The 72,089-nt window shown below is 38.2% G+C and overlaps 3 protein-coding genes and 1 non-coding gene across 4 annotated transcripts in view; 3 read left to right on the forward strand and 1 right to left on the reverse strand.

Moving 5' to 3' along the window:
• The first annotated feature begins 11,141 nt into the window (after positions 1–11,141).
• LOC146138590 (U4 spliceosomal RNA) lies at positions 11,142–11,282 on the forward strand. Its single transcript, XR_014501547.1, has one exon. It is a non-coding gene; the product is annotated as a U4 spliceosomal RNA (small nuclear RNA).
• A 14,604-nt stretch (positions 11,283–25,886) lies between these two features.
• Positions 25,887–35,465, forward strand: LOC146138591 (uncharacterized). Its single transcript, XM_083393918.1, has 6 exons — positions 25,887–26,260; positions 26,897–27,086; positions 28,953–29,069; positions 30,376–30,508; positions 31,557–31,799; positions 32,626–35,465. The coding sequence occupies exons 1-6, from the start codon at positions 26,140–26,142 to the stop codon at positions 33,640–33,642; spliced, it is 1,821 nt and encodes a 606-aa protein (XP_083250044.1). The 5' UTR covers positions 25,887–26,139; the 3' UTR covers positions 33,643–35,465.
• Positions 35,466–36,790: 1,325 nt separating this feature from the next.
• On the reverse strand, positions 36,791–59,241 carry LOC146138592 (follistatin-related protein 5-like). The gene is made up of 17 exons (XM_083394615.1): positions 59,089–59,241; positions 54,234–54,425; positions 53,434–53,548; positions 51,790–52,421; positions 51,315–51,438; positions 47,804–47,964; positions 47,141–47,272; positions 46,542–46,683; positions 45,824–45,967; positions 44,465–44,604; positions 43,468–43,674; positions 42,288–42,503; positions 40,221–40,422; positions 39,456–39,577; positions 39,012–39,108; positions 38,123–38,243; positions 36,791–37,285 (listed from the first exon to the last, which is right to left on the reverse strand). The coding sequence occupies exons 1-17, from the start codon at positions 59,239–59,241 to the stop codon at positions 37,153–37,155; spliced, it is 3,033 nt and encodes a 1,010-aa protein (XP_083250741.1). The 3' UTR covers positions 36,791–37,152.
• A 10,032-nt stretch (positions 59,242–69,273) lies between these two features.
• The window catches only part of LOC146138593 (NACHT, LRR and PYD domains-containing protein 4E-like), a 10,365-nt gene continuing 7,549 nt past the window's right edge, over positions 69,274–72,089 (forward strand). Inside the window, exons 1-3 of the mRNA XM_083394616.1 lie at positions 69,274–69,319; positions 70,048–70,098; positions 70,891–70,932. Of these exons, the coding sequence (XP_083250742.1) occupies positions 69,274–69,319; positions 70,048–70,098; positions 70,891–70,932 (139 nt within the window). The remainder of the gene's footprint in view (positions 69,320–70,047; positions 70,099–70,890; positions 70,933–72,089) is intronic.

Genomic DNA, 72,089 nt, shown 5'->3' on the forward strand with positions numbered 1-72,089 from the left:
GAAAAAACACAATCAAATTACAATGACCAAGAAAGATTGTTCTATTTTCGAATTCTGCTGTATATTCAGAATTTTCTTTCGATAAAATATTAATCTGCCTTATTACGAATGATAAAAAAAAAACGATTCTGTTTGCACTTTCAATGATTAAATTAAGTACAAAATTTACTCAACAAAATATCGGTTTGTTTGTTTGAATGTTCTGATGATGCTTTGACACAAGTGATGCTCAATGGAGGGAAATGTATTTATTTAATTTTTAATACATACTGGTTAGATGTTGTAGTAGTAAGACGTAGTAAAAATCTCAAAGATCATACAAATGTAGCCAGAATATGTTAAAAATGAATAAAAAAATCTCGAACCGTTCAAATTGATACCTACTTCTGTATGGGCTTTAATATTCGTACTACGTATTTATTTAATACTTATGAATTCGGCTGTAATATCAAGGTTACGAGCTAATTGCGCAAATGTGTTTTTCACTTTTTGGGGCTACACTGAGAAATTTATCAGGCACTGTTTGGCTATGGTCAAGTTGAAATTCGTCCTAAAAATACGTTCAATACTTGTAAGACTTTCAGTGAAGCTAATTTAATTACGGTTACGCATGCGAAAAAATAAGTCTAAAAAATACTCAAGTGCGTTGCGTTTTTCTTTCTAGCAGAAAACATTTTGAACCAAGATGTTATACATTTTGAAGCAAGTTTACTTTCAGCTTTGTAAGGGATTATCCTCTGCTTACACAAAAACTAAGCATACTGCTCTGTGATGACGTAATAGTTTACTCGTAATTCTTCAACACATGATATAATGTAAAGCTTTTTTCGAAATATTTTGGTTTCAAAATGTCGATCACCACGGCTTTCTTATGGTTGTAACATCAAGATTTGCAGCTCTTCAAAACGCAAACCTACAAAAAGGTACGACGTACTTTTTGGAACGATCAACACATTGCGATTATGTAGTAGAAGGCATTGTTTCAAAAAACTAGATAAAATAATAATAGATTGGATGTTCAGTAAAGTTTTTCATCCCTCAGTCAACATTTATGGGTTAATAAAAAAAATTCTTGGAAATAAAAATAAGACAAACTAAACACTCAACTCAAAAATAAGCACGTTTTATCGGAATAAGCACAATTCTATTTTCTAAGACACTATACTTTAGCCTGTATCACAGAAATAAGCACGGACAAAGCCGTGTCAGACCATTCATTTAAAATCACAGTAAAATTCGACCATCCAAGTAGAAAATAATTTGAAATGCAAATTTGCTTTTTACAGTTGTAATACCCGAGGCAAGCAAGCCTCGCAAAACGAGGTCGTCTCGATCCAAGAAAGAAAAGATCTTCGACACTAGCGGAGTTTCGTCGGGTGAGAAAACTGTTGCACCGCGAGCTTACTTACGGCTCAACTACCATATACTCAGTAACCTGCAACGCTCGCCAAATGGCAGGTGTACTGTACAAGTTAATACACCGAAAGTCATCGTACACTAACCGAATCTCCCGATCAACGATCAAGCAAGGTAGGCTGAAAAGCCTGCAGTGGGGTTCGAACTTACGACTTCCGGTCATACCGGGACCGTCGCTCTACCAACTGAGCTATGCAGGCTCAAAAGGAGCGAGTCGAGAAACAATCATACGCCAATGCTTGCAGAGTCTGTTAGTGCCCCTGTATCTTTGCAGAGGCCTCTACTAGTTCGGACGTCAGCTGGATCAAGGACTACCGGCGGGAAATAAAGAAGCGAGACTGTGGGGAAGCCCCTGCTTTTCCCAAGAAACTACGCACCTACGTACCGAAGAAAAGGGAGACTGGAAAGGCCAAGCCCAGGGTGATTTAAATTAAGTGTTGCATATAAAACTGTGGCGTCTAGCAGGATATTTGGGATGTTTTTATAGCGGGATTGTCTCAAAGGTGATCCAAATTAGGATTGTCTTAGGTGAAGTTTGGTACCTTTACCTTGTGTAGTAGGATGAACCTTAACACCATTATAATATGATTTTTAGCCTTGATGTCTGATAGCAGTGTTGTAATGACTTAAGTCATTGACTTGACTTAGTCACTGTTTTCAAATGACTTGACTTGACTTAAGTAATTTTGTCAAATAACTTGGGAGTAAATTAAGTGTTTTTCATTTAAATTTATATCAAGTTTTGCACATTAAACACTCTTATTGCTGTATATTGCGTTGGTGTGTTTTTTTAGTTAAATTGTTGCTTGTAATCGAACGAGTTTACCAATTTTAATAGTTTAACAATTTACTTTTATGTCAATGACATGACTTGAAATTGACTTGCTCTCTTAATGACTTGACTGGGACTTGACTTGGGCAACCGATGACTTGGACTGGGACTTGACTTGTTATTTTTGCAAAAGACTTGACTTGGACTTAAGTTATTTTTCAAATGACTTGACAAGTTATTTCAAAATGACTTGTTTACAACACTGTCTGATAGTATCGGTTCTTGCCAATACTCGAGTGGTATTCGATTGCAATTATTTCCAGATATTGCGATTTTTTTAAGCGTTTTTTACTTTGAGGGTAAATTTATCCAAAAATAGTGGGTTAGCGAAGGGAGGTAACTGAACTTTTTAAAGCAAAAAGTTTTTTTTTAAAGCAAATTTCGACCCTCTCTGCTTGAAAAAAGCTTACTTTAATTTGTTTTATTTGTTTACCTAAGCATAGTAATGACGTCATTTGGTATCGAATTGGAAACCGATACTTTGTGTTCAAATTATCGAGTATCGGTATCGGAATAAAATGTCAAGTATCGGCCATCCCTAATCTTTTTGGATCCAATAGATTGACCCCCCCAAAAAATGGTTTCTATATTTTTTTTGTCACACTAAATACTGCATAATTTTGCCATAATGTTTGCTAAGAAACGCATCATCATGTTACATGTTCGTACATTATAATTTTAACTTGTGTCTTTTTAACTAGTGTGTAAACCAGGGGTCGGCAACCTTTTCTAGTCGCGGGCCAAAACCAAACTCAGAAAGGTATCTGCGGGCCGCACAAAATGTTTACTAATAATTGTGTTATTAAAATGTTAAAGCAACTGTGAATCAGACGGGCCTTGAATTTTTTTGGCACTTTAAAAACATGTTTAATTACATTTAGGGAGGCAGTAAATTGTTTGCGCAAACCGCGGAAAAAATGTTTGTTTGGTTTAAAATTCGAGTCCACACGTCGTCTTCTACAAAACTACTTTGAGGGAACGCGATAATTCCGATGGTTATCCTTGGTAAGTCAGAGTGCACTTTAGGACCTCGAAATATGTGGCGGCGCACCATGGCGAGCGAAGCGAGCGCGTTTTTTTGATATAGCTTTATTTCATGCAAAATTTTATTACATAGCCCAAAATAAGCGGGCCGTAGGTTGCCGACCCCTCGTGTAAGCCATAAAAACGTATTGTCCTGCATATTTGTATATTTACATACTGTATAATAACGCGTTTTTGCCAAGAAATCGGTTGACCACGATCCAATCATGTCATCCAGCGTTGAAGAAGTTTTCACTCCCACCAAAGATAAGACCAGTGACATTAGTTATCGGGTAAGCAAGTAATAGTCTCACTTTTAGCGACTGCGTATTCCAAAAATGGTTTCATGGTTTTTAACATGGTGTGTGTGTTAAATAACGAAAATGATAAAAAACAACTAACATTTGATATTTTTAAAATATATGTTTGTTATTGCGTTGACTATCTGTTTTGTTTTTTTGTCTTTACAGAGCGTTTCAAGTCCAGAGATTGCCAGAGATTGCCAAATGCCTCCTCTCACCATTGTAAGTTGTGGGGAATTTATGTCTGTGCAAGCTGCTATTAACGTTGACAGTTAGACCATTTTCTTAAAGAATTTATGGTGACAACAGGCAATTTTTAGTGTTGAAACAATTATTCAAACTAATTTACTGTCATTTTTACAGCGTTATGCCATTCAAAATATTTGCAAAAAAAATTGTTTACAACAAATTAGTACCGCTAAGCCTACATTTTTCGGATTATAGGTTGTGCAGAACTTTGTGGTGCAAGACAACATTTCATTATTATTAGATGTTAAATGGATAGGGTGCATCTTGTCTCAAACGCTTTCACCTATGTCTATCTTGTTAAACTAACAGGTTATTTTGTCGAACAATAGATAGTTCACCTGAGAATCTCTCGAGGCACACAAAGGTTCCGCAGATACACGGTTTAAGGATTACTGATCTACAGTGCTTCTTTATTTCTATTAGGAGCCGTTGTGCGATTTGCCGTCATTTGGAAGAAATCTCAATCGTTCGTTCGCCGAGATCGTAGAAGAACAAGAACAAAACGAGAGAAGCAAGGAGAAGGAAAAGAAAAAGGCTGAAGCGGCCAAGCGTAAAGAAAAGAGGTCATCAACACGAAAAAGCATTGCTGTAGGTTTTTCAGTGTAAACAAAATAGTGTCATTTATGCTTTTTGTTTTTTTAATGGGCATTGAGGATAAAGCAACACATGCTTACCATCAACCGAGGCTTGTTTAAAATTGCGTTTCTAGCTAGTTGTAAGCTTTTATATATACAATCTAAATTAGCATACTATTACTTATTAAGCATTCTGAGCAAGTTTTATTGTCCATTAATCTCGGAATTGGTGATGTTATACCGTGTGCATTAGTTTGATCGTATTCCCTAAATTTTTGTATTCTGAATCGCTTACTTTTTGCTGCCATACTAAACTAAGGTAACTTTCATCTACCGTCCAACCAAAACTAAATAAACTTGAACGTTTATAATAATAATACGATCATCGTCTATAAAATATGTTTTTCGCTGTAAACAAAAATATTTCCCCTTTTGCTAGGTTTCTTCTCCAGTCGAAAAAGCTCAACCCTTGAAAGCGAAAACGCCGCCTGGCAAGCTTCTTGTGGTCAGCACACCCGAAGACGACGATGTGGCCAAAAATGCATCGGTAAATCGTTTTTAGTACAGAACTGACATTTTTAAAATCAAAAGCATTTCGATTGCACCATAATTTGGGGATTTAATTTGATTCAATTTTCTTCAAACTCTTTTTGTTTTTCATTTAATGTAAACTGTATAAATCCTTATGTGCTTATGTGTTTGTGTTTTTCGACAAAAATTTAATACTTTTCTAAACAAACATCTTGTTATGATAATTGACAATTCGATGTTGTTTTTATGGCAAGGAACTATTTTTGGGGGTTCGCTAAAGGGCTGACCTATTGTATAGTTGTGTATTATTTTCCTTTTAATTTTAGTTCAACAAAAAGTCGAGAGAAAGGGAAATCACCTACTCGCAATCAACTCACATCTCCGACGTTAAAACACCAATGGTTCAAACACACAAACTTGACAAGATGGTAAGCCCTGCGGATTTTTTTTAATTACAATATTTTGACTGTGACTGCTGCGACAATTGTACATAATAAAGTTATGCCATTTTAAAGCTTGAAAATTTTGAGATTTTTGAGATGCGGAAAGACTTTTGTGGCTCTATTAATTATTCAAGGCTTTTTAAATATAATACAAATACGCGAATTTTAAATATAATACAAATACGCGAATTTTAAATGTAATACAAATACGCGAATTTTCTTCAAATGTTTTAGTTTTTTGTAAAGACGTATTTTTTTTTCAGACGAACTTAACCTAAACAGTATTAGTTTCAAAATATATTCCAAAATAAATCTCTCTAATTTAACTAACTTTTCAACAACCGAAAGTCTGTTTATAACTTATTTGCACTGCGAAAAGTGTTTTTCTATTGAAACATTACCTCAGTGGTCGGCAAACTGTGGACCTTTTAATCATTTTTAATCGTCCGTATTTTTAATAGTTTAGTTTTATCATGTGGTATTTGGACCGCGTGACTGACAGCCGTACAACTATTGTACTAAATTTGAAAAGTAAGTGTGTGTGGCTTAACTTTGTGACGTCATTCTAAAAAATTGCATGCCTCCACTTTAATATTATTTCCAACAACAAACCACGATCTACCCTCTCTACCCCAAGATTAGGCACAAATGTTAACATTATCACCAGTTTAGCAAATCCGTGATTCTTTCCTGTTATCGTAGTGCTTTTACGTATAGTGGGCCTTTAATAGTTCTGAAAAGAGTATTTTGGGTCGCAACGAAATAAGTTTGCCAACCACTGCATTACCTGCTGGTAGTTTAAATGCAACAAAAATTGTGCCAGGATGCGGTGCAACTATTGTTTACTTGCTAACTGTTGTTTACTTGCTAACTATTGTTTACTTGTCACACAGCCTTCTCCGTTGAATGAAAGCCTGCAACTTGACCTGGACATTTCGCAACCTGAACCACTGACAACTATAAGCGACGAACTGACACAAGATACTTCTCTCGTAAGTACACTGCTGGAGGTTTCTGGCAAACTGTCCCTTTCAGCAGCTAATTTTTTTTTCTACCCTTACTTTGGACTATTGCGCAGTTTATAAGCTCGAACTGTAACTAACAACGCTTTTTTCTTGAAATTATTTCTTAAACAGATTTAAATAAACGTTACGGCTTAGGGTTACCGATAGGGTTCTTACCGAATGTTAAGGACATTTATACAGTCTCAAGGCGACGCGTTTATTTTTTGGGGGGAGTGGAGGGGGTCTATTAAAAATTGGTGCAGAACAAACATGTCTATAGTTTAGTAATCCTGTTTCATTTTGTTTTGTAAAGATGAATGAAACGGCTAAGGGAAAGCTTATCCAAATAAGTTCACAAGCGACTTTAGGAAGAAAACTATAAGTTGATTTGTGTGTGTTGGGTGACGGCTAGCATTGTTCTTATAGCTTCGCTTTAGAATGCAAAGGTCAATCGAAAGTTAAACGTCGTATTCTCAACACTTTGCTCAACCATGCAATAACACACGATACTGGGGCGGGGGCCACGGTTGAGAAGCGCTGATCTAGCTTACTGAATTGGGAGTCGCGCGATGAGTTATATGGCACTGGTTGGGCTACATTCAATATTTTTTCTAAATCTAAGTATAACGTCCGCATAAATTGTACCTTTTCTGATTTCAATTTGTAATTGTCCAAACAAATGCTCAACAAAATTCCAAACTAAGATGCAAATTGCTTACAACGCGAGAGGCAGAAAAATAAACCAAACATGGCGAAAAGTTTGATGAAATTCAATAGGTTCGCTGACTGAAAAGTTTAAAAGTCCTGTCTTTACTATTTTAACAGTACTACAATTAAATTCGTAATATTAATTCAAAACAGCACTCTTAAACATCCATGTGTCAATCCAACGATAAAACGTCTTGTGCCGGTCTCTTGTAGTAGACAGTACAATCCCAATTTGTTGAAATATTGCGTTTTTTTCGTGAAGACCGACCCTGGCCCGCTTAAGAAGCTGAATCTTGCAAAGGAGCGGAACACCAAGACTCCAGATGAACCACTGCTCAAGTCAGGCTTCGTCACCAACCCCAAGCGAAAGTACAACTCTACCAAACAGAAAATATCCTTTGTTATCCAATAAATATGCTGGGATTCAATATATAAACTGCTGCTACCAGGCATAGTAATAAAAATCAGAAACAACTTCTCTGGTAATTGTAATTGTTAACCAAAGTTTCGGCAACCTATTGAATTCTTCAGGGTGAAGGACACCGAACAGTTTACCAGAGAAGTTTTTTTTAATTATTATAAATATGCTATAAATAAGTTTAGTCTACATTGTGCGTGTTTAATTAACGTTTTTATTAAATGGAGTAGATTTTTATGGAGGATTTATCAACACTTACAAATTTGCACTTTAACAAAACGAATTAAAAAAAGTAAAAAGGCTTTAGCTTTGTTTTTTGACTGAAGACTTATTATTGATTTCTGAGGGAATTACAACTTAAAAACATTTGTCTGCAATTTACCAAACTTTGTTCAGTCTGAATTGTGCCTGTGTTCAATTTACTTTTTTCAAATGGAATAGTTTTGTATGAAGAATTTACAAACACTTACAAATTTTTACTTTTACAAAAAATATTTAAAAAAAATAAAAGGCTGTAGCTTTGTTGACTTATTAGTGATTTCTAAAGGAATTATAATTCAAAAACATTTGTCTAAAAACAATTTGACAAACGAAAATATTGTCACTGCAGAACTAATAATTATTTTTCAACGATTATTTAATGTTAAACAATTTCACTAAAATTCAGTCCCGGTTGTTGCATTATCGAACTCGCGCGGATTTCTCCTTAACCTTGTTGCCATGGTGACGTGCACACCTCGAGCTCTGACGTCATCTCGTCGGATGAGAGCGCGGAAGAAGAGCAGCGCAGTGCGACCTCTCGTGGCCGAAAGGCAAGCAAGAAGCTCAGCTTTTCAAGGAATACCTCGGTTGCGTGAGTCGAAATCGTTGTTTGTTTGTATTTTGATTTGTTTAAACCAATAACGAATTCTTTCTTTTAAAAAAAGTAAGAAAACATTTTGCATAAAAATAAATGTACGCTTGAACCAGCTAACTAAATGACTTAAAACGAAAAATATCCGCCATTTTCGGCTGCACAATACAGAACGTCAACAATGCTGCCACAAGCGTTCTTTTTTACATGTGTCCTAACTGTAAGGCGACCTTGTCTACTATCCGTAATGAACTTAATCAAAAACTATACTTTTTGCTTATTGGCTGAGCAGTTAAACTGTGGCCAGATTACTACATAGAAAGCACGAGTTACAATGAACTTAAATTAATTTGCCTACTAAGTGAATCAAAACTAGATCTCGATTACTTGGAAAATCAAAAACCTCGCTCCAATACCACTTTCCATATGAAAATACCCTCGTGGTGGAACCACGCCATACTGACGAGATGTTGCTGGGACAAGGCCTGAATTTGTGAAAGCATCACTAACAGATCAAAAAATAATGACATTGCCACTTCGCTTTCTTGCATTAATATTACTTTACCTCCCTTAATTGGTTTTCTAATGATCTGTTCCCGGGTCCGTTGTGTTGTATCGCAGTAGTTTTCAGCCTTCAGTCCTCGATATATTTTTTGCCGGCAGGTCCAAGGTTTTTTGATTTGTGCATTCGGCACACTATGTATTTTTGCTGAATTTGGCTTTGCGAGAACTCCGTCTCCTATTTCTGTATGTTAGGACTGATTGAAAGAGTCTGTTCAACACAAACGCTCCGGAAATAGTACATAACACTCTACTAAATCTAAAATAATTTTGGTCTAATGACAGACATTTAGAATCAGCTGAGCTTAGGCCAGGGATTCTTAATTTTTTTTAAAGCGGACCCGTACAGTTAGTTTTGCATCGCGTAGCCGTAGACCATGTTACGCAAGAAATTTTTAAAAATGACTGCATAAACTGACGTCACAATACAAATAGACTTAAGAAATATGCTGATTTCGGGTCAAAAAATTTGAAAGTGAAATAGAGTCGAAATACGTTCAGTGCTAAAACGTTTTATTAAACTTTATTTAAAAATATAATTACTTCTACACTAATTTTTACACTAATTTTTTAATTAGCCTTCATGGACCCCTAAAACTAGTTCATGGACCCCCAAGTGGTTCATTGGCTCCAGTTTAAAAACCCCTGGTTTGGCCGAAAACACAATAAAAAACTAAGGGATTTTGCTGGCCACCAGAAAAGATTAACTTAATCGTGGTGCCTTGTGCTAGAATTTTGCTAAAAAAATTATTTTCCGTAAAATTTCCAATGTTCTACTAACCTTTCCAGATTACCTATAGAAACCCGTATACTACTTTGTAAGCGTTGTTTATACCCAGCCCTATTTGTTTCATTAAAGAATGGTACTTTCGAAATTCTGGTTACCTGTCCATAAAAGGATTTTTGCATTGTGCTGTGATATTTATCGTTAAAGGCTGATTGTGACGTTAAGCCTTGTCATATTATTATAGACTAAAGCATTCCCCTATTTGCAATTTATAGAATTGTAAAAAAGACAAATGTCTCTTAATACTAGTTTTCTTGCATAGTTATAAGTTTAAAGATATTTAATTACGCCGAAACGTGTTTATTTGATCTTTAATCGAAAGTTTGCAGAGATAAAGTATATTTTAAAAGCAACACACAGTTATTTGAATAATAAAATGTAGGGTCCATGTTTGTATAGGATTGTTTAACATGATCTATTTTAAACCACTATAATTGAACAATTAGAGCAGTGTTTCTTAACCTTTTTTACTTAGGGGCGCACCTAGAAACGTATGAAAACGTGGCGGCGCGCCTTGCGAGCGAAGGGAACGCGAAATTTTTAAGGTGTACCTATATTTCTCTTAAATTGTTTGCATTTTTGTATTATATGGGTTTTATACTTGCATATCTTTAAATGGACTTCCAGCCTTTGAGAATAAAAACGTATTTTTGCCCGTTAAGTCTTATTCCGATTATTTTTGGAATGATTTTGACATTTTTTCCATTCGCTCGCGGCGCACCAAACAGCCTTCCATGGCGCACCAGTGCGCCGCGGCGCACCGGTTGGGAAACGCTGAATTAGAGCAACCAACTACATAAACAAGATTCCTGTATTTAAAGACACCAATATTATTCCAATTTATTAAAATTACTTTCTCAAACCTAATTTTTAATATCGGTTTGTTTCAAAGGTAACACATTTGTGACAGTGTCTTGAACTAGGTAAATACTTTTAAGTTAACATCCACTTGTAATTTGGTATTTGTACATAATATGCTTTCAAGCAACAATGCAGTTGCTGACAAGCAGATATTGTTTCATTGCACAATAGAAAACATTGCGTATTACCGCGGTATTGTCACATAAGTGCCCTGACTGATAATACCGTTAGCTCATTTTAAGCTTGCATGCTTTGAAATTGGATTACCAATGAAAAAAGGTTGCAAAAATAGGCATTTCTAGCATGTTAAGCTGTTAGGTTTTGCGAGTTGGAATATCAATACTAAACAACAGTAAGCAGCCTTCTTAAATATTTGTGTTACAACGAACGTCCAACAAAGAACGAGACAGTTTGCCTCACGCTATCGTCTGACGCGACACGCCGTACGTCTGACGGCGTCTTGCGTCGAACAATGAAGGGAAACGTCTGGCCAACGTTTTGTCGTTTTACGCACGCGGCGCCCACAAACGAAAAATTTACCTCCCGGTTAATGACAAAAAAATTTTCCGTCAATCTTTAGCTTTGCGCAGAGGCGATATCATAGCCAATGAGGTTTATCCGAGGCGTGATTATTGCTAGTTGAAAACTATACCCAATACCCCGCCCTGACGACGTGAAAAACCGTCGGCTGTGGCAATTTCTGAAGGATTCTACGGAATTCTATCTTTGCTTAATCATTTTTGTTAACCAGCATTAGGAAACCAAGAAAGAAAGCGTTTACTTTCTGCTATACTAGGGAAGGGTGGGCAATTATTTTTTACAGTGAGCTGGGTCAAATTTAGGATCTTTAACATACACAGTATGGCGTCATACTGTGACCCTAAAAAACAATGAAACTTAAGAAACCTGTTATTACATCGCGAATGTACAACTAAAGTTTAATTTTTGTTCAGAAAATGCTAAGGCGTCGCACCAAGCGTCAAAAAATTGCCGCTATTTGGTTTAAAGTTCTTTAATTTACATTTTGTGACGCATTAGGCACAGATAAAATATAAGCGAACTACTCGATATATTGGCATTATTCAAGTTATATGGGCGGGCGTGTTGACCCACCAGCTGCAAGGTTGCATAAAAAAACTTAAAAATATAGTTTGAAGCATCAAAATGCTTTCAATGCGTTCAACATTTTGAGATTTTCAGTTGCAGATGTGTCACTTACGATAGAATGGTCATGATACAAACACGGTATGGATTGGACGAAACACGAAATAGTTGTATAAACTACTAAACTAGGTTATTAAAATAAGGGGAATCAGGGAGTTTTATCGAATTGAATTTTCGTTCATATTTTAAAGACAGAGTTCATTCGTTCTACGCGCAAAAAATGCATTAAAAAATACCAGCGGGTCGTACTTTGCCCAATGTCTGTACTAAGATGATGGAAATTTTTAAAGATTCCTGCGAGTTCTATTTCAACTGTAATAAAAAAAATTTCAACTGTAATAAAAAAAAAAAATGTTTTAGATAACTTACAACGATGCTTTTAAGGTCAACAGTAGTTTCATCTTTTTAAAATAGTATATTTCATAGCCTCACTTACCATGTTGTTATACTAACTAACTGAAAACGTCATTAGCATTTTATTGTAGATTGGGTCTGGCACGAATGAAGTGCACTCCAATACAAAAACAAATATAAGTTTGGTGTGTAAAATTTTGACATTTTTGTCAGTTTGGCATGTGTTTGCAAATGACTGAAAATATCGGGGTTTGATTTTATTAACTTGTTGCAGTTACGAACGAGCCAAGCCAAGCAAGAAACGACACAAGAAGAAGGCAAAAGTACTATTAAAGGTACACTTCACTTGTATTTTTAATGTATTTCTGTGAAAAAAGAAAAAAGCTTTGATATATATATCTCTCTAAAGTTAAACCAATTAGCCTTTACTATATAGTGATACCCTAACTTTAGAGTTAGACGAACTTAAATGCTAATTAACTAATTTGAAGTTAAATTGTAAAGCTCCATTAACAGAAAATGAAAAAAAATAAGTCTTTGTATGAGCGTTTTGTTTGTTTGTTTGTTTATGTGATTCCGTTATTTTTACGTTCATAACTTTTTACCTCTTTTTAGGTATCTTACGTTGTTTTATTTTATTTGTATTGTTTTTAGGAAAGCAGCGACGAAGAAAATGATTGCGACGTTGACAGCTCGCCTGACGTTGAGTAAGAAAAAAATCATGTATTGCACTTTCAGTAGCTTGTATCAAATATCGGCCCTGTTGTGGCTTCTGGTATTTTCATAACGTTGTTGTCTTAAAGAAAAAATACTTTTGGTATTTTCTACTCGCCTATATTTTTAGATAAAAAATTGTCCAGCAGAATGTAAATAATTTAGGTATAAACAGGAGTGTCGCGTTTACGTTGGCCATCACGACGTTATGGACTAAAGCGCAGTAATAAATATGTGTATAATCGTTAAGTAGACTATGAACGGATCTATAATATAGCTTGAATACTAACTGGTGATGATACTTGTACGTATCAAAACGTCTCTTCCTCCAGATAACATCGATTAACTTGACCTCATTAGCTTAGTTATTCAATGTGTATTACCTTGTTATTATAATATGTATTATATTTCGTTCAATACAAATGGTATGTGCTTCAAGAAAAATAATGATAAGTTAAAAATGCTTAAAATTGACCTCGCTTTTGTCTGTTCTGCTCAGCGACGACATCTCGCGGTTATTGCGAGACGTGGTGAAGTTGTACAGACGAAAGCGAATCAAGAAGAACCGCCCGGTCAAGCGAATCCACAAGGTCATCGCCAAACACAACTGTGACATCAAGGTCGTTTGGCAGCAGTTCACTAACTCAAGGTTGCTCAACTTTTATTTTTTTTTTAAAGCCCTAACGATTTGCAACTAATACTTTGTTGGTTATTAAAAAGGCGGAAAAGTATCTGTTTAAATAAGAAAATAAAAGCTAGGATATCGGTTTATGTTATAGTTAATTGACATGTTTAAATACAGTTTTTTATTATTTTCTGGATAATTTAATTGTCATATCCAAAATCCGAAAAAAATTGTCAAATTATATAAGTCTGTACGCTAAAATTATGCCACAATAACTGGTTTGGATGAGTTCAGGTTTAGACAGCCGCATTTTTATCAAAAAGACTGTGTCAATATCGGACAAAAATAAGTATAGGTAAATCCCACAATATTTTAACAGTCTTTAGTAAATTAAATTGTATATTCTCAATCGCCTCATGCAACATTTGCTGTCGCAGGGACGAAAACATGGCCAAGTTTTCGGAGAATTTCGAGAAAATGACGAAACGCCACAACGTCTTGACCAAGAAGCTCACCACAGTTGAGGGAGCGGCCAAGGTTTGCTTGGGGAAGATCAACCGACTTTTGAACGGCCTCTACACGGAGTCCATTGCAACGTAAGTTTACCATACGTATAGTGGTTACCGAAGCGACTGACCCCACATATGTGTGCACCAGGGCTTCTAAAGTTGTGGTCCATGGATCCTTCAGGGTCTATGCTGAATTATAAGATGTGTCCGCTTGACTTTTAAATATAAACAACATCAACGTCGGAATAAAACACAGTTCGGAATATAGGACTCAAATAGGACTGATACCTATTGTAATATAATATTAACCGGTATAAGTCCAAAACCCGTTTAAATGGCCAGATCCGGCCTATACAACATTTTACCTATCCTCCAAACCCCACCCCTAAGTACATCACTAACTCCCCTAATAATTCCAACCCTAACCCCTAACATTACCCACTAATAACCCAAATTGGACCAAAAAATCCGGTGCCAAAACAGCGGCGCCCAAACGTCGACATCAAAACGACCGATAGACCCATGGACGCCGTTCGTCACATACCCTCTCCCTGCAGTTTCAGGGATTATTCTGGTCATTTAGGACTTGTTGGACAGGTTAGATCTTATTCTGTCGTGGATATTACTGTCTATTTGGCTTTATTTTGTGGTTGGTCTTAATACTATGATAATATAGGTTTTTCTCGTTGGGTTTTGTTACTTTTTAGGTCTATTGTGTGTTCCCCCTCAAACACATAGTTCATGGTCCATAAAGCAAGAAGTTTGGGACAGTCTTCTTTTGAATTTTCTAATATAGATCTGGGAATATTTTATATACCCTGCTCCGTATTTGAATATGAATGGTGTTCCACGGGCGAAAACAAAGTTGAGAAGCCCTGGAATAAACGCTTTACATTGATTGATGCGGAACTGGGCATCGCGTAAAATGGGTTAAACTTCTTAATGGTTAATATATGTGAGCTCACAGAAAATGTTACAGGTTTAACCTAATTTTGTTTCAATAATTGTAGTATTCGAATGAATGGGGTTCGTTTATTTTGGGACACCCCGTACTTAAAACTCGACCCCGACTCGGCCAAAACGATCGGATTAATGACTGACGTCCCAATTGGTACGCTTGTCAATCTGTCAGCGCACGTAAGCCTGGCCCTGGGGCTAGCTTCACCGTAGCATCGCTCATCCTGTGTATGGGTAACGCCCCTATTATTACCTGTCCAGTCTCGTCCGCAGGTCACGAATATGTCGGGCTGTTTTTTGATGTTGTTTGTAATCAATGCGTTAATCTGTTTTAGAGAAAAATGCTTACAAACCTTTTTTGTCCCCATATAAATAATTGTGCCACAACCGAATGCAAAATACCACACACGACCAAAATGGACTGCCATGTTTGTTTGTTGTTTTTAGTGTTGGTGCAGTCATTCTGATAATTGGATTAAAATAAAATCGTAAACAAATATTTTATCCCCCCCGACAGAAGATTGCAGCGAAGAGTCGGTCAGTTGTAGAACTTAATTTGCCCCAGCGCGTTCTTCCAAAGCAAGTTTTGCGATCAGTGGGTTTAATTAGTCGGCCAGACAAATACCTATAGTTCATGGGTTCTTAAGCTATGGTGGTCGCTCACATTAGTGGTGTGAAAGGTTGGCAACGGGTGCGCGATGACTTACAAAGAAAATAATATTTTATTTATTTAACATAAATTTTTGTCAACACGAATTACGTTTCTAAAATTACTGTTTTTACCGTGACTGAGTCGCATTGTTTCATGCCAGTCACTCAATCTATTCTTCTCAGTGACGTGAATCTTGTTTTCCGGTTTCTTATATTCCAGGGAGGGGCACCAGGCCATGTTCCCGAACTTTCTGTTCGATGTTCCTTTGATGAAAAAAAAACATTGACTTTAGTAACAGTAAAACTACGTGGACTTCGTGGAAATAGACATGTTACTCGGAGGGGTGACTCGAGTTGCGAAATATTGTGTGAAGGGGGAGGCCATGACCAAAAAACTTTAAGTACCCTTGCTGTAGTTTCTCAACAGCAACATTGCCTCTTCCACATGGTAAACACTCGCCATCCTTCCATATGTTTAGTTGTTAATAATAATTCGCACATTGTTATCGGATGGAAAGCTAGCCTTAATTTGGAACAAACTATTAGTGATATTTAAATAAAACGAACTATGGAACGCTCTGAAAAATTAATTTCAACTGGGTCGATCGGTAAGGTACAGCGTACATCGCTGTTCCTAGCACCCGTTAGACCCAAAAGTGATTTGTCGTTTATTTTTGTTCGGTCGCTGACTTAAGTGGTTAACATGGTTTAATTAATTATATCGAAATCGTTTGACTTTTAACCTTTATGTCATTTGTCTTAGCTAATTTTACGCCACACAGTAATTAACAATTAATGTTTCGGTCGCCGCAAACAGGGCTAAGTACGACTGCTTTGCAAAAACGGCGAGCGTTTGAACAGATATCAACTTTTGTAGCATGTTAACATGTATTAATACTTGACTTATGTAATGAACGAATTTGTACCGGATTGGCCGGCTTAGTAAAATACGAGCTAGCGGACATTCCTGTTGCTTTATGCGACCCTCCCACAAGTAATTTTCAAATGACTTAATTCCCGGTCAAGTCTTCTGCAAAAATAACAAGTCAAGTCCAAGTCATTGGTTGCCCTAGTCATGTCCCATCACAGTCATTATGAAAACAAGTCAATTTCAAGTCATGGCATTGACATTAAAGTAAACTGTTAAACTAATAAAATTGCTAAACTCGTCCGATTATGAGCTTAAATTTAACTAAAAATAACACAAACGCAATATACAGCACTAAAAGTGTTTAATGTGCAAAACTCGAGATAAATTTTAATGAATTACACCTAATTTAATTCAAAGGTATTTCACTAAATGACTTAAGTCCAAGTCAAGTCATTTGTCCAATAAATTGAGTCTAATCCAGTCATTTTGGTCAGGAGACTCAAGTCAAGTCGTTTAAATACAGTGACAAGTGCACTTAAGTCAAGTCAGTGAATTAAGTCTTTACAGCAGTGTTTTTACCTTTGAGTTGCAACTTTCCAGCATGCGTGAGATGCGAGTGGCGCATAAGAACCTGGAGCAGGCCAACCACAGTTCGACCAGCACCTTCAAGAAAATGCTCATGGAGCAAGATGCAAGGGCGCGGGCAGATCTAGACGAGCTAGTTCGTGAGATGACATTTTAACAAACAACAAACTGGACTTTGAAGTGAATTAAAGCTGCCCGTTTTCTCCGAATTTTATTTTTCCAGTGTTTTTTTTTTTTAAATGTTACTGCCGATTTTTTTGTTGCAATGTTTTTTATTGGTTTTGTTTTCGCTTGGCTGTTTTGGGGCGTCCTGGAAAGTGCTGTTCGCTCGTTTGTTTTTGCTCGGTTTGTTTTTTTCTTTCTTTTTTTGGTGCACAGTTTATTTTGTTAGGCAATTGTGTTCGTTTTCAGGTGCGGAGAGATTTATTAAAGAGTTACGTTTATACACTTTTTTGGTTAATTTTAGCCTAGGATAGAAAACTGCAGTAAAAAAATCAACTTTTGAAACTGCTGAAAACACTTAAAAGAATTGATTTAGCGTAAAACTGGTAGACTGAACGCCATCCGACAGTTAAAAAAGGTTTTCCTCACAGATTCGCACTGTTTGAAAATACTTAAAATAAATGATTTAGCGTAAGAATTTGTGAACTGAACGGGTTTAACAACAAAATATATTTGACTGTGTCAGGTAGGTTTTGTGCAATTTATCTATAAGCTTCCATCGTTTTTTAATCTCGGCACGTAAACCATTGTTGAGAGTGCCATTTATCAGCGTTTCTTAATTCAGCTTACTTGTAGTTTATGTTTGCCGTAAATATTTGCAAACAGTCAAGGGGTTAAGGGTCAGAACTCAGCGGACAAAGGCACGATTTAAGTCGACCGTTTGTCACCCGAATTATCACTTAACGAGTAGGATCATTTCGTTTCTGTGTTTGGATTAGTGCACTATGTTGGGAAGTGGAATAATTTTAGGTTGTAGCAACATCTACTCTACCCTACACTTAGTGAATTTCGACAACCAAGGTATTTAAAAAAAAATTTTGCTCTTAAATAGTTGTTGAGTAGAAATTTGAGCAATTTAACTGTCACAGGGTCTAACTACAGTTAAAATAAAATATTTTAAGTCATGTATTCGACATCGAGGAGCCGTATGGTATGCAATCCTGATTAGGTCAATAAAATTTCGAAGGCAGCTGTTTCGAAAGCACCCGGTATACAACTGCGTTTTATATCAAATCGTCGGCTTTTTCAGTCCACACAATACTTAAATGCTTAATGTTAGAGCGTTGGTATTTTACGATACACAGTTAACTAGTAACATAACTTAATTGTTTATTTACGATTTTGTTGGTCTATGCCACTAACTAAAAGACTGAAATTGTAAATGCTGCAAAAAAAGTTATGCTAAAAGCTTGCCCCTAATATGCCTAAATCAAACAATGGTTTAGCTTCATAGCTTAATCTAAATTTTCAGTATATGTTTTAAAGTAGAGAAAAATTATCTGAAGCGCAGAAATAAATGCTAGCCAAATCGGAAATAGCAACCCGTGATTTCTTTATGCGAAAAATACCCTATTTTGCCGGATGTTGTAGTTACCTATTTTTCATTTTATTATGTTCTGTGTAACTCGCTGCCGTAAATGGGTTTGCTTTTTTTTCACTAAAAACAATTGGTCTCAAATGCAAATTGTATTTTGCCAGCATGGCTGGATTTCCAGCAAATTAGGGCCGAAACTGTGTCGCTTAAAACTACCCGACGTGCTGCCGAAGACACGCCGAAGTCATTTTTAGCGAATTATGACGTAAGCTATTCAGTTACGCACCTAATTATCGTCATACATTATGCTTAGGCTAAACAACTTTTTCGCAAGCAGGCGAGAAAAATGAGATCTTATCTTTTTCGTTGGGCGAAATAATTGCGCGGCGACCCTTGGGCTAAATATAGCGAAGTTGTCAGGTAACATCTCCAACTCAATGTAAAAAAATTGGATTGCAAAGAAAATCTAACTGAATGTACCTAAAACTAAAAGGTCCGTGAATTAACGAAATTGGAATCATTCCTATTTTTTTTATTGAAAAACGTAGAATTGTGTTACCGTTACCACTAAAATAAATAACTGGTTCTATGATCGAAGGATTTGAAACACGTTAGATACATCTTAGGAGTTAATATATATCCGTGTAAAGCTAATTTAACGTAATCAGTCGCATAAGCTAGCGTACCGATCATTAGACTACATTTCAACGAAAAAGTAGCGCTGATGTGAACTTTAGAATGTTTGTGATTGGGTGATAGCTGCTGTGCAAGATAAGCCCGGTGTTTTTTCAGCCGAACAATTTCTTCGATTGGACGCTCTTGTCTGAGCGGAAATCTTTGTAATCACAACTGAGCGAATGGATTCTGCAGCAATTGGCGGCTGTCAAAATATATTAGGAGCGGCGAGGGTTGTTGTCTTTTTGAAGGCGAAGGTTTTAACCTACAATTACTCGTGTTCAATAACAGAGAAGTAAATGCGTGAGTTAAATTTAGCAGGACATCGTTAGGCTTGATTGCAATCCGAAACATCTTCTTCCAAGTGCGCCACATGACAATTAAAATGCATTTGTACTGAGTCATACAAAGTATTATTCCTACGTATTCATTGGGGATTATTCAGCATGTTAGATACCTTGTTTCGGCATCTCATCGATCATGACGAGTATATGTGTCTCTTGACTTGCAATTATATCAGTAACGATGGTTAGTGATTGAAAGTTGATTCATTGCCGCATTTTAAGGTCACGACATTATAAAGCTGATTTGTTGAATCATTAGCTCAGTCTATAAGGTGCACGGAAAAATGAATAAAAGTTACAGTGCGACTGCGTTAAAGCTACGGATTTTACTGGTGTTTTCGGTCTTTAGTGCGCAATACATTTTAAAATGATCAGCTTTGAGAGAGTTAAATGATGACAGCCAGTTGTGAAAGTATTGTAAAAATGTTAGGAGCCAAGGTGCGATAAAGTTTTGTGTTTCTACTCGTATCCTTCTCTATACGTGGTGAAAAAAGGATACTATGGCGTTTCACTATTTGTTAGAGTGTATTGAGGAAAGCAATGTAATTTGTGTACTTCACTCAGCAGAATTGGTTGTGCCAAAATATTTTGCCTTTTGTCTTAACTCGTTTTAAATACGGAAGTGTCAGGACCCGAGTTGTTTGCAGTCATTATTATCAATCGTAAAAGTATATCTGAAAAAATATCAGCTTTAAAATACCGCCATTGGTATCTCGCCTCAAATCTAATCCGCAAGCCTCATGAAGTCTTATAGGGGCTTCACGTTGTTTACCGGGAGAGGCGTGCCTAAAAGAGTCGAAAATCCGGTTTGAGGCTAACACAAGATTTACAGCGTACATAGTTTTCATATATATGACAATGCTGGGCCATGTTAGGATGTAGGTGGGTTTTATGCAGCTAAGTAATCAAGGTTCCTTTTGCTAAATACGATATTTTTTCATTCACAAATTATCATGTTTTGTTAAAACACGAACAGATTTGTACAGTTTATAGTTTATTTTGGTTGTTATCTATTTCAGGTTTTAATTTACCCCAGTAATTTACCCCATTATTGGCCTTTTTTAATTTCTAAAGTTCTTTTGATTCTTTTTGCTAATAGTGAGGGATAGGACCAGTAGGTTTTGTCTATAAATTAAAATCATGGGCCTTCGGCAAACATATTACAGTATTATGTTGTTATTCGCAGTCCGGGCGTTAACAATTCGATTTGGCAATTTAATTTGACATAAATTAACACAATTTGGTGACCAGGCCAATACCAGGCTAATCGAAAAGCCAGTATTTTGAACCCGTAGAGATAACAGTTCTGCCGTATTAAAAAACGATACTGCGATATCGAAATACGATGGTTATACCCTTGATCCAAATTATCCGTGACTCACTTGCGACGAGATGACGGATGTTGTGTTATCTTGCATTCGATATTCGGAGAATCATCTCCACACTTATGACACATTAACACCTGCGGTATGACGTAATGCATTCGCGAGCGTCGACCAAGAAACCAGCCTTGTAATTAGAGTCGGATTTGGGCGGCCGGAACTTGGAAAGTGTCATCTTTGCTGGCAACGCGACCGCGCGACAAGCGACAAAAGGCGACATTTATCTTGAATTGAGGTCGCGCCAAGACAAAGCATTTGCGGTTTTGGCGAGTGGTCAAAACACGACGGAAAATCGGTACATTTCGGCCAAACATTGTGGGAACGTTTCTCGCAGTAGCCGCTTGGCCATCTGCTGGCAAACACATCATAAGTGCGCCGTTGTAATTTGGCCAAATAGCGAGGTTGCGTATCCGTTTCGGATCGCAATCGAAATCCAGTGCCTTGTACTTGACTTATGATGGCCAACGTTTAAGTTACATTGTTAAGCTTGGAGTTGCTCTCGGAAATTTGCGGCTCTGCTAATAAAGGGCTCTTAACGGAATTTAGATTCGACAACTTTATGACACGTTCTTTTCAACTTACATGCAATATTACAACTTCGGGTAAGCAACTATACAAGATCTAGAAATACACACCTTAAAATTTGTACGTTTTTATCAACCCAATATAGGACGAACGTTGATTCTAGGTATTTGCCGCTTCTTGTGCGGTCGACTTAAACATCCACCCTTCAGATTTTTCCCGAAACTTTGCTTACAAATCCGTCAAATAAATGGACTCGGCAGGCGACATCGGCAGGCGACATCGTCCCTTGGAAATCTCACTTTAAAATCTTTTTAAACACGTCCAGACGTGTCTGTCGCATTGTTAGGGCGAGCGTATACGCAGAACTTCGCCCGGTTGCCAAATCTGTTTTTCATTCGTCAGGACAGGGTCAAAGTGAATGTTTTCGTTACGGCGTATGTTTCTCACCGGCACTGAAGCCTGCAATTTAATCTGACCCAGGACGAAGCGGTCAAAATTGATTTGACACCTATAGGAAAATAAGTGCGCCGTTCGTCGGCCGCCGCTACTACAAAGGCCGATCTAATGCGATATTCGTGTACGTCTAACCGAGTTCGTTTAGTTTCTACGTATGCTCGATAATATCGGATCGCAGCCGATACCCGTTTTCAAGTGATAATATCGATAATCGTCCGATACTATAGGCTGGTAACGGTGTCGATCCAAGCCAAATTAGTTTATTTTGTGATTAAACGTATATAGTCGTCTACATTAAAAGCTAAATTTATTCGAAAATCTTACTTTAAAATGGAAGAGAAATATGCTTCCGAAATCTCAAACTTTAATTTGATCATTTTTTTTCGTTATTTGACCATATAGCAAATACATAATCTGTTATCCAATCGGACAGCCGTTGGGTTAGCCCAAAATATCACATATCGTTATCGCAATAGAATACAAAGTGTTCGCAATCCCTCTTATAAGCAACCGCCGTTTTTTGTGGTCGGCGTTTATGTCACCGGCCAACTCCAGCGTCGTACAATACACGAGCCGACGAAATCCGGCCAAATTGCCGGGTGCGGAAGACCCGCTCGCGTCTGCAGCTGCGCTGTCGAGGCCCGGTACACGTTCGAGACGCGCTGCAGCCGAGTCGGAAAAGGCGGCATCATAAACGGCACCTGCTGGTCTGACTTGATTTGACTACGCGCAAGAAAATGTCAAGTCGGTATAACGCGGAATACGCATCGGCATTCAGTGGCGTAGCCAGCAGAAAATTTTTGAGGGGGGTAAAAAGTCTTTTGTTTATCTTTTGCCATTGTATTAACTGCCGTAACGAACACAAACAAATATGCTAGCAAACCGTTTCAAGCAGCAACTGACTGAGTGGTAATGCAAGACTCAAAAACCATTCAAATAGCAAAAATTTACTGCAAGTAGTAAAGCTACATTAATGCACAGCAAACGTAATATTAACTACATTGTTTATGACGTAACAGTGCATGACAACTAAAGGTGTGGCATGCCTGTGATCGACTGTTGAGGTACTGCTCAATAATGCTACAAATCAAATATTTAAGAGTATAGTATTTATATATTTTTTTTTTTTTTGGGGGGGGGGTCGCCCCTTTACCCCCTGGCTACCCTTATGTCGGCGATTCTCCGACAGCGAGCTTGTCCATTTGATAGTTAAAATCCAGCCAGGACTTTTTGGGATTTTGACTTACGGATGTCGCTGCCATTTACACCATCACACTTGTCGTTAGGTATATGGAAATAGCTACCGTTGGAACTATTGGATTTATGCTATTTACCGTTTGCAAAACACATTGATTTCCAGGTAAAAGCGGTGTAAGTACAACATTGTGAAAATGCGAAAACCAGTACGGAAACGTCGTTTCTATTGATTTAATGGCGAAAACAAAGTCGAACAAAGGCAACTTTTACTTCGAAACATTGTGGCACACTTCACCAGGCTCCAATTGTTTTACGTGTTTTACCTTGGTCGCCGACCAGCTTTAATATTTTGTCCTTGGCGTGCGCTAAAGTGTTACAAACGACCTAAAGAGCGTCGCATTCCGCGCAATCAGTTTCGGATTGTTTCGGTAACCATTTCATCATCAAAACACTTAGAGCGGACCATGTTATCGCGACCCGGTAAGCTTGTGAACTCTTTTTTTGCTTGACAGTCAATCAGTTTGGCCGGCAGCGGCTTGTCGTTGTTGCGCTATGAACGAGGCGGGTAGCCTCAAGCCAGTCTCGTGGCCACACTCTTTTTAGCCGGCGAGCTTTTCACTGTCGCATTTTGACGTAGGCGTAGGCGAGACTGTTGCAGATGTGCGAATTTTGATAAACAAACATGTGTTCCACTGTTGAAGTCAGGAACAGGATTAATCAGCTAGAGTACATAGTTAAGATCGTACACTCTCTTTGTAGTTGCTTACTGACCAAAGGAATTTTTACCGAACAGTATACTTTTTAGATTTGTTGTAACCGTACACCGCTAGCGACAGGCTTTGGTTTTGATAAGCTGGTAAGATATGTAAGGACGCTGAGTTAAAATTTTAAAGTACTGCGTCGTTTTGAGAGAAACCTATAATTTGAAAAAGTCGACAACATTTCAGTTTGCAAGGTAAAACGGGTGACGAAATATTCTTTCAAACAAAATGGGTATAAAAGTGCTAAAACGACTGGTCATGATTGAATTTTAGGATTAAATGTTGGGCATGAGCCTGTGGAAAACCGCTCTACTTCAGTTTACAATTTTATTCAAGCGAAAAAGCAAGTAATTGGATCAATGAGGAAACGTCCAATTTGCCGCTTCGATATAATAGGCACTTCTGAAAATGTTACCAATGTACGCTATCGATTAGTTCGGTTTTTCGCAATTACTGGCAAACGTGTGGCAATGTTCCATCAGAACTGCCAGTGGGGATTTCCAGCAAATATAAGAGTGCAAAAAGAGTAATTTACGACCATTAACATTCGAAATTATGCTTGCTAATTGCTCCCAATGTTAAGGCACCCAATCACGTAGCCTTCACTATTCTAAACAATCTACAACTGAAAGACTGTTGCAGATTACAAAATCATCAAGGTCATCGATGGGCTTCATTACATGGTATTCGTGATTTAACCACTCAAAGATACTTGTTGCTATTCTCTCGTTATCAAGATTATTCTCAGGGCTGTGAAAGTTTGAAGCACAGCCAATTGAATTTGTCAATTTTGTTTGTGTCGTTCTGATTCACGTAAGCCGCTTACATTGCAGTGATGAAAAACTTTGTTGTTTTGTTGACAATAACGTGTTGCGTTGTTTATGTCATATGAATGAGTTTTTTCGTTTGTTTTCGCCTTATTTAAACCAGAAAATGTTGAGATTTTTTTATCCGTTTGATAAATTAGTAAATGTATATTTAGTGTAATAGTGTTCGTCAGGTCAAATTATTTCTAATAATGCGTTGTTAAAATGACGGGTAATATTTCAGCTTTTAAAATTTGAAGTGCAACACGAAAAGGTTTTGGTTAAATTGGTATTTTTGTCAGCTTGTGTTGACATAATTTGATGTGGGAAGATCAAAACTCGACTCCTGGCAATGACACGCTGACAACCATCAATACATGTTTCGGGATTAATTACCCAAACAACCAAAATGGGTCCAAAGAACTCCAATTTCAGGCCAACAACAAATTACTGGTGGCTTAATGATAACAACTGTCGCGCCAAATCCGTAGGCGGAGTGTTAGCCATATCAAACAGCAGCCTCGCTTGCTTTTTCCAGTAAAGATTATATTAGCTACAGTTTTGCCTTGCATCCAATCTAACATACCCGCATGCGCCCACGTCTGTTGTCAGTCGAAATATTTTGAAGTTATCAGCGAAATGCACTTGTCTGGCAGTTTTCCGAGCGTAGACAGAGCACAAAAGAGTGCGGTTTTTACGAAGTGCTTTAAGTGATTGTGCAAATTACTTACGATCTTTGCATTGTTAGAAACGTTTGAGATAATTTTGTAATTGCAGGATTAAGTTTGAATTTACAGATTTAAGGAAAGCATATGAGTTTGTGGGCAACAAAGAATCCTGTATTGGAGTAATTTGGGCGATCAGTGCTTAATAGTAACATTTGTTCCGCATAATGATAAATTTCATAGTATATACGCATAAACGACTGGGAGAAATAAACATTCCCAACCTTAAAAAACAATGAAGTGAAAAACATTTTGTATCATAATTTTTGTTACGAAGCACATCAGCGCTCATTGGCAACTTGAAAATGCAAATCTTTTTTGACTTTAGTTTTACTTGTGGGACTGCAAGTCTTAAAATTTCCGCGTTCGGTATTGAGGCAGTTGGTGTACCTGTATCGTAGGTTATTTTTTGCGGTGATCTAACCCGGAGATAACGCTTATTTATCCTTGCCTCTAGAGAAAAAAAGAAGCGGACAAGCCGCCTAAGCCGCATTCCTCCGGATGCAGCAGCGATAACTGGCAGCCGTTTCAGTGGCGATTTTAGCGGTTTTAAGTTGGCTCTGTGAACCGAAGAAACAAGGCCATGTCGACCTGAGCCCGCGGAACAATGCCGCCAAGAGGATTTCTGAAGAAGTGACGCACGTTTTCGTCTGTGACCTGGCCAAGTTTTGGAATTACCTCTGCTTTCTCAGCGCTTGGTTAACAAACGAAGATTGGAGTCTTAACAAGCTGTGAACGATGCACGGACAGAAGTGGACATTGCTTTCTTTAGTGCTGCTGGCCGCCGCCACATTTCAAGCGGTGTTTTGTGCGGATAAGCTGGTTTGTCAGTTCAAGCCGGTGTTTGCCACTGCTGAAGGTATGTGGAATGTAGGCTAAGCGCGCGGGTGTTTTTTTACATACCGACTTATGGCGACATCTTTTAAGGTTGGCCAACCGATTAAAACCGAGTTTAGGATGTTCTAATGTTTAACAAAACTCCCTATTTATATTTCACGAAATAAAAACGCTTATATTTCATAGGCCCGACGGATATAGCCTAGTTCTCTTCTATATAATAAAATGTTATTCGTACGAAGTTTGCGACACTACAATAATAAACTAACCTCGTACCGTGCTAAATGCTAATCTTTTTCCAAGGCATTGAGTTACTATATAATTAGTTGCTGTCAATGTCACCTGATACTGCAAAACTCGGTGCTTATTTATTAAGTTAGTAGTTCCCACTATTCTATACTCTCACATATCTTTTAACCCCTTTGGCTGCACAAAAAACTTAATTTGAATACAACGTTGCAAACCTTAAAATAACAATCGCCTTTACAGGTACATTACTGAACACAATCTTAGTAATATATAAAGACAAATTGTACTAAATTCTTGACAAGCTTTCGCCCAACCATGCTTCATCAGGATAAAAATTGTGTCTTCATTTATCTTATGCACTGTCACCTTATTCCTCTATTTAAATCTTAACACATCGTCCCTGTTTTAGGGGATGCACCCCCTCCCCCGCCCCCAACTACGTCACTGCTGGGGAGGAAGGCGGGGGTGAAACCGACCCACTGTTGCGGGGGAAGACCCTTTAACTCCGACCTGAGCCTTTGTTGTCTGGGCAAGGTTCTCAGTCAGACGCACAGAAAATGCTGTTTGGATGGTTCTAACGTTCCTAAAGCAAGCCGATGGTGAGTTTAAAGCAGAATTTGTCGTTCTCAACTTTAAACCAAAGGTCGGTCGACAACCTTTTCACAGTCGCGGGTCAAAAACAAATTAATGAAGAAAGATCTCTGCTGGCTGACTAAATTTTAACTAAGAATTATGTTATTATTAGTAGAAATATCTAAGCCCATACAGAAGTAGTTATCATAAAACGTCTAACGAAAACCTCCAACCATTATGCTCCACAGTTAAGTTATTGAAAAGTGTAGTTTTTAGGTTTTATTAGAACAGTTGTAAATCTGGCCGAACTAGGATTATTCGCAATGAAAAACAATATAATGATGTTCGAGTATAGGCATAAAAGCGTTCGCGCGAACCACAACATAACATGTTGTTTGAATAATAATTAATACTCCTTGCGTGTCCCTATTTGAATTTACGTGACAATTTTTGTTGAATATAGCTGATTGAAACAAAGTGCTTCGCAAATTTTAAAAATATTTAACCGCCAAGTTGTAGGAAAACAGGTTTAAAAAAAAACGAACACTGTTATGATTCACTTTCGAACTAGTAAAGTAGTGTGGGGGACATTCCCTGTAATAAACACATTTATATTGTATGCGTGCAAGTCGCTTGTTGTCGCCACACATCGCGTGATTTACGACTTTCAATCAGTGAAGAAAACTCTAAATGTACAGAGCAATACACCCGACGAATTACAACTCGTTCACACCAGGATAAAACGAACAACAAACGGCGTAAATCCTTGTCAACACGAATTAAAGGTCGTCTTTGACGGCATCGTAACCAACTGCCCGTTAGGCTTTGTATCATTTGTGTTTCATATCAACGAACAACGCGCGTGGGTGCATTGTTGGAAGCCCTATAGCCTACACAAATGACTCAAGCTTACGGTTTGACGCCAGCATGCTTTTTACTCCGGGCGACCGCGAATAGGCGGCCGATTTTCGAATCCCGCCGCCGGCTATGCCGAGTTAACGCTATTGCTCCGCGATCGAGCATCATTGCTGGAGATCAATGGGGTCGGGTTTACGCTTAACTAGAAGTTAATCGCCTAATGTTAGGCGCGCCGCACTTGCTTGCGCCAGATTGTGTCACGCTGCTGTACAGTAGGGCCTGGGGAGAAATCTCACACGCCTATCTCCAGTGTTAAACGATGCCCATATGACTATATGTTTTGCTTCACCATTGGCGTGAGAAATTTTGCATTTTCTTTCGTCCACGAGTGCAGGGTTTCTTTCTTGACTTACTTGTATTCCAAGTTTAGTTCCCAGCATATACTCGTTCCAATAATTGCCCGGTAATCACGGTACGACATTTGCTTGTTTTGATCGGCTCTTGGTCATACTTGTTTATTTTTCGCAATTTACTGGAACAAATCTAAAGTATTCAAACAGTTGTGTCAATATACTTTGTTTATCTTAATGAGAAATTACCCTGTTATGCTCATGCGAATTTTTGTAACGGAGAAGCGGACAAAGTCAACTGTTAATATTTTACGTGTCGAAAGTCACTTGCCACTATATTATTTTTCCTAAATTATTGTACTAAACCACTAAGGCCAGATATTTTACATTGAAATTACTTACAAGTTCGTATTTTGAGAATCATGGACAACTTGGTTTGCTATATCCGCGGGTGTATTGGCTTAATGGCCTTCCAAACGCTATAGCATAAGGTGCATATATTATACACTTCTGCGTTGCCCTGACATTTCTATCAAAATATACCAGATCAGTCGAAATTTTTCCTGATTAGGTTAGGCACCGCATAGGATCACGTAAGCAATATAAATCCGCGGACACTTTTTCGGACACTAAATAATCCCGGGAGGAGAAACAAAACACTGAAACTCTTCTGTTCCCATGCAGTCGTTGCTACCCTACTTCGACGTGGCTCGTCCAGCAACTGGAAAAGCTCTCCGACCTGGAGTTTGAACTGACAGCACTGCTGGAAAACCTTGACCGCCAAGTTTCCACCATGAAACAGTTAAGTGAAGAACAGTTGTGCAGATTGCGTCGTGTAGGGATGACTGTTGATATCGGATCGCTGCCGATACCCGAGGCCAAATGGTAGCATGAGTACTCGTCCGATAGTGGAGCAGTATCGGTGTCGATCCGATACTAATTTATTATCGGAATTTTTGACATGATTTGCGATCTAAGGCAGCAATTTTTATCTTGAAAATTAATTTTATTTACTATAGAAGGGTAACTATAGGTTTCCTAACATTCAGCTAATGTTGGCGTAATATCTTTGAAACATTTTGACGTAATTACCTGTAAATGTTATAATTTAATCTATTTGAATTTTTTTGCCCAAAATATCTGGTGTCGGTTTCGGATTACAATGTAAAGTATCGGACATCTCTAGTCATGTGTCCTGATATTTTTTTTCATTATGGTCAAAACATCAAGACACTTATTTTCATAGATATGGTAAAATTACTTTTTGTGTCAACCTAAGAACATTAAAGTGACTAGAAAAGGACACCAACGGTCAAACGTGTGTATCTATCATGGCGGAAACCTATAATATGATTTTTTCGCCTAAAATAAATAATGGGGGGGGGGGGCGGTCGTTACACAGCAATAATACCTTGTACTTACTTTTAGGCAGGCGACTATAGCTGCAAAACGTTTTTTATACTTCGTTTGTTGATTTGGAGTAGACTGGAGAGTTAGAGTACACTATAAAGAAAACCTTTTTCGAGTTTTTTATTTGCGTGTTGTTTTATCGGCCTTCAGACAAGTTGCTAAAGTAATATTTGTAATTATATCGAAACGCTGTTACCACAAACCAAGGACACAAGTCAGACTTTATTTAAAGCACCAGTACTGTTCTATGATTGATTGTTACAACAGTCACAAAAACATTTTTAAATCATACATTACTCTGGTGGGAGGAGTACCGTCTATCGTGCTACATCGCATTGCCAACATTTAATGAAAGACACACGAACATGCATTTAACATATGTAATGTATCCCTTCTGAAGCTTCTTTTTTACCAACGATTACGGCTTACGCATCAATAGTCCACCGAAAGCCATCGCAGACTAACCGAATGGAGCCTGTGTAGCTCAGTTGTTAGATGGCCGGAGACATGGCCGGTATGGCCGGAGGTCGTGAGTTCGAACGTTGTTTTTCGAGCCTTCTTTTCTTGCATCATTCATCAACAGATTCGGCTTTCGGTGTGCTCAATTTTTAGCTATAGTTAAACCCTGTCGCTTTTTTGCATCGAGTAGACTACAAATCATTTAGTTCCGCACACTGACTCCTGTCTTCCTTTCCAGGAAGGTGTTATCCAAGGAGGAGGTCCTGGGTGTCCTGGATGCAAGAGCGAACCGGATGTTTCAAGCGCTCATCCAACTTCTCGGCATCGACAGGAACCAGGCTCCGGGAGAAGTGGACGACATCATCGCCATGGTAACGCTCTTCTTTGTTTGTTGTTATTTCAATGACAAGAGATGTATCTGAACAACATTCGTTGTGTTAACCGTGTGCAAATACAGTTAACACAAGACATGAGAGAGTTGCGTTTTTTCATGTATATTTAAACGTGGCGATACCTTCTGTGTTATTTCCAAAATAAGTACTATTTACTAAATGTTGATAATTTACATGGCACGATTTTAAGACAAACATCAATGTAATATGGCTGCTTCGGTTTAAATGTTCATTCTGCGGATCAAAACACAGATAAAATAAATTATAGAAATGAATTACTCTTAGGTGCATTAGTTAGTTTAAAACTTTTACATGTTATTTAAAAAAAGTACTACTATAGTATTACTATTCCTGACCAATCTATACTAAAAACCTTTGTAATGGCTGCAAAGTATTTGCACAATGGCAAGTCAGGTGGTGGAAACCATTCCTGCAATGTGGCATGGGAGTTAACTACCCTTTATGTTTTCTGCTCTGGTTAAATCAATTGAGAGTTCATTCAACGCAGTCGTTCCCAACCTTCGCTATTTTAAATTTTTCTACCTACCACACACATTTATAATGAAACCTAATTCTAAATCAGCTGCCATTGTGAAGTTGTGTATACTAACAGAATGCAGTGTTTATTGGCGTCATGCTTGATTTTCGATACGCTCCCGTTGAGCCTGTGTGGCCCAGCTTGTAAAGCGACGGTACCAAAAAGGCCGGAGGCCGTGAGTTCGACCCTTGTTACAGGCTAGTCGTTTTTCTAGCCTGCCTTGCTTGCATCATTGATCAACAGATGCATTTAGTCTGTTGAAAATTTACGGTGTGTATGAAAGCCGTTATCGTTCTTCGTTAACGTTTTTCAAAACGACTTTCGAAGGGCTACACGACTTCAAAAGGCTACACACAGTTGTCGAACATGTATGTGTGTCATTCTAATTAAGCTGTTCACAAAATTTGTGCTTCGAAAGATTGATTTTAATTTCTGATGAGCTGTTTTGCAAGTGAGAGTTGATTTAACGCACCTTCTTAAAACCTATAGATCCGCTTCCTTAACACGAACGAAGACTACACGGCGCAAGCGCGGAAAAACGCAAACCTCTTCGAGGAGAGCTTCGTCGGCCTTGTCGACATCACAAATGACGGCACCGCGTCCTCCGACGATCCCGGAGGAACAAACGCTGAGGTGGAGGAAGAGGATGTCCGTGAGAACCTCCGGAGAATCAAGAGGGAGATCGAACAGCTGGAAAGAAGCGCGAGAGCTGCTGAGGGTGTGTCGCAACAGGTTGGCCGAGCGTTGAAGTGTGCGTTTGGTTGTATATGTTTACGCAAGGGATGAGGAGTCGGTTTAAAATAACCCGAGTCGACTTTGGCCAAAAATGTTAATCGCGAGTCCGATTTCCGAGTCCGACTCCGGCCAAATGTAAGATTTTGTCGAGTCCTGCGTTCGGCTTAGACTCTATAGCTTGTATTTCACCCATTTACTTGACTGAAGTAAGTTGGATATTCAGCAATCCACTCATAGAAGTGTCATATAATTCATCCACCCACAACACATGATTGGAAAATAATCCACCATATGTTATTTCATCTTTACACTTTGAAGTTTGCGGTCTTATCAGCTTCAAAATTTGGTACTGAGCATGCGAACGTCGGACTCTGGACTAGGGTGAAATTACGTATAGCCTTACTCGAGTCCCGTATGTCTTGTGTTACTCTGCAGTCCTGGTTTACACAATTAGCAAGTTCCAAACCGGTTTGTCTTTTGGCATAACCTGAAAATACCACTGAAAATTGTTTGAATAAGACCTCTACAGGTATTAGTCAATACATGCCTACCCTTTCATCAGTTGTCATGTACAGTAGGCTAAAACTTGAGTATATCTATGCGGTAGACGTTAAAATTTGTTGTTGAAGCTTATTTTTAGGTAGCACATCCTGTATGTAATGTGTCATTTTCTAAATTAAAATATAAATAATAAACTTAGACTGATAACAATGTACCCCAATATTAAACACCTTCTACGAAACCAACCCTTATTTTCCCTAAACGGTGTATCTTTATGGAATACAATCCTAATTTCAACGTATTACGCGCATCTCTACTCCAGGTAAACCGGCAACTCGATGAAGAAGTGTCCACCTCCAAGAGCGAGCAAACGCGGAAGATCGTCCTGGAGCGCGATCGGATCCTCGCCGAGATCCTCTCAGAAAACCGGGTCCTCCGGAAGCTCAAGGATCGTCTCCTCGCCATGGAGCGCATTAAGAAGATCCTGGAGGCGGATCGGGCTCTTCTCGTCAACTTGAGAGGGATGCTGGACACGATCTTGGCCGAAGTCATCCGAATGGAGGCCGCTGAAATGGAGGAAGGCGAGTTGGATAGAAGATTCGGGAGCAGGAGCCGCAGGAGCATTGAAGAGGAAGAGAAATTGAAGATTATTAGCCGCAACAAAGCGCGGAGAAGTCCGAGTTTCCAAGCGGAGTCAATCGACCCTTTGCGCTTGCGACCCAGTGTAAGTTCCCAGGAGGAAGGCGAAGAGCAAACGACGGCCAACCCCCCAAACAGCGACGGGGCCGGGGGAAGTCCCGCTGTCAATTCTTCTCTTGAGTCGTCTTCATTAACAACCGCCTCCGCTTTGACACTAAACTCAACCATGTCGATTCTAAAACCAGCTGCAATAACAACAACCACACCGATGAAGACCAAGGCCTCAAAAACGCCGCGACCTTGCGACTTTTCCGCCTGGGAACGCTATGTCGCGACATTTGTGCGGCGAAGGGACCTCACCAAAATCGACCTTGGCGACCTCATGTCGCCTGTCGCGGGCGACACGCGCGACAATTTGACCCCGACGCGGTCAAGGGTTGAGCGTAGCTTTTTTGCGAACCGTTTTGGTGGCTGGTCGCTTTTAAACGATCGCGTGACGCCGCCGGTTCGCCACCGACGCAACGTTTCGGCGCGACAGGAGAACGCAACGCGACACGTTTTCGTGTCGCAGCGACTGGAAATGTCGCGCCAGTTTCGGGCAAGAGCTTTCAAGTGGCTCGATTCGGTGGGCCGCAATTTTGACCGAAATGCGTTAAGGGAAAGAGTTCTGCCGCTGCTGCGAAAAAGTCAAATCAAATGATCTTGATATTCACATTTCCGGGTCACAATTGCCCAAGCTTAGACGCCGATAGAGGGTTAAAGGTGTTATGATTTGGTCGTTTCACCAAGTTACACTTTTTGTGGCGATATTAGGCAAGGAACAATGAAACGTGCAAAACGCTTAGGGTGAAATACTCTAATTGCGCCCAGAAGAGCAAAACGTAGTGTTGTTATTTGAAGCTTACCATAAAGCAGACCGATATGTCGGACAATTTGAATCCAAACTATAAAAACCACCTTTTTTATTGGGCCAGAGTTTGAGTTTTGCGAAATAAGCTGAGAAATTGCCTTCAAACTATAAATAGCGGAATGAACGGATCTAAAGAGAACCGTAATAGGGCACAATAGATACAGAAAAAGCTCGACCTAGTTTTCATATTTGTTCTGAGCGGATTAAGCAGTAAACTGAGCCGGCGCTGGGCCTTTCTAACCTCAACTGGTCGTGCCTGGTGCAGTTTGATCGGCTCGTATATATGGGCAGGTATTTAGCGCAACTGCCGTCTGCGAATGCCGGTTGTTGATGCTAACTTGCGATGGTTAAGCAGCGCAACACAGGCTAAACAAACCGGTTCATCCGGTTATCGAGATCCTTGTATACCGCTCGCTCTCGCAGATTCTCACGTCTGGCATTGTTTCGAAAATCGGTGAAAACCATATTAACGTAAGCCGTCGTTAATAAAAAAAAAACGATTTTCGCCGGTTTCTGGAAGTTCGCGAAAATCGGATTTCGTTTCAGTAAAACTCATTCCGTTTTTCAACGTATTGTAACGCGTCTCGGGCGTTAATCTTCACTTGAGTTACTGAGTACTAAAACGCCGTCGCCAAACTCTATACCTCAAGCCAAACCGACATGCTCCCGCTCTACAGCTATTAGCAATCCTGCGCTTAAAGCACCGAGAGGTATTATGCAAAACCTCTAACGCTTTGTGTTGGTTGCCGCTATGCAAAAGTATTTCGTTGTGCGAATTGCCAATATGCCACTAAACACTAATACACTTTGCATTTTCTGCGCGTTGGCAATCTTTCGTTCGTGAATCTATGCGTTTCTCGTCCACCACTCACTAGTTCTGGCCAATATGTCGATCGTAGTTTACAGCTTTTCAAAGGTATAGTTTAAAGGGAATTGTTGAATCAGTAGTTTGCTTTACAAGTGACAGTTCAGTACTATGTATTGTTACGGTTGTGCGAAATCTTGTTTCTACAAATTACAATTTCATTTGAAACCTTGGCACTTATTTGCATTCAAAGAGTTTGGATTTTACCCCAGATTTGTGCCGTTTTTGTGAAAGTGTGCCCTATTCCTTAAAAAAACACAAATATGATCGAGGTATAATTGTTGGATCCTTGTGAAAAAGAATTTTTAATTGTCGACTTCAAATGCACTGTCAAAATGTCTGACAAGTTGTTCAAGTTTTCGAAGGCTGAAAATGGTCTTAATTTAAGTTCTATCCATGAGCATTTTTTGCATGGCTCCTTCATTCTAATGTTTCGTGCTGTGCTTCAGCTATAATACTAATACTTCTGATCCATACTCCAATTGTCTTGTCGTAATTCAAACGGCGCATCGTCGAAGACATCTTGTCAATTATTTAACGAGGTTTAATTCTCCTTTAATACTAAAATAAATTTATCTTGTACTCTTGTTTTCCACTACTTCAGACGGCGACCCAATTTTTAGGTGAGAACCATAGGCTGAAAAACACTGGCCTACAATAACAAACGGACTTAATTAACACACCATTGAATTATGCATAAAATGTTTCGTTTATTAAATAATAGTTTCAGTTATTTTACTTGGTACTAAACGCGTATCACTTTTTTTAAGATTAGGTATGCGATATACTTTAAGTAAATAAATAGAAGTTGCGCCGTTCTCGTATGTTTTGCAACAGATTTTTTGCTTTTAGATGCCAATAGTCGAAATCCAACAAAAACTGTAGCCGATGTTTTGCGAATTTTTGACACTTCAAATCGTAAATCTACATTTCCATTTGAAGTTGCGAGATAACTCCAACACAATTGCTACAGCAAGTGTTTCAAGTGCCTTGTAGTTCAGTGTCGCGATCTGTATTGCACGCGCGGGCATGAGATAGCAACAAACAATAGGAGTCAGTGTTGTAATGACATTAATGACCTGTTTTCAATTGTTTGGGGAAAAATGACTTGACTTCAATAAAAATATAAAAGCCATAATAATTGATCTTTATATTTTTACTTGAATGGCTTTTATATTTTTATTGAAGTTACTAAAAAACCCGTGACTTGACTTGATTTAAGTGTTTTATACAAATGGCTAAGCATAAAATAAAATGTTTTCATTGGGCAGTTTTTTATCAAATTGAGTTGCTTATCTTAATTTTGCACGTAAAACAATTTGCTTGCTACAGCCTATGTTACGTTTACGTTATTTTTGAGGTTTGCTCATAATAATCGGAAAGCTTTTCCTAGTTTACGGTTAGATTTTTATAAAAATGGCTGGTCTTAGATTGACTCTAACTTGGGTTGTTAAAAAATGATGACTTGAATTTAAGTTTTTTACAAATTACTTCGTTTACAACAGTGGGTAGACTATAAGGAATGTGTATAGGAACAATACGTTGTATTGGTGAAACATATTTGACCTTAGCCGTTCTGCTGGAAGAAAAAACATTCTCACATTACGAGGTTTTCCATTAATTCCATGTTGGTTCGATTTTTCTTAATAAATATTTCATAAAGATTGTGTTGTTGCCCTTAGCTTTGAATATACATCACATTTACTTAAGATTTATCAAGTTAGTGACGTGCCTAATAATTTCAGATAAAACGAGTTTATCCAATACATGATGTTGAAAATGAATAAAGAGATGAAACATTCAAAATGAAACCTACCTCTGTATGGGCTTTGATATTCTTATTATACATCATACTACAACCTCTAGCCTTTATGTTTCAAAGCAGGATTTGCTTTTTTATGCTGAAGTCTTGCCTTCGACTTGACATGTCACTGATTAAGTCAGGCAACTCGTTACTCGAAATTTACTTGATTTATTATAATAAACTGGAGTAGATTATAATACACTTGATTCGTGATCGGACTTGATTTGTTCACAACACTGTTTCTAACAGAACCATTTTATTCGCCTCTATATCAAGCGAGAAAAAAGCACACGTCCAAAATTTGGGATGAAAAACAATTAACGCCGGGTGACCTATGACCGCCAGCATAATAAGCTCCGCTCAAAAATCGGACGATTCTAAAACTCTCCGGAACTGCATTACGGCAAAATCAATAAATCACTTAATGTTTACAACGAAATGTAAAATGATTGTTTGCAAAATTAAATAAAGGCGAAATAGATCAATACTAGCCCCTAAATTTATTTACATTCAAATAGCTTTGTACATGCTCCAAATAGCGTACAATACAAGTTCAGCAAAACCAAAAAATTATCTCTTTTCGACTGATGTCCTCTGTAGCACAAGCAGACGCGGTAATAAGGGTCTTTATTTAGATTTTCCCTTTCGCCCAAACGATCGTGGTTGGTCCTTTGACGTCATCAATGTGACATCTCACCCTTCCGCTTCCGAGGTCGATGATGTCGACTCCGTTGAGTCCTGAGACCGCTAGGTGGCGATCGTACCTAAACATATTTTTGTTAAAGGGGACATTTAAGTTTATAATACAAAAAACTACAGTCAATTATGTATAGTCTTGTTACTTCAAGTACAACCAACTAGACGCGAAAGCAAGCACGTGAATGTCTGCATTTCAGAATTATCGTTTACGTGATATTGTGGCAAACCTGGACAGTACAATCCTTGTTTTTTCTGAAAAAAATCATCTCTGCCATTCCTAGTCTTAAAAAAATACCTATTTATAGGGGACATATTGCGTAGTGAAAAAAGCTATAAAAACCCACTAGAGTTCATTATACAAATAACAAACGCACGTTGAAACAAATTTTAGAATTAATCATTGGCACGTCTTCAACTTTCTATTTAAATATTAGATAGAAGGGTTGCCTTTTGGTATGTCAAAAAGTAACGCTTGAATATTTATGTCAAAAAGTAACGTTTGAATTTACGTAATTGACCGACTTTAAGGCAAAACGGTCGAAACGGTTGTTGTCGGTACCATATTACTGGTTTGAAGAAAAAAAGGAAACGACTCTTCAGTTTAAAAAAGTGAATGACATCGCAGTTTCTTAAAATAGTTCAAAGGAACATGTAGTGAAGTACCATTTCAACAATAATCAAAAACAGCTCTTCTGGTAATTGTAATTGTTAACAAATGTTTCGGCAGCCTATTCTAATCGACTTCTTCAGGTTGAATAACACCGAACGCTCGTAGTAGAATATATATTTTTCCATATATTGGTTAAAAACAATTACCATATATGAGCTGTTTTAAATATTATTATTATACTTGGTAGCAACAGTTTGTAAACATTTCAACACTTCAATAGCGTTCGACTTACCAGCCACTGGAAACCAGTGCTCTGTTCTTTGGCCCCCAGGGATAGTCAGGCGCAGGTACAGGTGAAGATAGGTTGTTGATGATGCCCATGAACCCACTTGCACCCATGCGCATGATGTCGCCTGTTAAATAAAAACTCGTTGTAACCATTTTTGCGCTTCAATGCATCAAATATACTTTTATGGTAGGCCTACACGTTTTCTCCATAGAAACCGAATAGACGTAATATATTTGCACAGCGCGCGATTTACTTGGCTTCAGTATTAATTGCACACCAGTTCCTTCGAAAATAGTACGTTTCTTAAGATTACTTAAATAGTGACATAACTTGGGAATTTAAATTTAGGATTTCTCGGTGTCCCTTCCCCCAAAACAATATTCTCAATCCAGCCTTGCAAAATTGCTCCGCTTTAAAAAACGACGCGCCAACATACAGTTGGACCACGCTGGTTGAGACAAAACAAAACGCAGGTTGACCTTTCCTATTTTATTCTTCAAAAGCAAATGAAATATTATTTTGTCTCACTTAAATAATTTCAGCTATTTTTTATTCCCTTCGAATAATAATTAGTAAACGTGAGTAACTTGTACATTTAGAGTATAACTGTTTGTACAACATTTCAACTAATTTAAAAATAATCACAATAATAAAAAGCGACCAAAGCAAATTTTCGAAAAGGATATTAGCACGCACAACTTTGCAATATGTAGGCAGGTATTTAAGCACGAGCACGTATCTTAATACTTAGTAATAGCTTATGACAATTGCTTAATTGGGAATGTTACGTCAAACATGAGGAAAACCATTACCATAACTGTTTATAGTTTCCATCTATTGTATCAGATTACAGTTACAAATCAATCGGATTCGAGCCGAATCCAAGTCTCACCTTCCGCCTGTGAGGAAATGTACACTAAGGCCGCTTGGCCATTTTTGTCGCCTGGCTCGAACGCGACATCCGACACAGGAAAGTTGGTGTACAGAACCTAAAAAAATAATTGTTTGTTACAAAACGCCGTAAAAGCGAGTAAATTTTGCATTTTCCTTCAAGTTTTTTTGACGAGATTTCCAACTGAGTCATTAAACAAATAAAACAAAATTTAAAATCAATATTTTTTCTGATTCTTATGACCCTAGCCTATTATATACGTACATCGCACAGGCAAAGTAAACAGCGAAAACTGACAACTTGTGGAAAATCAATAACAACAAGTAATAAACACCAGATTTTCGCCTCATAACCAGTGCATTTATTAAAACAAAAAAATACAGCGCTGGCAAACGTCAAATTGGAAAGATATAAATCCAAGAAGCAAAGCAACAACTTCCTTACCACATCTTCGCGCAAATCTCCCGAAGCTGTGACGTTGAAGATTACGAGCTGCTGCTCCATGGGGAATGCCCTAACCACGTGTCGGTTGTCGGGAGAGATGAACTGACGAGCGAAGTCGCTTCCTGGAGTAGAAAACAGACTTTCGTTTACATTCTGATGCAACACCATTTTAAGCTTGTAGGCGAATTTTGTGCGGAAACCAGGACTCGGAATTCGTAATGGTCGAACTCGAGTTTATTTTTTCCGTCTGAGTGGGACTCTTGTTTTTAGCCTACTACGCAGCCCTGTCAGTAAATAATATACTTTCGTTATGTTTCTTTTAAAAGAGAACTTCCTGTTTTGGCTGTTGTTGTTGTTTTGGCTGTTGTTGTTAATGTTGTTGTTGTTTTGGCTGTTGTTGTTAATGTTGTTGTTGTTTGGGCTGTTTTTGCTAATGTTGTTGTTGTTTTGGCTGTTGTTGTCAATGTTATTGTTTTGACTGTTTTGGCTGTTAGTTATTTTCCTCTAAGCACTTGAGTTAACAGACTTTCTTTGCTTTCGAGAGTCTATTTTAACTACAGATGTCCCCTGTGACACCATAAAAGGACCACTTATGGATGCTATTTTGATTGGACAGTATTTACTAGGACCACTGTAAGGTTAAATAGTGCTTAAAACAATAATAGAGTTTTCTCGAGATTAAAGCTTACATTTTTTACTCCAATTAAACAATTATTGCCCCTTTTTGACAACTTAAAAATAAAAATAAAAAAGTTTTCCTCTTACTCTGATTAGGAGGAACCACTCTGCCGCTTTCATACTCCACTGAAAGTGTTCGCGGGAAGTCCTCCTCCAAGATCACGCACGTGACGTGCAGGAGGCCTCCGATTGGCTGATATGAGAACGCCTCGGGCGTGCATCCGAACGGCGACAGATCGATTACGGCATCGTCGTAGACCAGGGTTGAAAGGTCAAGCTTTTGGATGGTCTGTTGCGATTGGATTTATGGTTAACTTCTATATAGTTACGTTAAAACAGTTCAGTTAAGCCTTGAGGTGTCCGATCCTTTTTTATTACAATTGAATTTTATTACAATTGTCTATATTTTAGAAACATTAGTCAAAGACTGTTTGATTAGGTCAAAAGCAAAATAGGTAATTTTGAGACAAAAGGCCAATGTACCTAAGTTGCTAGGCGTCATTTGCTGATAAAAGTGCTGAGAAAATGAGTTTTCCTTTCATTTTCAGCTTGAATTAACGGCCACCTGAATTTGAAATTGAATCAGCATCGATAGTAACCGAGTATCGTTTGAGTACTGACATTCGCTGTTTTATTTTTGCGGTAAAACTCGGAGTCCTTTTAAGACTTTATGCAACCAATGCCCCACTTTGAATATTTGTTGTGGGCCTAACATAGGTTGCACCATATATTGGCGGCTTATTTTACCCTATTATATTTCAATGTAAAAGTTGTCAGCAAAAACTAGAAAATATTTTGTGTCGATTTCATGGATCAGTAATTGTGACATTGATTTAATATCACGGTTCAGGGTTTTCTGATATGCGCACTACATTGGTTTATTAAAAACAGGGAGGGGGACATCCATTGTCAAGTTTGTTTCTGGATCCATTACGTTCAAAAAGGCGGCATCAAATATTTATACCCTAGACCTGATTGATATCGACCTGGTTTGGCTTGCTCAAATGTTTCACATAAACACATCACTTGAAGCTTGGTTCGCGGAATTTCGTATTAACGCTGATCCGGGTAATGGATATAATGGCTTGTATTGACGTTTCGAAACATTATATTGACTTTTGGAAACAATATTGTGAATTGTTAAATTTGAATTACTTATTGAACTTATTGTTACGTATGTTGTTAAGAGCTGTCTGTCATCAAATCTTGGTGATTTAAAGTATATTTGAAACGAATATTAGTCTTTTTAAAACGAATTTTTAATTTAAATTGTCCGCAGTAAATCTTGCCAAGTCATATATAAAAACAGTGCATATAAATGTGTTGGATTTTTCAATTATACAAGTCATTACAGAACTGAAAATTAACATATTGCGAAAACTTCTAAAATAACATATTTGGTAGCTTTTAAAATATACATTAAGGGCATGCTTAAATATTCCGTGGAATCGCATTTTTTAACTTTCCCTCTTTTTAAAACTGAAAAATCCTTGTCCCCATGCAACTTTGTTGTTTTTATTGTTACTCGTTTCCAAAATAAAAGGAATATACTTCTTAACCCATAACAACTTGATAAGAGCGTTAATATATATATACAAATGTGTCTTTTTGGTTAAGTCGGCCCCTAAATAAATTTGCATTTAAAGGTTAAACCTCTAATTGTGCTGAATCGTTTTTATTCGGCCTATGGCAGGGATTCTTAAACTATGGTCTGTGAATCCATTGGTGGTCCGGGAACTAATGTTAGGGGGTCCATCAATGGCAAACTAGTGTATAAAAAGTAGTCAATGTTTTATAGAACAGTTGAATTAAAAAAAACGTTTTAGGGCCGAATGTAGTTAGGCTTCCCAATTTACCTAAATCATCAGCATATTTTTGTCTGTTCAATGCAACATGCACACATATGTGTGTTAACAACTGAGATCTAGCCCTTCTAAAGTTAGGCTTCATTACATAGTTTTTGTACATATTTTTGTCTATTTGAATTGGAGGTGGTCATTTTTGAAAATTTGTTGCCTATCGTGGTCCACGAGTCAAACAAAAAAAATAAAGGGGTCCGTGATAAGAGAAGTTTAAAAAACCCTGCCTATGGGAAGAATTTTTAACTATAACTATTTTAAAAGCAAAATCTTTGAGACCTTCCACTTTACTAACCTGTTGATTTTTGTGGGCCACAAACCCGTGATGCGATCTCGCGTTGGCAACGCCCTCTGGTGGCACGTAAAACTTCAACACCGAGTGGTCGGCCCTCTTACCGCCATCGAGCGGCTGAATTTGCACCGCCGAGTGGCTTCCGGGGACGCTGGCCGCGAAAATCACTTGCAGGGTGGAATGGTCCCGGGACGCGTCCACCCAACAGAGAACGAACAGCTGAGAAAAAAATACATTGGTTGGAATGAACAGTTACATTTCATTTGTAGGGTTGAACGTTTAAGGCTGATAAACTCTGTGGCCAGCGGCACCCTTCAGAAATATTAAATAGATTGCGGCAGCCCTACAAGATTTTTCCGTAGGTAATTCACTAGAAGTCACAATAAACGGAACTGGAACAACACACATCAACTCTTAACAACGTAGTAAGTTATAATTGGATTTATTCCACTCTAATCTTACACAAAAAGTTTAGGAGTTGAACAAAATCAGATTTTTTTATTTCAATTATCTCTCGGCACGCTTGAGCATTAGAAATGGCACTCCAGGGTGCCGCGGCACATCGGTTGAGAACCACTGGGTTAAGGCGTTGACTATATATAGCACAGGTTTGTTGCGGGTCTGAATCTGTATGCGCTTCTGAGAAGCAGTGGTTGTTTGGTCATGCGTTTTGTCTTGTAATTGGGTTAACAAAAATCGAGACTAGAATGTGATTCAATTTCAGAAATTTGTAAAGTTTAGAGCTTTTTCCTAGGATGCCTTTATTGAGGCCTTTCTTGGCAGTTGTAGCAAATTTCGTTATGGGTGATGCTTCACATTTCAGACTTATTGTTGGTATGATTGCTCTCCATCTGATGAGTTTATTAGTATTCCTATTATATATTATTTGTTTCTTATGTACATAGGCGAAATCCACTGTTTTAACAGTACACTGATAAATTATATCCACCTACACTGCAGCCCTAGAATATCCTAATAAAAATGTAGACACAAAAAAAAACATATCAAATCTAAAAAGAAAGATTATTTTAAATATATATATATATATATATTAATATCAATTTAGCGGAAAATGTTGTATTTTGTGATATGCTACCGAACGTTTCACCGCTATAGCTTATCGTTAAAATGCTTTTGTTTTAAAAATACGGCTAAGTACAGTTTAAACCCAATGAGCACAAACCTGGTCGGATGAGGCCACGTAAACGAAGCTTGCCGGGATCGGGTCGGTGGCTATTACTTCCACCACCCTTTGGAGGATCGCGTCCACGACAATAATGCGATTCTCTTTAGGCTGTGTGACGTAAACAAAACGAGCGCCAACCGAAACGGCCGACGACCACGAGCACTCGCGCACGCCGTCTAGCGGATTTTCGCTACACAGGTTGTTCTGCGTAAAAGATTGAGTGTGAGTTTGGTGTTGATAGTTTAACGAAAGGCGTTGACTGAATTGTGGCATTGCAGAGTCAGTCGCTCACAAATAATTATTTAAAATTATTTGAAGAATGTCATGAAGAATAGGATATTTATATTACATCAGCTCATTGGTTTTCAGTCAATAGAAGACAATTTACCACGTTCAGAGTTGACGACTGCCTCTCTCTTTTTTCAAACTTAGCGCATTAACTTTGTTTTTATTAGACAAATAAATAGACAAGTGAAGAATGTCAATAATAACTTATTGGTATAAGGCATTTGCCAAATTTAAGCGTAACCGCTGTATATTTTGCCAATTCAAGAGTAACCGCTAAATAGTTTATCGCTTGGTAATTTTATTGTTAAAACAGCGATAGTGTCAATTGAAATAAAAGCCTTATTTGCTACATTATAACACATTACTGAGCTTCTTAATGTTAATATGCGTTGTACATTCCGCCAAACAAAAACGCTTTAAAAAAACGTTTCTCATAAAGCAATAGTCGGAGGAGAGTAAATAGGTCTAGTAAAAAAATCAATCCTGTTGAAATGGCTGCTTTTAGGCCAACATTGGTCATGGAACAAGTATTGTAACTAAAAACGCCATTGGACAAAGAAGCTTATTTGACTAGATCAGATTACAGCTTAATCACAAATAATATTAGAATTATTTTCTAATTTTTTGAACCAGATAACTCGAATTATTCAGTTGTCAAAGTCTGGCGTATGCACGCAGTACAATACGACGATTAAAGCAAACCGACCTGACGCAGTAATCCCGGCACGACCTCAGATGCTATCACGTGACGAACGACCTCGCACGACCTCGGCGTGACGATTAGGATCCCGGCATCGTGAAAAACGAAGTACGCCCCAGCGGTGGCGGCTCGCTGCTGATCGATCGCTGAAATTCGCCAAAGAATAGAAATCGAATCGGGTGAAAAACTGCGAGTAATGGCCTCTCGCGCGACTGCGAGGCTCCGTCCACGTACAAATTAAAATCGATCTTGTTTTCTTATAAATTGTTTGTTGCGTCGCGTTCGCTTTGAATTAGACCCAAGTCGGAATGACGGAGTGCTGCCCTGATGGACAAACGAGAGCACTTAGAGTGTTATTCTGCTGCGAGTCCAATTGCTAATGATCGAAATTCACCCTTGGCATTTAGCCTAACTGTGTCTTAAGTACGGTCAATGTTTTTTTGCTGCGTTTGGGGACTTAAACATTGATTAGTGCCGAATGGAGACCAGTTGCTGGTGTCCAAACCTTGAACAAGAGCCGTGCAAGGCAAGATAGCTCATTGGGCGTATACGTCTAAACATGTTGTCAAGGGAAAACCTTTTTTTTCCTAATCATATTTAGGAGGGCCTAATGCAAATTGATTTTTACTGTCTATTCTTGGCGTTTAAATTTTTCTCATTGTTCCAAGCTCGTAAGCAAATAATTTAAAGGGCTTTTATTTAGTTGCATAGAAATTAGTTTTATTGGCAACTAACATTCTCGTAAACTAAATAGCCTTCCTTTAAAAGTTATATACAACACTAGTTATTATCAACTTATTTCGGTGGGGGGGGGTTCATCTTTGTAAAGCCTAAGAAAATACACAAGATTGCTTTTTAATTTTGGTCATTTTAATGGCCGCTTGCAGCTGTCTTGGTTGCACAAATGATTTTTTTTGCAGCAGGCAATCGAAACAATTCCGCTGACTCCTAAATTTAAAACTGACTGGCTCCAGTGACTATACGTCAGTGTCTCATTGGAACAATACACAAATATAATTGGCTGTCCTTACCGCGGTCTTACAATGGTCATGTCAAACGGTATAATATAAATAATTATTGCGTTATTACAAGACGTGTTCGCAGTTGGTTTGCTACATTTGTTCACCTAGAGATGTGGTTCTTAACCTTGATTGAGTTGTGACCCTCTTTAAAAGGCTCTCAACGCTCTGTGCCCCGCACTTAGATGAGGGATGAAATTTTCGTATATCGGTATTAGTTTGCAAACGAATCCAATAAGATTATTTCTGTATTTCTCCCACACCGACTATCATCCATTTCCGTCAAGACACGCGTTTAATGTGTTGAGTAACTTTTAGCAAGTTACAACGTAATCGGAGTACACACCTGGTGTGTCTGCTTGATCGTCTGCTTCCTCCACGAAAACGGCTCCAATCACTTCGGCGTTGCCGCCATCGTTGGTGGCAAAGCAGCTGTAGGCCGCACTGTCGGTCACTTCCACGCTGTTAATCTGTATTTCCGTGTTGTTTGCTGAAAAAGAGAATATAACGAGGTTTCTTAAAGCTGTAAAAAACGCTATATATGCTTTACTATTTTCACAACTGCGTATAGGTGTTGATTATTTTGCATTGCTAGTTTTTGTTCAGCTCTCTGCAAACTGGTGACACGCTTGTGATGACACCTCATAAAATTTACATGACACAGTGAAAAACGAGAGGTAATCGTTTGTTTTGTAATTACAATATGCCGCAAATAAGTTAAAACAACAAACAAGTGTGCAGCAAAGAAGCTATTTTGTAACACCCATGGAGAAACATTAACATTTTGTCAATCAAAAATTGATTATTTATTACTTGAACCAAGAAGTTTACTTTGACACTTCTAAATTAAATATTTTTTTTGTAATAGCCTCAGATTCTTAGGCATTGGATCGACAATTTCTGAAGTACATTACAAGGTATACAAAGCTTCTCGTTTTTGCTGTTCAATGAACATTATCACGAACGTTATTTTTCTGTAACCCGGGTTACTAATTTATCGCAAGCTTTTTTTAAACCGATATCTAAAATAGTTTTATATTTTACACATATTTTCGCACTCTCACCCAGCACTATACATCTTTCATTTTCATTGCTGATATCGTCTCCGTTGATTAACCACGTGATCTCTGGTGGCGGCACTCCAGTCACGTGACAGGCTAAACTGACACTGTTACCAGCAACAAGGTGCTGGGTATGAGGATAAATCTACGACGAAGGCAATGTGTTAAGACAGTGTTTCTTAATCAGGTGAATGGTTCACCCCAGGCTGAATGAAACTTGAAGCAAACAAATATTATATAAGTATTACAAAAAATGGAAGCCTATTATTCATCAGTATGCATGCATTTTATTACTAACAACTATGTCTAATATTCAAGAACTACGAAGAAAACGTTTTGCTTCTTTCCCAATAGAATATGTACTTAATGCAAAAAGGGTTCTGTGATCGAATGAATTGCCAAATAATATATTTTACTTAATCTAATATACAGCTGAATACGTTTTACGTATAATAGCGGGTGATTGATGTCCACAGGTTAATGTAAATTTAGTATTTTCATCGCTAATTTAATTCTCCGTCTGCATTTTATTGCAAAAGGAACGCGCTAATAGCAATCGATTTTTTCCTCTGTTCATTCGACGAAAAACACCCCACATGTACCTCGACTCTGGGAGCTGTTAGCACGGAGAGGACGATGGTCTGCGAAACATCCGGCCTGCTAGTCGCCTCGCAGCTGTAGTTGCCTGAATGAGCTGGCGATGCCCCGTCGATGTACACCAGGTTGCCGTCGACCTGCCGAGTAACACGCACACAACAATTACGTAAATTCGGTCTTTTCAATGTTTTTTTGAAGACAGCGCTGTAGGTTTTCCCTAAGTTATATAAAAAGTAAGACTGACAATGGTAAAAAAGCCTTATCAAGAAGAGCGCGCAGGGTGCCTTCAGAATTAGATAGACATTAGGAACTGTTTGGTATTTAGTATAGTATTACTAACATTATAACAATTGTATTACGTTAAAATAAATTACGTACATCTCAGGCATAAAAGTTAACTTTATTAGAAGTCAAGTCATTGACTTTACAAAACTTAAATTTAGGCAAACTAGGTAGAATAATGCGTTATAACTAACAGTGACAACCAAAACTTAACGAACCAAAACGGTAATTCAGCGTGAATATTCAATACAAATCCAGTTATTTGACATTATAAAAAGTTGCAGATGTTTTGGATTAACTGGTTGACAAAATTTTAATTTTGAGGATCGAATCGTCATGGCGCAAATTTTACCGTAAAATGAAAATCGCATATATCCCGTTCGTACCTGAATCTGCTCGGATCCGTAAATGGCGAGGTCGTAGTTGTGCCGCTTCCAAGTGGGCTCGGGTTCACCTTGAATGCCGCACTGCAAGGTCACCCGGTCGCCAACGCGGGCCGAGGTCTCCACTACACGCTGATCATCGTCCAGGTGCAAGATTGTAACATCTGCAAATAATAATGTTAACATAGGTAAGTACGGCCATCATTCAATATTTAAATGCACCAATATTTAATATTTAAAATCATCCAAGGGGATACGGAAAAGATACACTGAAGTAGAGTTAAAGTTTTTTTTATCGTCACACTGTGCTTGGTCTTTCGTATTTTTAGAGAATATATTTCCGATGCAGTAGGCGGACACTCCTTTTTGAAATCAACTTTGAGAGTTTATTTTCGTGCTAACGTTTACTTTGTGTTATGTGGACCAAAAAAATGTATAGTAGTGTGCCTAATATATGTGGCGTAAAAAAACAAATTTGACCAAAACTAGATTGTTTGTTCAGGTGAATGGTTCTCAAACTTTTTCAGCCAACTTACGAAAAGTTTCGGCCCCAATTAATAATAATCTCTGCTGTGTCGCGGCACATAGAAATAAATAGTGATTTAGATTGCACCTGTGCAGTCTATAGGTATCAAGCATAACTCCACTACTTAACCCAGCATAACGTCACTGACGTGTGACCAACACCCAAGTTTCAGTGCTTCGCAGGGATTCTACTTTATGCGATTCGATTGGATACAGCTTGAAATAATGGTTTGAATCTCTGTGTTACGTTATCTTGTATACTGAGATTTGTGAATATATACTCAACGAGCAATATCAACGAAGTGAAGTGACTCTATCTAGAGTTCAAGAAGTTAAGGACAGGTATTTTTAGCGGCCTGCTTCTTTCAGTCGTGTGTATACAAGAAACGCGTAAAAGACTATTATCAGGATCGAAAACCCAAAGTAACCGTAAACCCAAGACTGTTAGGGTAAAATGATCAACTATCAACTCCGAAAAAGCACCAGACTTGTCTGCCTCAAGCACAATGCGCCCATTGAGGGGTTCCGGCCCAGTGTTTATGCAAGTTGGACAACAGACTTTTTATTTATTCTTGGGGCATTCGCATCACACCCACTTCGCCGCTCGCAGACGATTCAACTCAATTAGGTCATGAAATATTCATGACGCCAACGCGCCAACGCCGTGACGTCATGCATTGAAAACGCCCTGTGGCGACACCGCGCGGTTTGACGTAATTGGGACATGGCGGGTTTATGGTTCTGATTAAAAATTAGAAAAATGTGCAAATAGCCTTGAAGGAAAAGTGTCTCCGTGTCAATTTTCTTGCCTGCGGTAAACTAACGTGGAAGATTACACTGTAAGAGAAAAGTGATTTGTAATTAGCTGGTTTGTTTACACTATATGGCAGTGATTTATAAGGTTGATTTTTTGCAAGTAAACTTAGGCCAAGTCAAGTATTTTTTTAACCAAGACATTAACTTAACAAATGGTGAAAACACCTAGTAAATCAACTAAGGAAAATCAACAACCAGTTGAGGCTCATTACATAGCAAACCACAGAACTAACTCTATTATAAGCAAACCTAATTTTACGTATACAAAACAATGTAATTATTCTATCCGTATCAAATTTATCCTTAATAAAAAAGGTCAATGGCAAGTGAATCGTTTGATGTATTCAGAAAAATCATTGCCACTAACGATGGGGTTGACTTTAAATCCAGCCTGAAACTAAAAAAATAAACCATAACCAAACTTTATGGTAGCCAATGTTGCACTGAATGTGTGATATTTAAAATAACCAAATGTCGACTCCTGATAGGTCGCAATCACAACAGAATCGTCTTGTAATGCTACTATTAATGTCAGACACTTTATGTTATAAATGATCACATTTGGCCGACAAAGAAATCGTCAGTATATCTTATTCAAATAGATTCTACAAAATGCTATGGTTGCCAATTTCATTTATGTTGCTTTTTCGTGCTTGTGCGTCACCCATTGATTTCCCAATGCGTACAAAGTCCCTGATCGAAGCGATTTGGCATGACGAGCGCGTACTTAATCACAATTGCAATATCGCAAGAATCCCACAGTGCCGCTTATTGACACTTTAATTCGCCACGAGCAATTGGGTCGCCAGGCGGAAGGCAATCGTGCGTGAGATATCATTGCGATGTGATTGGTCCGTTGGGCTGACAGCCATTTCAAATATCGACCCCATCGATTGGCATGTCCCTGACTTTTGCTGTTATGAATAATTGAGTTTTTTTCTTTTATAGAGTGACGCGACTTTTGTTTATAATCGTCGGAGATTTGATTGAAACTCGGAAATATTGGTAGATTTCCATTGGCAACAGTTAAGCTACAACTGGCCGTAAATAGAATTAATTCAATAACTTAACATCACAAAAATTGTCTATTTTCGACGTGCTTGTGTGTGTTGTACTTCGTTCAAGGTTTCAGTAGGAACAAACAAAACGTGTTGGATTCTAGCAAAGTGCGTAAAATGCCGTTATTTATAGCATGTTAATTTTAAAACAGCCTTATTAAAATTCTGATGCCTAACAAGATACCGGTTTATTGTTTTAGACATCCTTGAATGTTTTTACCAAGGAAACTCTTGATTGCATTTTCTTTCAATTTCAATTAAAAATAAATATGATTAACTTGACTGATAAGGTTTTTATGTCAAGCATTGTCCAACATACGACCAAACTTTCACCATAGTGTTGGACACCATAGGAAATATTTTGTCTAATTTCGGTGTTACGTTTATTCTGTAGGACTTATAAATTACGCGCCACGTATCACGTAAAATTCTCATTCCCAAAGCTCAGATTCCGACTCCCAAATAAAGGTCATTGCGATAAGCATTTAACCCAAACAAGGGCGCTATCTTTCGAGCGAAAATTCCCCCGAGACCCCTTTGTGACACAACGGACCAATGAACCGACTCGTTTCTGCCTTGCGCGAACGCTTTAAGCCTTACCAAAGAAAGTCCGATATTTTTCGTGTTCAGTTCGGACACTGATACCATATATATATAAACATACTGCCGACCTACCTAAACCACTTAACGTCAATAGCATATTAAACTGAAAAAAAAAGGTTAAATGAAAAAAAAATGGTGAAGTATTCCAGGTTTTCATGGTGCATAACTTTTCGTTACGAAGCCATAAAAAAATTTTTAGTTACGAATATTTAACTCAATGTATAGAAATACATCCATCAAGGTACAACACCGTAAGTTTGGTCCTAAAACAAGGCTTAACTGATCAAGTTCATTTGGTACCGATACTATCCGAGTATCGAACGAGTACCGATACTCCGGTTTAGGTCCGAAATTATCGGATACCCGTAGCCCCAACTCGTACGGTAAAACCTAAATAGTACTATATCTAAGTTCGTAATCAATCTACCAATTAGTAAAATCGTTAAAAGTTTTTAACCACTTTAATTGCGTGTATAATTTCGAGCGCCTGTCGACGAAAAAATTAAACCTACTGAATATTTTGAGAAGCTCCCTGATATCGACTTGCTTGTCGTCGTTTCCATCGGCGTAATGCAAAAGGTGGAAAAGGGAACATGAACCCTCGATTCGTGAATCCACATCGTCCATAAGGTTGACCTAAAATCGAATAAGTTAAACTTTGCGTAATCTTGAGCCGAAAAACCGGATAGTCTTTTACTAAAGTGAAACATTTCGAAAAAGATAACTTTCTCAAGTTGGCTGATACATAAAATAGTAAGGTTTAGCACCCAGCATTTTCTTGTAAAAATATGATAACTTTAACTTGCATGATGTATTTCGCTATTTTGTTTAGATATTTTTTCATGTTTATGTTAATTAGGCCAATTGAAACGCAAAAACAAACCTAATAAACGCTCTTTGCCAGTTGTAAAATATTGCAAAATAAACTTAAAACGTTTTTACGGTGGAATTAATATAATAAGAAATGCTAAAAAAAAAATCACGTACCTCGTGTACTTCCTCGCTTCCAATTAAGCCGTCCAAGTCGAGATCGAAATAGCGGTGAAGGCTCTTCAAGTCGTCACCTCTCACGTCACTGGTGATGACGTCATCGTTTACGTAGGTGTCCCCGATCTGCTCTTGGTCCGAAATAGTCACCTCGGTAGTTTCAAGAACCATCTCACTGTGAACTTTGACCTCACTGTCGACTTCTTTTCTTTCCAAGTCGGTCTTTACAGTTGTCGGGCTCAAGAGTTCAAAAGACAAGTCCTCCATCGGATCCGCAACGTTTATGAGCTCTGTAGATTCATCCTCCGTCCTCAAGGAGTCCTCCTCTTCGATCATCAACGCCTTGATAGGAGGACGGATGACTACGTCGACTTGGTGGGCGGAGTGAGACGGCTCCGGGTTGGTGATCTCCGCCGCATCCGGCTTCAGCTCCTTAAGAGCATGATCTCTCCTCTTCTTGTGATGGTGAGCTCTTCCCTGGGATCCGTGGGTGTTCCTCCTGCGACGACTGCTGCTGGATGTGGAGCTCCCTTGTTCCTGGCTTTCTTCCCGGATGTTGTCACCGCGTCCGACGTGCAGGTCGAGAAGCGCCTCCTGGAATGCGAGGAAGTCCGCGGTGCCGCATTCCGACCCTGAAAAGTCGCGAGATGTCGTTTAATCATTTAATTTGTGAATACCGTCTTGTATTTTTTATTAAGTTAACAAAGAAAAATGGAATTTAGATTCCAGATCCATCAACTTTAGATTAGAGATCCATTCACTGCTGTATTCATGCCCAAAACAATCAGTTTGTTATTGGGAAATTAAATTCACTCAAAGTATTACGTGTTACTAATCACCTTATGTCGATATACCAATGTTCCGGATTCTGACAACTTTAATAAACATTCGCGATTAATTGTCCGAACATTTGCATTTTGACAAATGATCGATACAACGTGTTTAGTTGCACATAACACAAAGGAAGTGCAACGCAAACCATAGTAACACCATTTAACTCAACACGTTCGTAAATTAAACTCGTACCAGTTTAATGTTACTTCCTTTGAGTATTAGATAGATATGTACAATAAAAGTGGTTTGTTTGTAGTTTCGACATGGCAGGTCATATTGTTTGTTAACAGGGCAGCGGAGTCGGAGTTGGACTCGGGACTCGAGTAAGACCACGTAAAACTATCCGAGTTCAGAGTCCGACGTGCGCATGCGCAGTACCCAATTTTAAAACTGACATTGCCGCTAAATGGAAATTGTAAAAGTGGAATAGCAAATGGTGGATCTTTTCATATCACGTATTGTAAGTGGAATAATTGTATGACACTCTTATGAGGGTGTTGTTTCTGAAATCCATTTTATTTTAGTTACGTAAATTGGTGAAATACATGTAGAGTCGGTGCCGGACTCGGGACTCGGATTTCGTACTTTTAATTATTTTGTGTTTTTTTTTTGTTTATCTTTTTTATTTTGTTAATTATTTTGGCCGGAGTCGGACTCGGGAGTTTGACTCGGGTGTTTTTTAACCGACTCCGCAGCCCTGTTTGTGATAATATGCTTTACAACACTACGTATTTTGGAGAACATTTTCATATAGAAAACTGTTGGTAAAGAAGGATATTTAATTATTTAGGCTAATCGTCCGATACTCACGTTTGTAGAAACAGTCTTTGTTGCGGGCGTCGTAGATGTCACGTGAGGTCTCACAGGCTGTTTTGTGCATCTCACAACGGTTCGCGTAAAACTGGCCATCAATTCCGCAAAGGGGCTAAAAGAGACAAACGTACAAAGCTTATAAATCACTAAATACTTTCTTTGTTACATAAATCTTAAACTAAATAGCAAAGTAAAAGCTATAGTTTTTGCCCATTTTTAGGATTTGGAAAATTTGACTACATTTAAGTCAATTAATACGAATAGAAAAAGTGTGATGATGTAGTAGGCCTACTGATTTTTATCCTGTTAATCCATTTTGCTTTGTTTATTTTAGTCTATAGCAGTCATCCAATGTAATATATTTAAACCACGAATTTAAATCGCGGTGAAATATGGTAATTGTTTTTGATTGACGATATTCGATAAACTGTGGGCCTCGGCCCAAATGTGAGCTTTTGAGCAATTTGTAGTGGGCCGCGGGCTAATCTTTATTATTCCAGTTTTGTCATGTAGTTGTGGGCCGCGTGAGAGCAGTGACTTATAAACGCTACAAAGGGAAATTTTTATTAAATGAGGCTATAGCCTACACTTTTCGCACTCCACGCAAGTTTTTTTTCAGATCAAGTGTTTTTTTGCGTAGCTTTTGGTGTCATTCGTTTCACGTAGTGGGCCTCTGATAGCTCTTGAAGACCGCGCAAAAAGTTTGCCGATCACTGTCTTAACATATCACAATGCAACAAGCCTAGCCCATTGCTGGTTTTAATATTCGAAGCTAAGTGCTATTTAGACTAGTTCACCTTGCTCTCTGTCTTGCAGTGTTGTCGACAAACGCATTTTGCCAATCCCTTCTGCACCACACACTTCTGACCAGGGTAGCACCTCTTGAAGCGACACAAGTTGTGGATACCTCTCACGCGTGACCTGGCACTGACGTAGTTGCTGTGATGAACTATCGCCTTACGGTGGTTGTCCAGACTGGGCGTCTCAACCTGTAAATATACAATACGAATTACTTTATAGGGAAGTCTATAAAACGTGAATTTTTTAAAGAAAGCTGAGTAATACAACGTTGTAAAAAATTGTTAAGGGATCCATGGAAACGTGGTTTGTTTATAAACGTCGACAGCCCTAGAATTTCTACTGTTTATCGCGCAACAATGTCTAATCATTTAGACTTGCGTTAATGTCGGCATTTACAGCCAAAAATGAACAGCTCGTAAAATATTTTATCGATCGGTGTAGTAAAGACTCGGGCTGCACGATATTCGGATGTACTTAGGAAAATGGCCGATGACACAAAACACGAAATATCTTCCAATAAGAGAAAATCGAAAATATCGCATTGGATCCAATACCAAAAATATGGTACGATTCCGAAACTGGAGTGGTATATCTCTGCTGATCTGATACAAAATTAATGTAAACATTTCTGATATTACCGACTTGATGTATTGTTTTCTTTTTAGGTAGCCTATAGGTCTAAAAATAATAAGTTCACAACTATGAACAAGGTAATTTTCTGGCGCAAATGCAAATTCGATCTTAACAAATGAATAACAGTTCATTGAAGGTCACAATTTTTCATGTTATGTTAATTGAACTCCGTAAAATACCCGGTTTAGAAATAATAGTAATTTTCCCAACAATATCCTGTGTGGTGGTCAGAATAAAACAAAGCGTTAGGCATCCCTAATTTTATGGAATTCAATTAATAACATGAGGGAGTCTGGCCATGTCAACGCATTAATCAACCATCTGTTATAACTGTGACACACAAGCGTTGCAATTTATATTTACGATACACAAGTCCCTGAAGGAGCGATACTAATTTACTGACCTACAGGGACCTTAATATACAGTACTCACGCTAATTGACACATTAGAATATTTCGTGTCGATCTTGTCTTAAACAGGATAAAAACAGAGCTACTTTCTTTTCGCGCCAAGTTGCTTTACAAGATGTCACAGTCAATGTAAAAAGAAAACAAATAATCAATAACCCAAGACAGCAATCCCAGGAGTGATTCCTTACCGGGCGACAATTCTAATTCTCCTGAGTTCCAAGAGACATTTGGGATTCTTTAAGAAACTAATTTTTCCTATTGGTAGGCTTCTTAATACAATCGTTAGTGTACGGTAAAGAGTAATAAATCTGGAAATAGTATTTGCATTGTGCACAGTTGATGTATGTTGCTTTCGTATCGTTTATACACAGAAAACGATACGACAGAAATGTTAGTGAGGAAACCTCAAATCTTTATAACCAAAAAATGTTTGTAATCATTGGCTCACAGGATTAACATTCCAACACTTACAGTAGTTATACAATAGTTGCTGGCAAAAATATCGCAAAAAATCGACCTGGTTCGTATTGCTTTGCAAAGATAGTCCCAGTGGGACGGTACACTTGGAGCTTTGTGACTGCCCTCGCCTGTTTTTTGATTTACACGCGCGCCAGGTGCGCCGTAAATTTGACTCAGCCTCATCAAATATTCAAGCAGCAACGCTCCATTATGTATGAGTCCCATACGACGCACAGCGCAGCATGACACTTGCGGGACAAAACTGCAGGGGGTACATCGTAAACTCGTCCCCAAGAGTCGTTACCCCAATTCCTAAAAACGTCCTTATAAATCGGCCCTAATGGAGAAGGGCAGTCTCGGACAAGCAATTTTGTCTAGACTGTTCTTCTTTTATTTAACGTACTGCGTGTTAACCTAACGGCTGGTCATAGAGATGTGCAAAATCAACGTTATACCCAATATCTTTGCCTCTCGAACAGTAAATGTTACTTATAATTATGTAATTTACTACTTAAAAGGCTTATAATATTGTATGCGCAAATGACATGATGTTATTTAACGAATAAGTGAATTTTATATATTTTATATATTTTGACTTATTCAAAACTAGGTATTTAAGCAAGTTGGTGACTTATTCATCCCGATTTTAAACAGGATAATGCTCGCGAGTCGCTGTTGGCCCATCTTTCTTTTGGCGAACAACCCTTTCATCACTATCGGCGTTCGTAAAAGACCCCAAGAAACGAATTGAGCCGACGCAAATGTTGTCTGCTGCTGTTGTGTTTATATTGCCTTTCTAGCCATTGCGATTTAAAACCATTTTGGCTGAAACATCAATCAACATTGACACAGAAATTCCACCGGGGTAGGCTTGGAAATCACCACACTGCAGCATTCTTGCAGTTTAAAAATTTATTCCCCAGCGCGGTCCTGCTGATCTTGTTCTTGTTAAGAGGCATGACAAAACAAATTACAAGCTGAATGTTGTACTAAAATCGATTTAACGCCTGGTACAAACGATAAGCAAATATAAATCTCTTTGTCTGTTAGAACAAATCAGAAACCGGCTTATGCAGAACAGTGGCCGCCGTCGGGCTTCATTAGTAGGAAAAACAGTAATGACATTTTTAAGAAGCCTTCAAAATCGTTAAGCTTGCTTCAATGCCACGGTTAATGTATTGCTAGCGCATCGACCGGAGCATACTTTAAAAATCTAGTTTACTGTGAGGTAGGCATTTATCGCAATAAAGACACACTTTCGATTTTTCGTGGAAAAAAGAATTCTGTTATTGTTGAACTCTTAACTAAAAACCTATTAATTTACACTGCAAGGCTCCATGTTTTACAAAACGCAAATAATTATCAAATCATGGCTGGTACATGGTATACGGAAAGCTTTTGGGCAAATGTTGTATTAAGCTATTCGTTTCGTAAATGTGAACACTTTGCCAACCGAGTGACTTTGGTGAACACTTTGCCAAACCGGGTGATTCAAAAAACTATGAATGTTTACTAGGAATGTCCGATAATATCAGATCGAAACCGACACCCGATGCAAACTGTTAGTATCGGATGTGTTACGATACTAGGGTGGTATCGATTTCGATCCTATGCCAAATTTGTATAAGAATTTCATCCATGATTTACGGTCAAACCAAGCGATTTCTTTTTTAAGATGTAAATGCATTAAATATAGTGAGTTAACACATTGACCTAATTAAACTTCTTGACGTTAAAGCAAATTTATGCCGAAAAACGTTAACCTGCCTTTAAACTTTTCCATCTCTTCTATAGGACATTTTTCGGCATAGTTATGACGTGTTTGCAATCGTCAAAAATCGGGTATCGGTGTGGGAATAAAATGTCAGACATCGGACATCCCTACTGTGTACCATTCAACCTCCGCTTTTGAGTTTTACTTCATATAGCGACGAAAGGTAGTTTTTAAGGGAAATAAACTCTGATTTTACGCAAACACGACGTGACACGAACAAAGTATCTTGCACCGGGCACGATTGTTTTCCGAACCCTCGATGTCCGTTAATTTGCGTTCGTAAGTCAGGAACGCCCGGCGGCTGAATTATTGATGCCCGCCTGGCCGCCTAATTACCGAAAACACGCGCGGGTTCTCGACCCTTGCTACCGTCTGCAGCCATTGGACCAATGTTTTTTCATCCCATCAAGCCCTAATGCTATTGTTGACGTGACTTTGTTTTATTTCGCTTTTCAATGGCGGGTCTTTTGTTTTTTAAATTTTCGTTTTATTTATTTCGATGACGGTTTTTTTTGTTTGGTTTCATTTATTTTTTGTTTTTTTTTCTTTCAATTTTTGACGTGTTATATTCGCGGACTAAAACCGACCTGAATGGTAAGACGCAATTAGTGGATGGGGAGTTAATTGTGATGATTGCCCCCCCTTATTGATTTATCTTTAAAGTGACCTTTATTAAACTGTAGATCTGTTTGCGGAGCTCAAAATGCCATCTTGTCCCGAATATATATATTTGCATTTTAATCTTTCGCATAGCAACAATCCAAATATGTCGATTAACGTACTAATATATTTTTAACCTTATTCTTATAGCTACTACCTTAATCGACCCTCATTCGTGTACCAAACTCAATAATACAGTGCTGACTATAAATAGGCGGTTTATAACCAGGATCAGATCCAGTGGGGGACGCTCGTTTAAAAAAAACGTTTTTTTTACCTCACCTGAACTACACAAATAGATTGTTTTTCGCACTTTGCGCAAATTTAGAGTATATTTTGCGCATTTCAACAAAATCTTTCAGCCTAATGTGTAATACTTTTACGTTTGATTTGTGTCCACGGTCTTGCTCTGTGTGGACTCAACCTCTCTATAAAATTAAACTTATGCCAAATTGTTTGATTATTGTATCTATTGTTTCGCTATAGTGACACCTATTCTACTGTGAAAACAAGATAAAGGCAATGTACACTTTTTGCCCTAAAAATCGTTGAAGAACAACTCGCTTCTAAAATTATTTGAATTATGATGTCACCCTATGACGTAACTTGCGACGTAATACCTGAAAACATTTTTATGCTCCTCTCAAAACAAAAAGCCAGAATCCGCTGTTTTTTAGAAGGAATAAGGTTGGATTAATACTCAAAAAGTTCCTTAGACGATAAAGGAAGTTTTTTATACAAACGACATTAAAATATATACTCTACTTCAAAACATGTTTTCTGGTCACATTGAGCTGCATTATTATAGTAGTTTATTACTGTTTTTACATTGTTTGCATGAAACCAATGTGTAGAGATCAAAAAATTAGCACTAAATTCGACTTATTTTATTGGTTAGAGATATAGTTCACATACGTTATCCTTCAAAATATCGTTGGCTTCTTGGCGACTCTGTTTCTTCAAACTTCTTTCTGCTTTTGCACGAGGAGAGTAGGATGCGACGAGTGCAATTGCCAGGAACAACGCAACAGCAAAAAGACAGAACCTCGGCGATTTACTAACCGACATATTCCCACTTCTTATAAAAACCTAAATTTCGGGTTGGGTTTAATTTTAAGCAATGTAAAAAAAATTGAAGAGAGTGCGTTTCAAAATTGACTAAATTTGAAATTTTACGAATTACTTTTATGTGAGACGTAATAAGAATATCAAAGCCCATACAGAAGTAAGCATCATTTTTCATGTTTCAAAAAACCCTTTAAAAATGTTCAAAATGATACCTACTTCTGTATGAGCTTTAATCTCTTGTTAGGTCTTACCACAACCTCCAACCATAATGCTCCAAATTTTTAGGTTACTTTGATAACCAAGTGATATTGCGTCTTTGTTTCCCCAAAAATTTTAAATACCCTGCGAAACAAAACCTGCCTCTTCGTTTCAACGAACCCTCTTTTATGTTGCCACCTGCAAGCAAGTGGCCGCTTTTTTCTCGCTGCAACGAGCGTTACGTCACACATAAGGCACCAGATGTTTTCCGACTGCTTTCTTCTGCTAGCGAGAAGCTACGGCGGCGGCAGCAGGGGAAATTTCATCGATCGCCTTGCAATTACATTTGTGCAGTGCCGCGCGCCGCTGCCCTCTGTCCAAGAGCGGATATTGACAGCCAGCTTATGTTCGTTTCATACGCAAAAGAAATGAGGCGGCCGATTTTATTTTGATGACAAATTCACCCTGCGTTTGATTTGTATTCCTGCGGTTTTGCACAACCTAATTTAAAACGATATTTCAAGGTTAATGTACCACTTTTAAAAACAGAAAAAAATGTTGTTACTTGCGAGAACTTTTGTTGGAAAAAAAGTTTGGAATCCCATAACCTTTTTGGGGAAATATTTCAGGTAATAAACCGTTTGGTTTTTTTTCAAAAATATTTAAAAAAGTGTTAAGCTAAAATAGTTATGCTAGCCTTAAAATACCCCGCACAAGATAATAGAAAGTGCAGTATTGATCTTCGAAAATGAGCAGAACTTACAACAATTTTTGTGACATTTACTTTATATTGCAAAGAAGAGTCGCTTATAAATATGTGTTGAAGTGGGCTAATGATCAGAGTATTTTTTGGTTGTAATTTCAAATTTAGGTGTCATCATCAGGGGTCAAACCAGAATTTATGTTTAATGGTCATACATTTGAGAGAACCAATTCGACTATTTTTTTAGCTGCCTTCCAAAATGTTTAACATTTATTTATTTTTTTTTTCTTGTTGCTGTTGTATTTGTAGAAGGTTTATTGCTCATGGGCGTAGGAGTAAAGTAGTATAAAAGAACTAAAAAACACACACGGTTATATAGGGCGCAGAATGCAATTACCATTCCAATGTAAACCAATAACTACTGCGCCTTACGAACGAAACACAGGTACGAAATTGATACGATGGTCGAATTCCATGACAGTTGCAAATATTAGGAAAGTAGAACGTTCAGTATTTTACACACTAGCTTAGATCGTTGTTAAAGCTATACTATGTTGTCAGTCATCTAAGTTAATAGTCAAGATATCAACAAATGGTGAAAATTTTGTCCAAATCGTGACGTAAAAGTATACGTTGGTCGAGGATGGAGGAACTAGTAGTCGGTTTCTTTTAAGTAGTGCTTTTCAAAGGTTTTAACCTGCGAACCACCTTCGCTAGGAACAAATACAAGCTTTTTAATTTTTAAACAAGAAAATTGAAAAATAGACTGTACAACTCTAAAGTTTAAATCAAAGAGACGGATGTGCTTCAGATACAATAAGACTCAGAAACGAAAAAAACTGCAGAAATCAAAACCAATATTTTTATTTATCTTAAACCACAGAAATGTTGCACTTTTCTTATTACTTCACTTAAATTTCTGGTTTTTGGGAAAATGTGTTTATTCCGAATGATAAAAAGTTATTTTAAATTGTTACTGTCCCGAGGCTTGGTGACCAGAAACCGTTAATCGGCAGAAATTGTACACTTTACCGATCACCCCACTTACAATGTCGGAATAAATCAGTGGATTGAGAGCGCTGTTAATGGGCAATAGGACCCCAGCACTAACAGCATACACAACCACTGGTAAACTAACCCCAGTCAGTTGAATAAAGGCCAATGTACAAAGTGGAACCCAGCAAGCAAAGTCGGTAAATACGAGGCGCGATATACGGCTTTGCATCTTTTTAGAACGCTTGCCAGACTTGCCAACGTTGTTAGTGCTTTTCCGGTAGATGACTAGGTAGCAAATGACCATGTAAAGAAAGAGGGCGAAATTAAGAAACATTATGAAAGCAGAATAACCCCACCCAGCATCGCCAACGTTTACAAAAATTCGTGGCATGCATACACTTGTTTCGCCGTAGTAACCTATGTCGCCCAATATAGGCAAGTAAGGGATTTTAGATTTAACAAATCTCTTTGTTTCGAACCAGGTCGATGAATTATGTTGTCCCATTCTGCTGGCTAGGGTACGCAATTCAGTTTTGGTAATCTGGTCAGTTTTGTAAAAGTAGTTTGGAAACCAAACACCAGAGGCAAAATAATCCTCCGAAATAAAAAGTGGAAGGGTGGAAATTAAGATGGCTAAAAGCCAGCAAGAGACAATTGCTATTCTTCCCCAAATAATTGTTAGTGTTCGAGTAATAAATGGTCGCATAATTGTAATAACCCGAAATGTGGTCATGGCTGTCATTATAAATACAGAGGTTTCTGTTGAGAGAACCACCAACGCCCCCAAACATGAACAAAATGCGCTTGTACGCCACGGTTTATCATGGAAGCAATAGGACCCGGAGAACTGGGCGGCCTTAACACATACAAACAAAAGGTAAAGGCCCATGCAAAAATCGGAAAGTGACAAGTTAAGCACAAACAACGAGTTGTATTGCATCGCTACAGAAGGTTTATTCCAAGTGAGCATTTCCTTTGCTGTAGTTGCGAAAACCGCCGCGTTTCCAGCAATAGACACCAGCGCCATGATCCAAAAAATAGCCTGAATAAACTTGTTTCCAATTAGCTCGTATTGCGACGAAAATATGGTGGCTTCACCATTATCCGGAGGACATTCGTCACTTCCGTCCGCGCAATCTCGCTTGCCATCCTCAACTTGGCTTTTGTCCACCGAAATTGGAGTTTTATTAAGACAATAGAATCGCGTGCTTGAACAAAGAGATTCCGCTTCATCCTCTGCGTTCTGGCAATCAATTAAGCCGTCGCACGTTCTGTCCACGTCTATGCTGACACTAGACCCAGACGTGCAGTAAAATCGCATCGTACAGTTTTTCTCGTCGAAACCGGGCGGACATTCATCATCGGAAAACGCCAGGACTTCTTTTTCACCGTTGCAATATCTCTCCCCAGTGTCCATGTACAACCTACAGCATATAACCTATTGGATCAATTGTAATTTTTCAATGTAATGGATTTAATTAATTACAGTTTTAAATGTAGTTGTAATGTAAATGAGGTAATTCATTCTGTGTAATTCCAATTGTAATTGTAATTTTGTCAAATATTTGCTCAATACATTGATATTGAGAAACTTGAAGTTTCAATGCCGAAATTTGTTATTGATGTAATTAATTACAATTTTTAATGTAATTTAAACATTTAAGGGAGAATTTGTAATTGTAATAAAATTAATGTAATTCATCCAACTCTCACCTACAGTGATCGTCGCAAAACACAGGCCTGTCTGGGCAAGTTTCGCATTCGTCTGAAAGGTCCTTACATTCTGGGCGACCATCGCACAACGTTGCTTGAATTTTGCCAAAAATGTTGTGGCAAGTGATAGTGGTCCTCCTGTAAAATTCGTATCCCCCGCACCGAGCAGTGTTGGCATTGTTTGTGCAATTCACAAATTCGTTGCACATTCCAGCGGTTTCGTCCACGCATCCCAGATCCTCGTTGCAATAGAACTGACCAGGGGTACAGCGTGTTCTTGACGTTCCAAGTACTTCGTCGCAAACGGTTTGATCTGCGCAAAAGCACTCGTCGGAGACATCGTAGCAGTCTACAATACCATCGCAAACTTGCTTCGGCGAGATTATGAGCTTCTTGTCGAAACACTCGAAACAGCTCATCTTCCCGTCTACGAAGCACAGATCAGACGCGTCCGAGCAGTGCGAGATTTCGTCGTAGAGGTTTATCTGCGGCAGGATGCAGACCGATCCCGAAAATCCCGTCGGGCATCTAAAGCCAAGATTGTTTTCACTTAGATCGCTCATGATTGAACAGGTATTATAGCCGAGGCAGAACTTGCGAGCGACTGTTACCTTCCTGTTATCGCACACAAAAGGCGTATGACACAAGTCGGTATCGCATATGCTCGATACGCATGCCCACTCAGGTTCTTTTACGCCTGGAGTGCCGTTAAAATACGTCTTAAAGGCTACAGGGTGGCAAATGGTCGTGGACCCGTTCATAGTGGTGGCAGTGTACTGCAGCATTTGATCTCTGGTCTTCACGTCAGGGCAATACATTGTCTGACAAAAGCAAGAAACTGAAAAACTGATGAACGAGGTACTACACTTTTCATCATCGCCGCTTTCACAGTCTAGCACGCCGTCATTTATGTATATCAAGTCGATGCACTTCTGCTGCGAGTCGCAGTCGGATTCGTTGAATATACAGCCGCACCTTGCTTGGTTGCTTGTGCAGTTGCATGCATATTCATCGCTCCAATCACCGCAGTTATTAAAGCCATCGCAAAACTGATCCTTCCAAATGCAAGCAGCGTCGGGCGGGCAAGCGTCTGTTGTATTTTGTTGGCAACATTGCGCCTTACCATTAGGGCACACGCAATCGATTTCATCGCTCCCGTCACCGCAATCATTAACGCCATCGCAAACGTTAGTACTCTTAACGCAGGAAGGTTGGAGTCCGCAATCGTCACAGGGACAACGGAAGTCGTTTTCCGGACAAATACAATCTCTTTCATCGCTCCAATCTCCACAATCATTTTCCAGATTACAGCGCTTTTCCTCTTTCACACTTCCAGCATAGCAAAGCGTTGGAGTTTTAAACGAACTACAGTCGCAATGGAAGTATAAACAGTTACGTTCATCGCTCCAATCTCCACAGTCATTGACGCGGTCGCACACCTTGCTTTGTTCCACGCAACCCGCATAGTTAGTACAGTTCGCACCTAACCACGAATAGCAATCGCATTGAAATAAGTCCCACGGACAAGAGTAGCACCATTGCTCATCACTCCAATCGCCACAGTCATTTTCGCCGTCACATTCTATGGCGTACAAGGATGCGAGGTAGTTCCCTGTACAAGTACTGTCGTTCGCACATGAGCAAACGAACCAATAATCTGGCCAGTAACAATCCACTTCGTCGCTTCCATCAACGCAATCTTTGTAACCGTCACAGGCTTGCCATGCGTCTATGCACCAAGCATCACCAGCACAAGAATCGGATCCAAAACGTGCGCACTTACATTCAAACTTGTGTACACACGTGCACATACGCTCGTCCGAGTGATCGGAACAATCATAAAACCCGTCGCATACTTTGCGCGTCTGCACGTTCGCAACTTTGCCAGAGCAAGTCTGGCCTTTGGCGAAACAGTCGCATATAAACACTTCAGAAGCGAATGTGCAGTTTATTTCATCACTAAAATCACCGCAATCGTCAATTGCGTCGCACACTTTCAAATTGGTATCTAAACAGCCAGGTGAAGTGGCGCACCCGTCTTGGTTGCAATGGCACTTGAATTGGCCAACGCCGCATTGACAGTTAACCTCATCGCTCCAATCGCCACAGTCGTTATCACGGTTGCACACCAACTCCCAAGGCACGTAAACAGGAAGTCTAGACTCACATGATCCGTTTCGTGCGCACGCGCAATAGAATTGAATGCCAGCGAATTCGCATTCAAGTTCGTCGCTTCCGTCAACACAGTCGTTGATCCCATCGCATTTAGATGCCAACGGTATGCAACTAGTTGGATCGTGACATTTGTCGTTCACGTAGCGACAACCGCAAGAAAATTCTCCGGCACATTGACAGTCGGCTTCGTCGCTCCCATCGGAACAATCGCTTTTCCCGTCACAGGTCTGATGCTCCAAGATGCACACTTCCGGGTAGGCGCACGTGTTGTTATTTTGGCACGCACAGCGAAACGTTCCACTTGCACAAGTGCAGTTGAGCTCGTCTGTGCCGTCCATGCAATCGAAACGACCGTTGCAAATTTCACTCTCTTTATAGCACCCCTGTCCATAATGGCAGTTCTGGGTTCTTAGTGGGCATCCGCATTTATATTCAGACTCTTCACAAAGACAGTATTTTTCGTCCGATCCGTTTGGACAATCTTCAATGTAGTTGCAAAGCGACGATTGCGGAATTACAGTTTGATCTGCATCGCTGAATCCATTAGCACTGAGGTAAGGCGATAGGTCTTCGGTTCTTGGTAGACATGAACATGGAATGGTTTGTTGCTCTGGGTGTGTTCTAATTGTGTTGCACAATTCTGTTGAAATAAACATTTACAGCGATTTTAAAATCTACCGTTAGCATGAGAATTGATATTTTGCAGGGCAGGAATTACAATAGCAGTAAATTTAAAAGCGTCATTGCGCAAAAAGTTATGTTTGATTTTAGAACTAAATAAAGGTATAGCTTGATCATGAAAAAGAGCGATTTCTATCTATTAATTAAATGATGTTAACTTTGCAATTCATTGTCAAGCTACATTACAGATCCGTGCAAAGTGTACCCAAATAAAGGTAAATTTACAAAAAAGATTTTGACTCACCAAAGTATTGATACCAAAGTGCGTCATGGTACCCTTCACTTTTGAAAACCTGACCTCCAAATATCAGCAGAAACATAAAAACTACGGATTGCATTTATTCTGTCGATTGGCGCTACGCAAAAGTATACCGCTCAAAAATCGAATACAATTCTTGATATGGTGGTAAGCTTTTAATCGTTAATACTGACGACGGAATACAACTAAAACTATTCTGTTTCAAACTGAGCAACGTTCGTTATAAAAAGCTCTACCTATAATAGATTAATGAATCGCAGGTGATAAATTTTTGTCGAATGATTCGCAACGATTTATCTGCGAAAAAACGATCAGTCATGAGTATATAATTAACAAATATATAATTTGCTATTTATTGCTTGCGACTTGCTTATTTTAACGGCCTGTCTATATAAAGAGTTGAAAATTTTAAATTAGCTGAAGGCGATGATAAAAAAAACCCTTAACCCAATATGTGTGTGAGGTAAAACCATCATGAGTATATAATTGACTAATATTTATTTTACTATTTGTTGCGTTTGATTTTCTTATTCTAACGGGCTGTCAATATGAAGAATGGCATATTCTAAATTAGTCGACGTCTATGATAAATAAAGCCCTTAACCCATTATTACTGTCAGCTAGTGCCAATTATTTGCAAATATAGCGCTGATTAATGAGACTGTGACGTTGTATTTTTCTGAAGTCCCCGAGACACAACAAAACGCATTACGAAAATATTCAATTTATATGGTTAGAAAAGTCCCGTTTTGTTATTTGTTTTGTTCCTGAAGCAAGTTTGGGCGAAAGTGCGTATGTACTACTTCTATCTTTGTCATTTTGTAATGTGGCATTATGTTTTGTTGGACATCCAAAGTTCTCATTCACTTTCTCTTAAATGCAATTATTTTTAATAACGCTATTCATGACTTTTTGCGGACTTTCTCTCGATTTTGAAAGTGTTATAATGACTTAAGTGAATGGCATAACTGCACTTAAGTGACTTTTTTATATATGGTGTCTTGATTCGACTTAACAAATTTAGAAACATAACAAGGATTTCGACAAAATGTATTATTTAAACAAATTCCCCGGTTTATGGTTTGATTTTTGGATTTACCTTGCTAAGTGTAATAAGTTAGAATACTGTATAGAAAGCAGGTATTCAAGCCGCTTTTAGTTCGTTTTAACTAAATTTATTTCGTCTGTTCAACTAAATTTCTATTATTAGCAACGAGAATTGGTAATTCAAATTAAACACGTTATTTTTGTTTGGGGAGCTTTTTGTAAAACAATTTTCAAAGTACGACCTATGGTATGTCTTCCTGTATTACTTATGAAATCACTCATTGTACAGGTGTTGAAACTTATTGACTGTTGTAATCTTTTGTTGGACAAATTGTAGGTAATAATGCTATATGTCAAGCATGAAGATTACAATTTTTCTTCATATGAATCATGTTTGTCAAGTTTGTCAATACATTTTAAAGGCTAGACAAACAACCCAAACATTTATTAGGCGATCCAAACGTTGGGAAACACTGGTATGGGAAAAAGTTTTCTCAATAGAAGAGTTGCGCGAGCAACAAAAGAATCGGGACACTAATTGAACAAAAGACATCATGTTGGACGTTTCTGTTGCGTTTAGATAAAAGCCATGATTAAATTAATGATTTTATTGAAAGCGAAATAATTGTTTTAGGATTTTCGAAATTGAATTAAAAGGGCAACGTAAGCTTCTAGGCGAATATTGCAAATGAAATAATATTGTTTATATGCTAACAAGATAAAAATATAGAACGAAGCACTTTTTTTTTTCAGCCCGAGGCTGCACCCTCGCCAAGGCTTCGTTGCTTCATTCACGAAAATATGTAGCCGACAACCTAAGCGGCTGGTGTAATGTTTTGCAAGCTAAAGAACATTTAAAGTGATCAAAAGCAGTGTTTCTTAACCAGGGTGAATAAAATTTTTGCAGGGGTGAACCAACCAAAAGGGGTAAATAAGGGGGAACCGTCAGAAATGGATGTCAGCTAGATAATTTTCTGCCGTAAATCAACTACTGAACTGTTTTTTGTTGGTGTTTTGTTTGCTTATTGTACTAGTGAATTGGTTTGTACTGAGTGTATAAGTACAAAAATTTGGTAACTGTGTTTTGTGCTTTTGTAGCTTTATATCTCTGGACTCGAAAAACTGTAGATTTGTAATGGTAAAACTTAGCTTGAGTTGATCTTAACAAAAATCGAAACAACCTAAATCATTTTGTGCTGTTATATATGGACGAGATAGTTTTATCGTATCATGAGACCAGGGTGAATGAAATTTGAAGATAGATGCTAGGGGTGAACAAAACTGAACAAGTTTAAGAAGCACTGATCAAAAGGCACATTCTATTTTTAGTTTCTAGTTAGGGTGGAACGTTATACGGTAGACGACAGCCTATCATATCAAGACACCTGAACGAAAGTCTTTGGAAGTTTGTGCGAGTTTTTTTCATTTAATATTCACTTTAGTGTAGTCAACTACTGCCTAAATTATCGTACCCGATGGTCTTCTGATACGATGCAAACTGTTATAGTTCTGGCATCACTTTTAAGTTATTGGTTAAGCTAGACGTGGAGCTCCAGTTTTACCATTGAATTATGTGTGCGAAATTTTGAAAAATGTTTCGACAACAAGCTATTAAAATATTATTGCACTAATCGAAACCATGTTGTTATTTGCATAAAAAGCGGAACCTCGTGTTGTTATATGCTTACCAGGAGCACTTTAAAAATTGAGTAAGCAACGTCAACACTCGAAGTTAAACAGGCTTCGTGAACAAGCTTGTGTTGTCACAGTTTTTGCTTAGTTAAACCGGCTAGGATAGGCAGTCGAACGTTATTAAACATTTTTGCTCTAGCATTATATCAGTCGCGTCTTACTTTTCTGTAAAAGAGAGGTTATTTTAACGCTGTAAAGTGGTCGTTCACAGCTCTAGCATTCCAAACCCCCAAATGGCCTGTATAATCAGTACGATTTTGCACCTACATCAGGCTATATTTTTTTCCTCTGGACGCAATTACTAAACCTTTACACTTTCCTTGCGTTTTACGCAAACTTCGTGTAATGACAAGGCCGATATTTCTATTAGTATTTGGGTTTACTATGGAACAATTGTAGTAAAGTTTACGACCACATAATTGCTTTTAATGGTGTTTTTTCGTTTAATGTATATTTTTTCAACAGTGCTCGGGCGATTTTAAACTTTTTGTCTAACAACTTGGTTGTTACAATTATTTACGATAAGCAAAAAATATTGTAATGCCTATGTCCTGATTTCTCGAAGCAAATGGAGATAACTAATCAAAGTGGCGGATGTGCGATGCAAGCTGGCGGTGGGTTTTTATATGGATTGATTTAAGTGAGCTTCGTATTGGGGCAATAGAAATGTTACTACTGTTTAGTTCAGCAAACAAGGTAAAAAAGTAAAACTAATTGTAAGAGAAAGAAAATACTATATGGAATATATTGTATTGGCCAAATGGGCTAATACAGGTATGACATCATTAGGTGTTTAGTTATGACGTCATTAAGGTGTTACATGCGAATTAGGAGTGACAAATGAATATTGCGTCTTCACAGGGCTTAAACGCAATTTTCATTTCGAAATTGATCACGCAAGGTATGACGTCACACCTTTTAATTATATAGATTAATCGTCTTGAAGATATCATTCCTTGCAGCATCGATTTACCAAAATAATTTTATTACCGTCGATTTAGCTTTTACGTGTAAACGCTCCTAAATTCCTGCCATAAAATATAAATATTTACAGCAATGTATTGTTGATGACGCCTTAATGACGTCATAAAATTATACTTTTTAATTGAGTCCAATAGATATATCTGTATTGCTTATTTAATATAAGACAGGACATCAGGAGTTGTTGACACCTTTTCCGTAATGAATCAGAAAACAGACTGTTGCAATTAGTTTGATGTTTAGAACTTTTTCACTTGGATTTGCTGGCCTAAATATATTTTAGTAACACTCTTATTACATTACGTTTGCCTTTTTTTAAAACATATAGTGTAAATCACAATTTACGTTCGTTCATTTTCAGACAACTCTCAGCTGGCTGCAGGGAACATCAACAATTACTACTATGGCAGCGGTAAGCTAAGACTGGATAGTTAATAAACCACGGGTCAACTGTAAGCACTTAAAAATCTGCAAATATTAGGCTTTTTGCGGCGGAGATTCTTTAAATGCCACATAATGACCCTATTTTGCTATGTTAGATATAGAACCGCTTTATAGAGATACCTACATGGGCGGATCCTAAGAGGGACTGGGCTTGGCCCCTAATAAACTATATTATTTTCCTTGTTAAACCCCCAAAAAAGTTACTCGTTTTTTTTTAATGTTCATGTCCATTTTACGAAATCTTTGTAGCTAAAGGCGCTATGCATACTTGAGCATGTTGCGCCGTGTGACTAATACCTATACAAGCTGCAATTTCTCTTAAATTAGACTATCAATTGTTATTTCGAGCAATGTATGTGACTTTTTTATTATTATGCCTAATGGTCACGTGTCCTTTAAATTAAAAGTTTAACTAATTTAAACCAAATAAACTCATTTTTTCGGGATTTTGCGCACGTGTTCGCTTGACGAAAATTGTTTTGTGAATAACTTGTTTTATGATGTCACATTAACCATGTGACGTTATTCTTAAAAAAAGTCATGGTCAGTGGTCACTCAATAACCAAAATCCTCCATACGCCCATGGATGCCTACAAATGTATTTAATGGATGTGTCTCTATAAACACATATGTTAGTATAGGGACTTTTCAACGTGTAGTAAGTTAACGTAAAAGTCATTAACCTTAGTTAACCGGGATAGCTGTTGTGTAACAAAAATAATGTTTCTGTCGAATCGTAAAATGTGTTTTTAACGTGTAGATGTTCGCAGCCCTACAGTTGGACAGCATGTTGAAGAAAAAGGTGAGTGACAATAATTGTCGCCAAACCCTTGTACACCAGGACAGACCAAGAGAACGCCAGTCCATGGCCCCACTTAATTCTTGTTTTAAAAACTAATATAGTTTAGCAAGGTTTATGATAGTTTAAAAAATCCATACACAGAACTATAGGCCAATGCCGTCATGTTTTATTCTGTGTAAGCTTTTGCCTTATGAATATTTATCAACGATAATTTAGCTTTCAGCAACTCTAGTGGGGTTTCGGCGTAAGCATATATTAAACAATTTGGACTCGGGTTAATTTTTTTCTAGGAAGTCGGATCCGTGTTGTTTTTAACCGACTCCGCATCCCTGGTTCAAATACATGTGTGCATATAATTTGTTTCGCTAAAAAGGCCAATGTTTCGTCAAAAATGTTAGGAAGATGGTTCCTAAGTAAATAGGACATGTATTAAGTACGACACCTGAATAAAGGCACTCAAATGTGAAGTTGTTCTAATATGTTCTGGGTTACTCGGAAAACTAGTTCGTGACGTAAAATGCGTTTTGTTTATTAACATATTAACGAAATAGTATAGCGAAATTTACAGAAGCCAATATTTTAGAATGTTCAGTTTGATTTGGGTCGTTTGTTGGCAAATGGGAAATCTTATCGCGGCCATGTATCTCTCCGGTTAACCTAGTTTAGCAACACCTCGGTTAAAGTTAGAAAAATATGTATTTCGCGGGAACAATGGTTTATGCATTGCCGTGTTTACCACTCTCAACAATAAAATGGATTTATAAGATTTAGTTCGCTCAATAGAAGAAACGCGCGAGAAACAAAGGTTTGGGGTCACTAATTAAACCATACACACATTATATGTTGCACTTTTAGATATCGTGTTTAGATAAAAGCCGTGATTGAATTACTCGTTTTGACGAAAGCAATGTGATTGTATTAAGATTTTTACAATTGAATTAGAACAGTATCAATAGCTTCTATTTGAAAAGACCTAACCCCAATGACAAATTTTGTTTGTCATACATTTATTAAAAGTCAACACGTAGCAAGCCTAGACAAGAAAGTTTGATCTAAATCACAATGTTATCGCCTATTGTTTCGGTGTCAGAAAATATTGTATGTGGTATCCCTAGTTTCCCTTACTTTGTTTTCAGTAGATTGTAAGCTATTTATAG

This window comes from Ascidiella aspersa, chromosome 7 (assembly GCF_963924565.1).
Source record: "Ascidiella aspersa chromosome 7, kaAscAspe10.2, whole genome shotgun sequence".
NCBI lineage: Eukaryota > Metazoa > Chordata > Ascidiacea > Phlebobranchia > Ascidiidae > Ascidiella > Ascidiella aspersa.

Excerpts from the sequence above, each read along its gene's own strand:
- LOC146138591 (XM_083393918.1), top strand. The coding sequence starts at position 26,140 with ATGCACGGACAGAAGTGGACATTGCTTTCTTTAGTGCTGCTGGCCGCC. Across the intron at positions 27,087-28,952 it reads GTTCCTAAAGCAAGCCGATG|TCGTTGCTACCCTACTTCGA; the intron begins GTGAGTTTAAAG and ends GTTCCCATGCAG. Across the intron at positions 31,800-32,625 it reads CTGAGGGTGTGTCGCAACAG|GTAAACCGGCAACTCGATGA; the intron begins GTTGGCCGAGCG and ends TCTCTACTCCAG.
- LOC146138592 (XM_083394615.1), bottom strand. The coding sequence starts at position 59,241 with ATGTCGGTTAGTAAATCGCCGAGGTTCTGTCTTTTTGCTGTTGCGTTG. Across the intron at positions 40,423-42,287 it reads TGGCCCACAAAAATCAACAG|ACCATCCAAAAGCTTGACCT; the intron begins GTTAGTAAAGTG and ends CAATCGCAACAG. Across the intron at positions 39,109-39,455 it reads GAGATTTGCGCGAAGATGTG|GTTCTGTACACCAACTTTCC; the intron begins GTAAGGAAGTTG and ends TTATTTTTTTAG.